The 70292-nt window shown below is 52.4% G+C and overlaps 2 protein-coding genes across 4 annotated transcripts in view; both read left to right on the top strand.

The window, feature by feature from the left end:
- The first annotated feature begins 23467 nt into the window (after nucleotides 1–23467).
- SEMA6B (semaphorin 6B) lies at nucleotides 23468–53214 on the top strand. 3 transcript variants are annotated; one of them, XM_055431055.2, is made up of 17 exons: nucleotides 23468–23712; nucleotides 40128–40277; nucleotides 40386–40509; nucleotides 43163–43223; nucleotides 43386–43448; nucleotides 43880–43981; nucleotides 44605–44695; nucleotides 45219–45338; nucleotides 45835–45923; nucleotides 47407–47624; nucleotides 48414–48545; nucleotides 49111–49260; nucleotides 49577–49759; nucleotides 49840–49986; nucleotides 50677–50754; nucleotides 50889–50947; nucleotides 51322–53214. In XM_055431055.2, the coding sequence occupies exons 2-17, from the start codon at nucleotides 40157–40159 to the stop codon at nucleotides 52230–52232; spliced, it is 2649 nt and encodes an 882-aa protein (XP_055287030.2). In that variant the 5' UTR covers nucleotides 23468–23712; nucleotides 40128–40156; the 3' UTR covers nucleotides 52233–53214. The 3 variants fall into 3 exon arrangements, with proteins under 3 accessions (XP_055287030.2, XP_055287029.2, XP_055287028.2); XM_055431054.2 differs by lacking the exon at nucleotides 23468–23712 and adding an exon at nucleotides 39151–39431; XM_055431053.2 differs by lacking the exon at nucleotides 23468–23712 and adding an exon at nucleotides 39151–39431 and having other exon boundaries at nucleotides 40078–40277.
- A 14737-nt stretch (nucleotides 53215–67951) lies between these two features.
- LRG1 (leucine rich alpha-2-glycoprotein 1) overlaps nucleotides 67952–70292 on the top strand; it is a 2388-nt gene continuing 47 nt past the window's right edge. Inside the window, exons 1-2 of the mRNA XM_055431483.2 lie at nucleotides 67952–68004; nucleotides 69328–70292. The exon at nucleotides 69328–70292 is cut by the window's right edge and continues 47 nt beyond it. Of these exons, the coding sequence (XP_055287458.1) occupies nucleotides 67952–68004; nucleotides 69328–70292 (1018 nt within the window). The remainder of the gene's footprint in view (nucleotides 68005–69327) is intronic.

Genomic DNA, 70292 nt, shown 5'->3' with positions numbered 1-70292 from the left:
CTGGGGCAGGACCCTGCCTGGTGTGTTAGAGGAACAGGGAAGAGGCCTGTGTGGCTGGAGCAAAGTGAGAGAGAGGAGAGAGGGAAGAGGAGAAGGAGGGGACAGGGCAGGTCATCCAGGGCCCTGTGGGCCACGGAGAAGACTTGGGTTTTTTATCTCAAGGGAGGTGGGAGCCCTGAAGGGCTGTGGGCAGAGGGAGGATGGATCTGACTTAGATTTTAAATTGATCATTCTGAATTATTTCACAGAAGGAAAACAAAAATCTCAGGCAAAAGTAACAGACCAAATTGGGAGAGTAATATTGACATATGCACTCTACTCTGTGTAAAATAGTTAGTGGAGACCTGCTGTATCGCTCAGGAAGCTCAGCTCAGAGCTCTGTGAAGACCTAGAGGGGAAGAATGGGGTGGGGGTGGGGGGGAAAGGAGGTTCAAGAGGAAGAGGATCTATGTGTCCATATATAATAGCTGATTCACCATGTTTTATAGCAGAACCTAACACAACATTGTCAAACAATTATACTCCAATAAAAAAATACCCACTGACTCAGTGAGCATAGAATTTGATCAAACTCTAGGCGATAGCGGAGGACAGAGGAGCCTGGCATGCTGCAGTCCACGGGGTTGCAAAGAGTTAGACAAGGATTAGTGACTGAACAACAACAAAAGCAAAATAATAGATGAAAAAGAAAAGTGACAAAGCATTAACTGTGTTCCTTAATTGAGGTTGGTTCTTATGCAATAGTATTCTCTGGACTTTATGTTTAAAAAGAGAAAAATAAAAGCCCCCAAATATAAATCAGCTATTAATAATACATGAACAACGACAAGTTGAATTTGATTGGTGGGTCTTTACCTCCAGCCCCAGCTGGAGACACTAACCGGGACATCCAAGGCCTCCCTCTGGCACAGTTGGCCGTTTCCTGGGGCTGGGCATCCGTGTCACTGCCCCCTCACCTTAGTCTTTCTGGCAGGGAGCCTAGCTTCTTCCCTGAACTTGACGACAAATTCCTCAGCTCTGAAGGCCTAATTGTGCATGAATCCAATCGAATTATCAGGCCCTGATGAGCAATTTCCGAGATTATTTAGCTCAGTGAAGTAAAGAATGACATCAGCATCTCCTGCGAGTTCTGGAGTCCCCGTTCCCCACTTCAGTCCTGTATTCATTTTGAGTGGTGGGAATAAAGATGCGGAGGTGAGGGCAGAATCTTCAGAGGTTAGCATAGGAGGGACTCAACACTTTCCTACAGATGGGGAAATTAAGGCCCAAAATAGGACGTGTCATACAGAAAGTTAGGGCCTCTGGAATCCATCTGCACCTCTTCAACCACGGCTGCAGACACTGACAACCCACATAGGCATCTCCCAGCTCACTTCCATCCTTGGGTGTGCCAAGGCAGGACTCAAATACCAGCAAGAGTGACATTCAGAGCGTGCACACTCGCGCGCGTGTGTGTGTGTGTGTGTGTGTGTGTGTATGTGTGTGTGTGTGTGAGTGTTGGGTAGTAGGTAGGGGAGGCTGTTCCTGAATCCTAAGATCTCATCTTATTGAGAGAGACAAAGAGACGCTGATTAACTTTCTGCTATGGTCAACTAAGTATGCCTGATTTTTTTTTAAAGTATGATAAGAATGACTCCTTAGAGGACAGAAATACAGTGAATAATTTTTAAGCCACTAGAGGGAATAATAAAAGGAAATAGAGAAAACCCCACAAGTTTAGCAGGAGGTTGAAGAGACGGTAAAAAGGAAGTAATGGGAAAAAATAGTGTTGACCATAAAACACTATAAAAGAAAGTGATGGAAATATATCCAAACACATCTGTAAATTCAACAAATATAAATGGATTAAACTCACTACTCGAAAGACATAGACTCTCAAATTAGACACATAAAAACAGTAACAAAGAAACAAAATCCATCACTATGTTCTTTTGAGGACACACACCTAAAACAGAATGCTGATCATGAGCAAATAAATTGCAAGGAAAAAAGATGTAAAGGGAAATCAGACAATTATGTGTGTGGATCTTGTCTGGATCCACTTCACAGTGTAGGAATTTTTTTTACTTTTTTTGGACTTTCTTGGTGGTCTACTGGTTAAGACTCAGCGTTTCCAATGCAGGGGGCGTGCATTTGATCCCTGGTTGGGGAATTAAGATCCCACATGCCACACAGCATGACCAAAAGAAAAATTATGACTTTTTATTCCAGTTGGAAGTTTAAAAGGCTGATGGACTGCTGGACGATATTATAGAAATATTAATATTTTAACCATGAGTCCTTATCTGTTAGAGATACAAATTGATCTGTGTATGTCTACATTATATGATTCCAGAATTGTCTTTAAAATAATACTAATAAAGATGAAACAAGATCAGTCATGAATTGTTAAGTTTTGACATTGATAATTCTTACATAGATTTCATTGCATTAATCTCTACTTTTATATGTTTAAAATTTCCCATCATAAAATGTTTTTATAAAAAAAAAGAATGATGCAGATAAGCTTAAAAATTAAAGAATAGAAAAGAATTTACTCGGGAAATATGAACTCCCAAAAGAGTCCCCAGAATAATAAACCAGGCTCACTTCTGCACGGGTGGTGATTTTTTACCAACTGAGCTAACAGGGAAGCCCAAATGAATCTGTACCCCTCAACAACTCCTCTCCATCTTTAGGCCTCAGTGTCCTCTCCAAGATGGGCAGAATTCTTGCCCTCCAGGAGCTGACAAAGCAGAAAACCAAAATCAGGCACCCATTGTAGGGACTTTCCTGGTGGTCCAGTAGTTAAGAATCCACCTTACAATTCAGGGGTGCAGGTTCAATCCCTAGTCAGAGAACTAAGATTCCCATGTGCCAGAACTACTGATCCGGCAACAACTATACAGTTCCTGTGCCATGCCAAAAAATCCCTCATGGAGCAACAAAGAATCTGCCTGCTGCAACTAAGACCCAACAACAGCCAAATAAATATATATTTTTGATGCTTTTTAAACACACACACACACACACAGTACTGATTGAATAGTGTCTGTCTGCCCTGCCACTCCCACTGCTCCTGGACAAATTCATGATCACTTAGAACCTCAGAATGGGATTTTATTTGCCACTGGGGTCCTTGCAGATGTAATTAAGGATCTCGAGATGGAATCCTCTATACTTAGGGTGAGGCCTAAATCCACTGTGCTTCCCTGGTGGCTCAGATGGTAAAGAATCCGCCTGCAATGCAGGAGTCCTGGGTTTGATCCCTGGGTTGGGAAGATCCCCTAGAGGAGGGCATGGCAACCCACTCCAGTATTCTTGCCTGGAGAAGCCCCCTGGTGGGCTACAGTCCATGAGGCTGCAAAGAGTCAGACATGACTGAGCAACTAAGCACATAAATTCACTGATCAGTGTGTTTATGAGAAAGGAGAGGCTGATTTGGACACACAGGGAAGAGAGTCATGAATTGATAGAGGCAGAGACTGGGGTGATGCGGCTACCAGCCAAAGAACACCAAGGCTGCCTCAAAAGTACTGGCTTGAAACAGCCTGAATTTATTATTTTAAACTTTCGGAGCTAAAATCTTGGTGTGGGCAGGACGGTTCCAGGGAGAATTGTTTCCTAGCCTTTTTCAACTTCTTGAGGCCTTCTGCATTCCTCGGCTCAAGTAACAGTTAGAGGGGAGGGGCAAGGGAGGGGAGTCCTTCCTTCATCTTCACAGCTGGTGCAGTCTTCCTCCCATTACATCCCTCTGATAAGGGTCCCTGTGGTTACACTGGTGGTTGTTGTTCGTTGCTAAGTTGTGTCGGACTCTTTGCCACCCCATGGATTGCAGCATGCCAGGCTCCCCTATCTTTTACTGTCTTCTGGAGTTTGCTCAAATTCATGTCCAGTGAGTCGGTGATGCTTTCTAATCATCTCATCCTCTGCCACCCCTTCTCCTTTCCCTCCAATCTGTCCCAGCATGAGGATATTTTCCAATGAATCAGCTCTTTGCATCAGGTGGCTAAAGTATTGGAGCTTCAACTTCAGCATCAGTCCTTCCAATGAATATTCAGGGTTGATTTCCTTTAGGATTGACTGATTTGATCTTCATGCAGCCTGAGGGACTGTCGAGTCTTCTCCAACACCACAGTTCAACAGCATCAATTCTTTGGCACTCAGTTTGGACTTTGATGGTCCAGTTCTCACATCAGTACATGACTACTAGAAAAATCATAGCTTTGCCTGGACGGACATTTGTCAGCAAAATGATGTCTCTGCTTTTTAATGTGCTGTCTAGGTTCATCACAGCTATTACACTGGGCTCACTGGGATAATCCAAGATAATCTCTTTAATTTAACTGTCGACTGATTTAGCAACTTTAATTCCATTTGCAACTTTAATTCCCCTTTGCCATTCTAGGTTTAACATTCACAGATTCCAGGGATTCAGATGAGGACATCTTTGTTGTCGTTCAGTCATTAAGCCGTGTCTGACTTTGTGACCCCATGGACTACACCATGCCAGGCTTCCCTGTCCTTCACTGTCTCCTGGAGTTTGCTAAGATTCATGTGCATTGAGTCGGTGATGCCATCCAAGCATCTCATCCTCTGCCATCCCCTTCTTTTCCTGCCCTCAATCTCTCCCATCTTCATAGTCTTCTCCAGTGAGTCGATTCTTCGCATCAGGTGGCCGAAGTATTGGAGCTTCAACTTCAGCATCAGTCGTTCCAGTGAATATTCAGGGTTGATTTCCTTTAGGATTGACTGGTTTGATCTCCCTGCAGTCCAAGGGATTCTCAAGAGTCTTCTCCAGAACCACAATTTGAAAGCATCCATTCTTCGGTGCTCAGCCTTCTTTGGGGAGCATTATTTTGCCTAACACAACTGGTTATGTAGCTTTAATCTCCCAGGACACATGGAGGTTATTCCTAACCATGTCATGGTATTCCTCTTCCCTTCCTTCCTTTGGGACTTGCTTCTATTTATGCCTCAGATTACAGTTTATGGATCACCTCCTCCAGGAAGCCCATCCTGATGCTTCCTTTAGTCCCCAATGCCACCTGTGTCATCATCATAGCTCTTACCACTCTGTGGGTTACCTAGTGATGTCTGTCACTCCCACTAGATCATTAGGAAGTGTCTCTTGTCCCTGCTGTGTCGTCGCATCTAGCATAGGACTTAGCACATAGTCGGCACCCAGTAAATGTGTAGCCTGCATGAGTTGGAGGCTGCTCCACTCAGGTCTGTAAATAGCTCCAACCTGGTGAGGATAAATCTAATAAGAGCATACACAAGGACTCACAGATTTGGCAGGCGGGTGGGCACTGGTGGCTGCAGGACCCCATATTCCTGGCCAGGCCTGTGTGAGCCTGGTGCCTGCCACTCCAAGCACCCCTCCCGGCCTCCTCATTAAAGCAGGCCTTTTACTTAGGCAGGCGCTGCCAGTTCTAATTGACTGCCTGCATCCCTGGGGGGACTCAAGTTCCCGAGGTCGGCAGTTGGGCCAGGGCCAGACCACAGCAGGTGGGAAGGAGCCCGGCTCCAGGACGGGAAACAAGGCCTGAAGGCTGGACCTTCAGTCTCACTGGCGGTGACCTGCTGCCCACCTGCCTTCCCTCTCTGGCCTCCAACACTGGGGCACCCACTGTCCTCAGGCTCAGGGTGCCCTCCCAGCTTGTGCAAGCCCTTGGTAAGTTTGATCTTCATATACTTGGTAACACTGAGAACACACCTAGATGTACACAGACATGCAAACCCACGCAAACCCACAACCCACAAATTCAGACAGAGAGGTGATGTAACATGGTGGTGAGACATGTGGGAACATAACCTCTCTGTGACTCAGCCTTTCAGTCATTCAAACCTGTAAAATGGGTTTATAATGGTCCCCCTCCCCCCCCCACCCCCGACACACACACATTCATGGGGCTTCTGGGAGAAATTAAATAGGTTAATAGTTAGAAAATGCTTAACCCAGGACGTGGTTCTATAAGGCTTATTATGCATGCATTTGACAGGTATTGATGGAGCACTTAATGCATGCCAGGCTTAGCAATTACAGCAGTGAACAAGATTCACATAAGTTCCTTCCCAGGTGGTGCCAGTGGTACAAAAAAAAAAGAAAAAATCCGCCTGCCAATGTAGGAGATACAAGAGATGCAGGCTCAATCCCAGGGTTGGGAAGATCCCCTGGAGTAGGAAATGGCAACCCACTCCAGTATTTTTGCCTACGAAATCCCATGGACAGAGGAATCTGGTAGGCTACAGCCCATGGAATCACACAGAGTTGGACTTGACATGTACACACTCTGTCCTGGGGAGCAGGGAATCTGACTGGGGAGGCGGAGAGTGAGTCTAATAAAAAAGTAATTGTTGGAGTGTGCTGGGAGGACACAGGTGGACATACACACACACACCTGGAGAGACACTCTCTGAGTTTCTATGATTATTTCCATTTCACAGATGGAGTAAATGAGGCTCAGAGACAGAAGCAACATGGGTTTAATTTGGGGCCATGCAGTTTCTGAAACAGTCAACACTTCATATGGCCCCAGGGCCTTTACCCTGTTGTCCCATTACCAGGCACCACTCCCAGGTCCTCATTCTGTCCTTAGCTCAAGTGTCACTTCCTCAGGGTAGCCTTTGGAGTCCCTCTCTCCCCTGACTCCTTGAAACTCTCTTAGCTGTGGCTGCGTTTGACTAGGGAGCTTCTCTCATTAATATCTGTCATAGTTGTCTCTGAGTTCCCAGAGCCCAGCACACAGTGGGTGCTCTATGAATGCACACTGGCCCTGGGGCTCAGCCCCGCTCCTGAGAACTTGCAAACTGGCAGTTGGGGGAGCTCAAGCTGGGGGCCTCCCTCCCACCTCCCAGCTTTGATCTGGGCCGTCCCCTCCTCGGCCACCACCACCACGCTTCTAGAACCTGTTCCTAGCTTTTCATCCTCCCTGGAGAGGTCTCATTACCACTCCCAGCCCAAGAGACAGGAATCTGCAGCCTCCTGGGCTTTCAAAGCAATACATTAAAATAGAAATCGATGCCGCCACGTGGACAACGTGGAGCCTAAACCTTGGGCTGCAGGCCTCCGGCCGCCGGCTGGAGCTTCCAGCCCCTCCTTTGTGAGCTGAAGGGGATGACAGACTTTGGAGCTCAGTGCTTCAGGCACTGGTAATCACTGTCATTAGGATAATGATTTTAATTATTATCTAATAAAAGTATATTTAGCAGCATCCCCTTTGTGAGCGTTTACACGGTTTGGGGCACTTTCTTTTTTCGGCCACACCAGGGATCGAACCTGCACCCTTGGCAGGGAACATGCAGAGTCCTAACCTCTGGACCGGGAAATCCCTTCAAGGCACTTTAAAAAACCCTTCTCTTTTTTTAACCCACTTTTTTTTCCATCCACTTAAAAAAAATTTTTTTTTTATTGGCTGCACCTTGCTTGCAGGATCTTAGTTCCCTGACCAGGGATCAAACCCATACCCCCTTGCCGTGGAGGTGCAGAATGCTAACCACTGGACTGCCAGGGAAGTCCCTAAAACCCTTTTCTTCTTCTTCTTTTTTAAAAAAAATATTTGCTTATCTGGCTGTGCTGGGTCTTAGTTGCATCTTCATTGTGACATGAGACCTCTTCAGCATGCAGCATGTTGCAGCATGTGGGATCTCATTTCCCAGCTAGGGGTCGACCCCCTTCCATTGGGAGCACGGTGCCTTAGCCACTGGACTGCCAGGGAAGTCCTGAAACCCTTTTCTTCATCCCACATTCCTCTCCCTTGACCACCCGGTTTCTGAGAGTCCGCTGTCTACACTCATCTTCCTCCCATCCCCTTCAGGATCTCCTCCCCACTAAGGGCCCCCACACCAGGAATCTGCATTCTGGAAAAGATACCCCTAGCCAGGGGCACCCACCTTGGTGACTGCCTGGAAGGAGGAAACAGAAGCTGCCACCAGCACTGCCTGGAAGAAGAGGGCTGGTGGGGCTCTGGGATAGGGGATCACTCACCAGGCAGCAGGACCAGTCTCAGACTCACCTACCTCAACCCCGACTCCAAGTCTGGGGCCTGGGAAGCCCCGGGCATATGACCACACCCTGCCCCCCAACACCCCGCGCGTGCGCACACGCACGCACACACACACACACACACACACACACACACACACAGCCACACCCAGCCTCTCTCATGAAGAACACAGATAAGAGGGGAAATTGGAGAGCCAGCTAACACTTAACGACAGGTGTATTCCATACTAGTGAGTTTGTATCATAACTGCTTCAATTGTAAGAGCAATTGGGGAAACTGAGGCAAAGAGACGCCGTCGCCTGGGTGGTCACACAGCTGGTAAGTAGCAACCCGAGTTTGAACCCTTCTCTCTCTGAGTTGGGGCTTCCCAGGTGGCACTAGCGGTTAAAAAAAAAAAAAAAAAGATAAACCGCCTGCCAATGCAGGAGACATAGAGACAGGGGTTCAATTCCTGGGTCAGGAAGATTTCCTGGAGGAGGCTGTGGCAACCCACTCCAGTATTCTTGCCTAGAGAATCCCCATGAACAGGGGAGTCTGGTGGGCTATACAGTTCATGGGGTCACAAAGAGTCAGACACGACAGAGTGACTTGGCATGCAGGCACTCTGAGTTGAGGGCCTGCCTGTGCTAAATATCTTATTTCCCACGCAGTGACAGTGGGCTCCACAGAGTCATCCTCCAGGTGGGTTCTATTATCCACTAACGGTGCAGATGAGGAAACTGAGGCTCAGACGGGCTGCTGGGCTGTGCTAGGAAGGAGACAGCATGACTGGGGCTCCAGTCCCAAGTCGGGTACCCAGAACCTGGTCTCAACCACTCCAGTCACCAAAGGTTCTCCCGGCCTCTATTTCAGCATCCTTAAGGTGGGGTTCATTGCAGAATCCAGGTTATGAGGACCACGTGCCAGCAGGCTTGTAAAAAGCCCCTTGTGGGTTCTGGCCAAACAGGAGGGTCTGATCTGGGTGAGCTGAGGACACAATAGGGACGGAGGCTGGGAAAATTTTTCCCATGCGGCGCATCCCCCCACCCCCGTCAATCAACCTCTCTCCAACCTGGGACAGTTAAATCTGCCACCCTCCCCCGCCCTCCGCTCCCACCCCCCAACCCCCGGCCTGAGATCCCCTTCCCTGGCCGTCACTTAAGTGCCCTCCGGCCCCTCGCAGGAACAGCGCCGCCTCTGTGTCCGGCGCGGGGCCAGCGTCTCTCCAGGTTTCTCAGCGTTGCCCAGAGACGGGTGGGCTGTCGGCGGGCCCTCGCCCCGGCACGCAGAACCCTGCCCGCCCGGGCCCCAGGACCCCGGATCCAGAACAATAGGCAGGCTGGGGGGAGGAGGGAAGACAGGCGGGGCTGGGGCCTCGGGGGGCCTGGGAACCGAGCGGCTCGGGGTCGGTGTGCAGGGAGGGGGGTCCTGCGATCAGACAGAAGCTCCCGGAGGAGTGGGAGCTCGGGGCGGGTGGAGTGAGGCGCACCCAACCAGGAGGGAGCTCGCGGAGGCCGGGGAGCTTAGCCCCCTCCCCAACGGTGGCTCTGGGAGGAGGGGCCGCCCACTCCCCCCAGCCACTGGGCTCGTGCGGGGAACAGGTGTCGGGGGTTCTGAAGGCAGGACGAAGGGGCACAATCCCTTTCGGAAGTGAAGCGGCATCGGGGCCCCGCACCGCTATAAATACGGTCACAGCTGACTAGGGGGAGGGGACCTGAAGGACCCGAGAAGTGGGGCGTAGGGTGCGGGATGGCGGGCGACCCTGAGCTTGGGGACGCGGCCAAGCTTCTGGGAGGATGCGAAACCCGGTGACGTGATACATTCCGGACCCTGGCGTCCTGGGGGCACAGGGGAGGGCAGAACTGGGCGTGTCCATAACCTTTGTGAGCTCCGCCCCTCGCCGAGCCCCCTCGGGTCTGAGCCCACTCCACTCTCTCAGCCCCTCCCCTTCCGTCGCCCTCTCCTCATCTTTAGCCCTCTCCCCTCGCTGAGTCTCCTCTTCTGTCTCAGCCCCTCCTCTCTCAGCTCCCTCTTTCTAAGCACCCTCTGCCACCTTTCAGCTCCTTTTGGGGAGCGGTGTCCTAGGACAGCCCCTTCCGGCTGTTCCAGGTAGAAACTTGACTCCTTGGCAGGCGGGGGCTACTCTGGCTCCTCCTCATCTGCAGTATCACCCTCATATTCTGTGACTAGAACAGCTGGAGCTTTGGGGGTTCTGCCCTCCCCGATCGCCCGTCATGCCCGATTATCTCCTACGTCCAACACCCAGTCTGGGGCTAGGCTCCTCATCAGAAGCTGCCACAAAGATCTTCATGCAGGCACACCCGCTTCAAGTCCCGGCCTTAGACCTCTCACCCTTTGCTTCCCAGACCTAGGAGCCAATTTTTGAGATGGGGGATGGGTAGAAATCCTGACTTCATTCATTCATTTTTTCATTCATATTCTTCAACAAGCATTGAATAAGCACCTACTGCCTGCAAGCCTGTGCTGGGGGTTGGGGATACAGCTTATTGACCAGAGGGGAAGATAGTGGGGTGATGGAGGTCAGAGGGCTGTGATGGGGGGGCAATAGGGTTCAGAGAGGTGATGGGTCCCAGAGGGAAGGCTTCCCACAGGAAGTGTCATCTAAACTGAAGGCTAAAGATATTAAGGCCCAAGAGAGGGTGTACCTAGCAGATAACCGCAAGTGCAAAGGCCCTGAGGCAGGAGCAAGAGCCCCTGGCTTTCAGTCCCAGCTTTGCTGTTTATTTGCTGTGTGACCTGGACAAGTGACCGTTTCTTTCTCATTGTTACCAGTGCTCAACGGAAGGGCTCAGCTGGGCACCTGGTACACAAGAGGCGCTCCATAAATATTTGCCGAATGTTGATGAAGGAACTGTGGTTCTAGAGGGTTGTCATGAAAGAGAAGGCTTCATGGCCCCTGCCTGGGGGTCGGTGGGTTGGGGCAGCTTGTGACCTCTTTTTCTGGCCAAGGTGCCTCTGTCCCCTGGGCCCCTCCCCCAGGCCCACCCGTCCTTCACCAGCTGTCCCTCCATGTGTGCGCCCGCCTGTCAAGAGCAGGCGCCTGTTCCGGAACACCTGATGCCTTGCTTCCCAGGGATTTCAGAGGGGTAGATGCACGGAAGTTCAGCTGCCATCGGGGCTTAACCCTGGAGCCTGGGCGCCGGGTCTTCAGAGGCCCAACATCATCCCTCTTGACTCCATAGAAAGCTCTGGCACCGCTCCCAACCTTAGCTAGAAAGACCCCACTTCAACTCCTAGCTCTGGCATTGCTCAGCTGTGTGGCTTTGGGAATGTTAGTCAGCCTCTCTGGTTACTGCTGCCACCAATAATAGTAAGAGCTGACACATCTTCAGCGCATATGATGTGCCTGAGGTCGTGTTGAGAGCCTTTCTGTGAATGAACTCTGTCTTCTAGCAGGATTCTGAGTTCCCAAGTATTGTTGACCCCATTTTAAAGATTGAAAACTGAGGCACAGAGTAAGGTTATATGACTCGCAGGGTGAAATGATCCAATGAGTAATCACTGTTGGGTTGGCCCAAAAGTTTGTTTGGGTTTTTCCGCACAATCTTAGAGAAAAACCAGACAGAACTTTTTGGCTAACCCAATACAATAACACTGGTGCTGGAGAAGACTCTTGAGAGTCACTTGAACAGCAAGGAAATCAAATCAGTCAGTCCTAAAGGAAATCAACCCTGAATAGTTACTGGAAGGACTGATGCTGAAGCTGAAGCTTCCAGTTCTTTGGCCACCTGATATGAAGAGCTGACTCATTGAAAAAGACTGATGCTGGGAAAGATTGAGGGCAGGAGGAGAAGTGGGTGACAGAGGATGAGATGGTTGGATCACATCACCGACTCAATGGACATGAGTTTGAGCAAACTCCGGGAGATGGTGAAGGACAGGAAAGTCTGGCATGTTGTAATCCATGGGGTCATCGCAAAGAGCTGGACATGACTTAGCAACTGAACAACAATACAATATCACATATTGTGTGTTCACTGGGTGCCTTCTTTATATGGATTAGCTCATTTAATTCTCCCCCAAACCAAATGAGGTCATGGGGACCACTAATAGAAATCCCTTTTTACAGATGTAGAAACTGAGGCCCAGAGAAAATAAACAATTTGCCCAAACCCACAGAGCTGTATAACTTTGAACACATATCATCATAGAAAGTTCTATTAATGAGCATTTCTTTATGAACAAATGCTTCTATTTGACTTTGCTCTCTGTTGTCTGTTAGGAGCACAGTCCCTGGTAAGTTACAGTTAATTTGTAGATTTCTGTCTGGTAGGAAAAAGAAATCTCCAATTATGGTTTTGTTGCATGTAGGCCATTCACTAGTTTGCATCCAGCCTATTCTTATTCTAACTTTCTTAAGAAAGAAATATCCTGGGGACTGCCCTGGTGGTCCAGTGGTTAAGACTCCATGCTTCCAGTGCAAGAGGCACCAGTCAATCCTTGGTCGGTGAACTAAGATCCTGTAGGCTGCCTGGTGCAGCAAAAAAAAAAAAAAAAGGAAGGAAGGAAGGAAGATCCTGATAAATACCCAGTCCCTTAAATGCTCTCAGAACCAACTTAACCATTTAATTGGTTCCCTGAATAATGAGTCAATTAATCATTGACCAGAATTTACGTTGAAATGAGTCACATTTTCAACTTTCTGAGAACAGTACCGTAACAGCCCCATTTTGCAAAGAGGGAAACTGAGGCCAGCTCCCTGCCTCTCCCATCCTGAGCCCAGGGGCCTGGTCATTATACACCTGGCTCTCCACATTCAGGCACCCCCCGCACAGCTCCCAGAAGGAGCTCCGAGAACCTGTCTTCCCGCAGTGGCAGAGAACCAGGTCAACCAACCGCTGGGACATCAAAGGGAATCTATAAATACAGCTGCAGGAGGAAAAATAGACATTTTTCTAGCCCCTCCCGGCCTTTCCTCTCTCCCACTCCAGATCTTTCCCAGCTAGGCTCATTCATATTGCAATAGCAGGGCTGAAGCCCCCAGCCACAGGGACCCCTACAGGAAAACAGTGAGGGAAGAAGCTGGCAATGCTTCCATTTCCCCCAATGAAATCAAACCTCTTCTGCTCTCCCCTTCCCCTGCCAGGGGACTAAGAAAAGAGGGACATCACTGGGCCTGCCCCTGGGAGGTCCACTTGAGATGCTAAACCCAGAGATGAATGTTACTGGTTTGTAGAAATCTTCAAATTCCAGGGCCCTAGAATCCTCTATCTTTCTCAGGGAACATGTAGGGTTTCTGTGCTGTGCTGGGTGCTGGGAAGCTGGCAGGACCAACTTCTGGTACATAGTTTCGACTTGGCCAAGGCAGTCAGGAGGGCTTCCTGGAGGAGGTGACATGAGCTGAGCCCAATGGAAGATGGGAGAGATGGGGACAGAGAGTGAGACAGAGGAGGAGGTTACACAGAAAGGAATTCAGAGTCTTCCTGGATTATTCCCACTTCCTGGTTCTCCAAGTCCTGTGTCTTTACATCTAAAATGCCTCTCAAACCTGTCTATTTCTCTTTACCTCCTCACTCCCTACCCTGGCCTAGGTCCCCATGTTGCTCCTCTAGACTAGTCCTCCCCTGGGGCCCATTCCTGTGCTGGGTACATCGTCCTCTGCCAGGCAGCCTTTTAAAAAGTCAAACCAGAGGGACCTTTTAATAAGTCAAATCAGATCATCTCACTTGCTCACTGTAAACCCTCCCATGGCTTCCTAGTGCCCTTGAAATAGAATTCAAACCTTTCCCCATGTCCCCAACACCCTCCACTGTGCCCTCCCCCTCCTTCTTCTTCCCCCTACCCTCACTCTGCTCCAGCCACAGGGACCTATTCACTTTTCCTCCAACATGATCCTGTCCCAGGGTCTTTGCACATGTTGTTCTCTCCACCCTTCCCCTATTTCTTTTTCCTCAGACTGGCTCCTAGTTCTTCAGGTTTCAGCTCAAAAGTCACTTCCTCAGAGAAGCCCTCTCTGATGCCTCCAGTCAGCTGCTGCTCTTCACCTTCATTTCTTCCTGGCCTTCATAATGATCTGAAATTATTTTTTAATCATTCACTCATTTCTTTGTGGTCTGTCCATGGGTGTCCCAAGAGGACAGAGTTCCTGCCAGAGACCTCACCTCCATGGGCTTCCCTGTCTGTAAAATAGGTGGGCTTGTGAAAAGCCACTCCCTTGGGCAAGCTGTCTGCTTTATTTGCCATTAAAGTCACTGTTTCCCTTACAAACCACTTGTAATCGATATTCTAATTGATGCAGATTTATGTAAATAACACGAGTATTTATTTCTCCTTCTCCTTCCCCGCCCCACACAAATTCCCTATGGGTCTAAGGGACCCAGAAGCTGAGGATGGATAGCTGTCTCAGCCCCCATCCCTTGGGGATCTTTGGAGGTAGGGGGGCAGTCTTGGGGGCAGGCAAGAAAAGGGCAGGAATGGGGGTGAGGAATATAAATCTGGAGACCTGGGGGAAAACTGAGAACAAGACAGTAAAAGAGCATGATGGGGAAATGAAGAGGGCGGGGAGATGGAGAAACACAGGAGAGGAGATAGAAAGAGAGGCAGGCGGGGAGGGATGAGGTTGGAGGGCTGGGTAGGGGCCCCCTGCCACCTCAGGGCATGCTGGGGACATACCTGATCCCCACTACACATTTGGATCAGTAGAGTTACCTCCACCTTCACTCTGATCATCACCTGCTGGAATCTTCTGGAAGGGGAAACTGAGGCAGGACAAGGGGAACCACAGGCCTCACTGGCTATTCCTGACTGACCCATCCCTCCATGGGACTCTGGGGGCCAGGAAACTTCCTTGATGCTCACTTGGACCTTAGCCAATACTCCATTGTTTTTATTGAGTGCCTACTGTGTTCCAGGCCTGTGCTGGGCAGTGTTGGGACCAAGACCGAGCGCCTTGTCTAAGAAAGCTGGGGGCATTTGAGAAGCCGGATAAATTCCAAAGTGGTCTCCACAGCCCGTAAGGCCCTGCATAGTCTGCCCCCAGCATCTTGTCACTTTCTCACCTTCACCTCCTCCCTCTCTCCTCCTGGATCAGGCTGCTCCTGCCACAGAGGCCTCCCCTAACAGATCAGGAATGGTCCTGCCCCAGGGCCTTTGCGGTGGCTGTTCCCTAGATCCAAAGCTGACTTCCCCCACATACCTGCATGATTTTCTCCATTATCTCCTTCAGGTCTCTGTTCAGATGTCACCTCCTCCATGAGGCCTTCACTGACTACCACCTGCTAAATATCTCCCCCACCTTAGGCATGCCCTCCATCTTCTTCTTCTTTTTATTTAAAAAAGCTTGTTTCACCACATACCCCAGGATGTGGGACCTTGGTTCCCTGATTAGGGATTGAACCCACAGCCCTGCATTGGAAGCTGGAGTCATAACCACTGGACCACCAGGGAAGTCCCTTCACCTTCCTTCCTTGCTCAGTTTTTTCACCTTACCCTCTGGCCCAGAATAGATCTCACTCATTTATGTTGCTTCTTATTTGTCAATCCCACTGGGATGTCAGCTCCACAAGGCCAGAGACTTCTGTCTCTTCCGTTCGCTGCTGAGTCCCCAATGACTAGAACCAGCCGGGCATCCAGCAGGTAATCAATACTTGTTAAATAAGTCTATCTACTCCTGCCCTGAGCTGTGAGCAGGCCAGGACAGGATCTGGCTCTGTCTTGGTCACCACTGTGTCGCCAGCACCACCCACCAGAGCTTGGCACACAATAGGTGCTCAATAAAGTCAGCTCAATAAATAGACCAACAAGGGTCAAGACCTCAGGACTCGGCTTTGACTCCTGAAGGCATTGGAAGGTTTGTAGCTGGAGCTGAGCTCGTGCCAGGTGGGGCCGAAGGAGCCTGGGTGTGGAGGGTGAGCTCAGAGCCCACAGATTGCACCTCCACACTGACGTCAGCATCACTTGAGTTGAGAGCCTTTGTGGCAATGACGAAGCCGCTACCAGCTGAGGTCATTCACACACACCCTTACAGTTGCTGGCTGGTTTTTTTTTTTCCCTCTATAACAGTTCTGATTTTCTTTTTTTTTAATTGTGGGATAATATACCTAACAATACATTATTTTAACCATTTGTAAGAGTTCAGTTCAGTTACATGAAATACCTCCTCACTATTGTTCAGCCATCACCACTACCTCGGCCCAGAACTTTTCCATCTTCCCAAATGGAAACTCTGTCCCCGTGAAACACTGACTCCCCATCCCCTCCCCCACCCCTGACCCCACCATCTCTGTGGATCTGACTCCTCTAGGGACCTCCTGTGAGTGGAATCAGACAATCTGTGTCCTTCTGTGTCTGGCTTCTCTCACTGAGCATCATCCCTCAAGGTTCATCCATGTTGTAGGAGTTGTCAGATTTCCTGCAGAGTCCACGCTCATTCTACCTCCAGTTTGCTTGATCCTGATGAAGGGCAGCTCACCACCCCATCGTGGATTAAAAAAATGAATTAACAAAAGGCCTCTCAGAGAGCAGGACACTGACCAAACACATGAGGATTTCTCAAGAAGCAGGAACAGCAAGTGCAAAGGCCCTGTTGTGAGGCTGAGCTCCATGTGTCATCTTGGCTGGGAAGGGAAGCCCAGTGGAGGGAACGTGACACCTTTTCCCCCTCCCCCCAAGTGACACTGCCCCCTCTGTGCCTCAGTTCCTATCCATCCCCAGGACAGACCCCAAGGAGCTCAATGGTCCTTAGGCCCCTTGTCACTTCCTCCTTCTGGGGACCAGGATACCCCTTGCCTCATTTGCATATGCAGATGAGGCCTTGGAGCATGGGCTTCTGGGAGGAACCTGGACACACCCAGACCTTTCTGGGGATGTTGCTTGCTGATTCTGACAGGAAGAAAACCCTGTAATTGCTTGAAGTTTTACTCACAAATCAGGCAGTGGCTCCTGCCACTTCTCTCTCTACTGTTTCCCGGGGGTATGTGTGTGTGGTACTTGGAGCTCCAGCCAGACACACAGTCAGTTCAAGCCACAGCCTTGAGTTCAAGGGGCCGGAGAGAGGGTCTCAGGCTGGGCAATCCCCAGCCATCCCGGCTGGCTGCCTGGCTGAAGGCCTGCTGTGCACACAGGCTGGCCTGACCAACACATACCCTCTCCCCTGCAGTGGAGGGGGACTTGGGCAAACTCTGGGGCCAGGCATGCTGGGTTGAAATCCTTCTCTGGCTCGAAATGTGTATTGTACCTGGAGCTGTGCGTGCACACACTTAATAAGTGCTCCTGAAGTTATTGCTTCACTGGTTGCTCCTCCCCAAGCCTGAAGAGTTGGCCTCATTGCCCCATTTTGCTGCCCAGGGAACTGACTGCCCAGCTGGGCCTCAGTTTCCCCACCCGAACCATGAAGGTAGAGCTGTCAGGCTCCCATTCATTCATTCATTCACTCATTTGTTTAACACATTTGTTGAATGCTTACTGTGTGCCAGACCCTGTTCTAGACCCCAGGGACACAGCCATGACTAAGGGAGACTCTGGCCCTGCCCTGGCAGAGCTGACTGGGGGCAGGGGTGTGGGGAGGGGGAAATGGGAAGAGAAACAAGTAATAGATAAAAAAAATACTCTTGGTAAAAAAGTACAGCAGAGCAGGGACTTCCCTGGCGGTCCAGGGGTTAAGACTCTGTGCTCCCACTGTAGGGAGCATGGGTTCCATCCCTGGTTGGGGAACGAATGTCATGTGCTACACCATGTGGCTGGAAAAAAAACAATAAAAGATTAAATTCAAAAAATTGTACAGCAAAGCAATCCAAACAGAGAAAAGGGAGTGATTGTTTAGACAGGGGGTGTGTTGGGGGAACATTGAGCTAAGACCTGGAGCCGTTCAGATATCTGAGGGAAAAATGACTCTACTAGGGGCAGGGACAGCCAGTGCAAAGGCCCTGAGGCTTGACTGACAAGTTGGAGGAACAGGGAGGAATAAGGAATTCAGTGTGGCTGAAGCAGAGTGAAGTCCTGGGGAGGACTGGATGAAAGGGGCACAGACAGGGTCATGACTGAGGCTCCTAGACACACAGCAAGCCAGTACTACCAGCGACTTCCCTGGTGGTCCAGTGGCTAAGACTCCGTGCTCTCAGTGGATGGGGCCTGGGTTCAGTCCCTGGTCAGGGAACTAGATCCCACAGACCACGACTAAGAGTTCACACACCACAACTAAAAGATCCTGCGTGCCACAAATAAATAAATAAATACTAAAAAAAAAAGAAAGAACTACTGTATGGGCCTTCCTGAGGGCTGCCTTCTGCCCTCCAGCCTCCATTCACATCTATGTCCCTAAGATTTCTGTATAACAAGCAATTATTAAGTACCCTGAGAGTGGGACCATAAAGAAGGCTAAGTACTGAATAATTGATGCCTTCAAACTCTGGTGCTGGAGAATACTCTTGAAAGTCCCTTGGACTGCAGGGAGATCAAACTAGTCAATCCAAAAGGAAATCAACCATAAATATTCATTGGAAGGACTGATGCTGAAGCTGAAGCCCCAATACTTTGGCCACCTGATGCGAAGAGCCAACTTAGTGGAAAAGGACCTGATGCTGGGAAAGATTGAGGGCAGGAGCAGAAGGGGACAACAGAGGCTGAGATGGTTGGATGGCATCATTGGCTCAATGGACATGGGTTTGAGCAAATTCTGGGAGATAGTGAAGGATGGGGAAGCCTGGCGTGCTGCAGTCTGTGGGGTCTCAAAGAGTCAGGACACCACTTAGGGACCGAAAAACAACTGAGTGCTAGGTGTTGTTCTAGTCAATGGGGATTCATCAGGGCATAAAACAATGCTGTGGGGGAGATGATAAACAATATTTGGTTGTGAAAAATAGGATGAAGAAAACCAGAGCAGGGTAAGATGATGGAAAGGGACAATGTGTTGCCATAGGTGCAAGGTCAGGGTGGCCTTGCTTTAGAGGTAACATTTGAGATCTGAGACTTGGAAGAGCAGAGGGGCCACATGGATATCTGTGGGAGAGGAGAAACCATTCCAGGTAAAGAAGAGAAAGTGCAAAGGCCCTGGGGCAGGTCAAGCTCAGTACAAAAACTACTTTCAGTGAAAGTGTTAGTCGCTCAGTTGTGTCCAACTCAGCTCCTCTGTCTGTGGGATTTCCCAGCAAGGACACTGGAGTGCATTTCTAGTCTCTTCTCCAGGGTATCTTCCCTACCCAGGGATCAAACCGATGTCTCCCGCACTGCAGGCAGATTCTTTACTATCTGAGCCACCAGGGAAACCCGTTCAGAGACACCATCAAGCCCTTAACAGTTATGCCCCAGCCTTTCAGAGTGGAGTTTCCTCTTTCAGGTGGCTCCCCAGGATCCTCAGTTTTTCCAGATGACAGAGGCACCCATGGGAGTTCCTGGGCAGTCCAGTGGTTAAAACTTTACGTTCCCAATGCTCCCAGTGCAGGAGACACCGGTTCAATCCCTGGTTGGGGAAACTAAGATCCCACATGCTGCATGGTGCAACAAAGTCAGGTTCAGCAGTGCACAGGCAGAGGTTGAGGAGGAAGTCATCAAGACCCTCCTTGGGATCACCTCAAGTGAGGGACCCTAAGTCACTTGCCTTAAGAACCTTCCAAGCTAGGAGGTCCCTGAGTCCTTGTAAATGATTAAAAGCACGGGGTTTAGGACCTTCCCGGTAGGCCGGTAGTTAAGAATCCGCCTGCCAATGCAGGTGACACAGGTTCGATCCCTGATCCAGGAACTAAGATTCCACATGCCACAGGGCAGCTAAGCCTGTGAGCCACAACTACTGAAGCCCCCCTGCCCTAGAGCCTGTGCTCCACAAGAGAAGCCAAGGCAATGAGAAGCACGAGCACCTCAATGAGAGAGTAGCCCCCACTGGCGGCAACTAGAGAAAAGCTCCTGTGCTCTAAGAAAAACTCAGCATGGCCATAAATAAAGAAATTAAATATTTTTTTTAAAGCATGGATTTCAAATTCCAGCTTTATTTCTCTGCTATGTGAGTGGCCAAGTCACTTTCTCTCTGGGTCTCAGTTTCCACACCTGAAAATGGGATGCGTGAAAATGTAGTCATGCTCTAGAATCATGGGGCTACTTATAGTTAAGTGCTCAGTAAGTCTTAACTCTTCATTATAATAATTACGATACGCATCATATGGGTCATTTTCTAGGCAGCAGGCCTAGGGGTGGCTGTGTCATTTCGGGAAAGAGCCACACTCTCTCTGGGCACCAGTTCCCCCAGGGCCCCAGGAGTGCTTTTGAACCTGAGGACAGGAGTCCCCCAAAATGCCTGCAGCGGGCAGGGGTCAAAGGGCAGGGGGCATGGATAGGTCAAGGCCATGCGACACACACACGCACACGCACACGCACACACACACCCCTACCCCCTCACGGGCTCTAGGTTGGTTAGGTCTGCGGAAGGACCAGCTGGGCGGATTTAGCCAGCGCATCTGCCGCCGGAACAGCTGCCGTTCCGGGGGAGGGGCTGAAGGGGGATTTGGGACGAGTGAAAAATCTGTCCGAGGAGAATCGCGTCTGCGCTGCCCAGCTGCCGGCTCAGACTAGGGGGACACCCCGAATCCGCCCGGACCCCGAGCCCCTCCCCTGCGGCGGCCGCCCCCACGTGCCTTGAGGGGAGGGGGCGTCGGGGAGGCCCTGACGTCACATGCTGCCTCAGCCAATCGGAGCTGCCCTTTCCGAGCCCCCGGGGGATTCCCAGGCCCTAGCCCGGGCTGGGGCCGCGACCCAGCACCTAGGACCCCCAATCTGGGCTTCAAAGAGGGCCCAGACCTGAGTGGGGAAACCAAGTCTGGGACGCTCCAGGAAGGGGGCGGGACCCAGATGACCCCGCTGGGAGCCTCAGTCCAGCCGCCAGGCTCCTGCGAGGCCCAGAGAGGGGCAGGGACGGCCGGAGTCACACAGCAGGGCGGCTAGATGGGGAGCGCTGATTGGGGGCGCGCACGCAGCGGGGCGGGGTTTCCCAGCACCCCCAGGCGCTAGGCACCAAGGCCGGGATGAGCCTCAGCCCATCCCGGGGAACCCAAAGGCGGCTTGACACACTCCAGGTCTCCCCGGGACCCCACGGACCCGGGGCCGCGGCCGGGACGCCCAGGGAGGAAGGTGTTGGTGGCCGCCGGGCACCCGCAAAACCCGCGCTGGATTCCTCCTGGGTCGGAGCTGGACTGGAGCGCCGCGCTGACCCACCTGGCCTGAGAAACTGAGGCCCGGAGGGGCGGGGCTTTGCTCAGTGTCACACAATTGTGAGGACGCTGCTGGTTCTGCCCCCTCCCTGGGCCTCCCTGGCTCAGCCGGCGGGCAAGCTGTGAACTTCCTGCCACCCTCTTCCAGGTCAAGGCTCAGACAGTCAGGAGCCCAGGGCGGGGGAGGGAGCAGCCAAGTCTGACCTTGCCCCCGTCCAGGGCATGAAAGACTCATTCATGAGTGCTGAAGCCTGTGTGGCAGCTGAGCCGGGCCGCGGGGGTGGGGCCTCCCTCAGGGCCTTTGTCCTGGCGGGTCCCTCTGCGTAGTACACGCTGACTTCCCACCACCCCCTGCACCCTGTGTGCTCTGTCAAATCTGTCCAGGGTCCTTCTATGGCCCCTAGGTCACCTCCTAGTCCTCCTGGGCCGCTCAACGCCCTCATCTATCTATACCTTGAACTCGCCAGCAGAGGCTTTTGTCTCCCCTCCTAGACTGTAGGCACGAGCCAGTTTGCCTTGCTGACTGCTCAGCTCAGTACTTGGCACAAAATTGTTGTTCAGTCACTCAGTTGTACCTGACTGTTTGTGGCTTCATGGGCTGCAGCCCAGCAGGCTTCCCTGTCCTTCACCAACTCCCAGAGCTTGATCAAACTGATGTCCATCGAGTGGGTGATGCCACACAACCATCTGATCCTCTGTATCCCCTTTTCCTCTTGGCACACAGTAGATACTCAATAAATGTTCGTTGAAGGAACAGTTTTGCCGAGGAGCCCAGTTGGGCCAAGAATGGTTCAGAGGTGGGAGGAAAATGCAGAGCCTGGAAGCCAAACTGGGGTGCCCATCCCCCATCCCCTTTGGAAGGCAGGCCTCAGTCTCCCCAGGACGCAAGGGGATCAAGTCTGAATGGCTGCAGGCAGGTGCAGGCTGATTTGCCTGGGACTCTGGCTCAGCCGGATGGCTGGTCAGAGCAAAACCACCAGCAGGAAGGCCTGGCTGCTGGCGGAGGTTTGTGGTCGCCAGGACGGCCCCTGGGCAGATGCCCGGGGCCTGGAAGGACGGGGTTGTTTTCATGGATGTTAGGGAGGCTGCAGGTGGCCCAGGATCTTGTGTCCCAGGATGTGTGCCACTGGGAAGCCACACAGCTTGCCTGAGCCCCCGGACTTCTGGGTGCCCTGGGTAGGACACACACACCACAGGTGTCTAGGAACCAGAGGCAAGCAGACTTGTGCCAGCTGGTGGATCTCTCTGTGCCCAATCTATGGGAGCCTCATGTGACTGCCTTGAAGACTGAACAATGCCATTTATGCATCTAACATAAGCACTCAGCAGGTGTGCAAGAGCTGTCACTAGATAAATACACAACAGACTGTAGCCCACCAGGCTCCTCTGTCCATGGGATTCTCCAGGCAAGAATACTGGAGTAGGTAGTCATTCCTTTCTCCAGGGGATCTTCCCAACCCAAGGATTGAACCCTGGTCCCTTGCATTGCAAGTGAATTCTTTACCATCTGAACCACGCAGAATGATCACTTTTATTGAGCACCTCTTGGACAGAGAGGGACACTGAGGTGTTCAAAGGCTCCTGCTGTTCTGAGGTCAGAGGGAGGCAAGGTCTCTGAAACAGGAAGACCAGTTTGTCTTGGAGTCCCAAAGGCAGGGGACAGGAGTGCTCCCCACCAGCTATTGGGATGCTGCAGCCAACCCCCCTCCCCAATCTCTTTCTTGGTCAGGTTCCTTTGGGTGCTGGGGTCGAAGACAGCCCCTAGAGGCTGTGTACCATGGTCTCTGCAGCCAGCTTGCTCTGTTCAACCCCAGTTCAGCCACTTTCTAACTGGGTGACCTTGGACAAGACGCCTCCCATGCCTCAGTTTCCTTACGTGCCTATTGAGTGTTGTTAAATATAATTTGTGGACTGAATAAATGACCTCATAAACGAAGAGGGCCATGTAGACTCTCGGGGTTCCCGACACCGCAGTCTCCCGGTCATCTCTAGCATCTCACAGAGTGTGGATCCTGAGGATGCAGATCGGCCAGAGTGGACCCTGTCAGTAAATTGGGGAGAGGGCCGGCAATTAGACCTTCCACCGGGACTAAAGCAGAGTGCTTTATGTTGGGTCGCTCCTCCACCCGCACCCCCGGCCCTGCCCCCAGCGCCTCCTGCCGCCCACCCGGCTCCGCCCTCCGTTCCGCGCCGCCCAAGCTCCGGGCCAGGTTTTGCGCGGCTCCGGCCGGGCTCGGTAAGGGGGGGGTTGCCGGGAGGGGGGGCGCGGAGGTGGCGGAGTCGCGAGTCGCAGCGGCGGCCGCGGCGGGCAGAGGAGATGCGGCCGCGGCGCGCCCCCGGTCCGGCCGCCGCGCAGCGCCCCCCCCGGAGCCGACGCCAGCGCGCCGGGGGCCGGGGCTGAGCCCCCTCCCCCAGCGCAGCGCCGCGGGCCCGGGGGCGGGGAGAGCGCGCGCCCCCAGCCCCCTCCCCACCCCGGGATGCCTGGCTGAGCCGGCCCGGCCGGGACAGGTGCGCGCACCGACCCCCCCACCACCCGCGCCCTCCCGCCCTCGCGCTCCCTCCCGCGCACTCGCGGCGGCCGCGGCTCCGAGGTAAGCGCCCCGGGGCGTCTGCAAGAAGGGGGGCTGGGGAGGCGCTATCCTGGGGGTGTCTGTCGGCACGCAGCTGGGGGCCTTAATTGTTGGCTGAGGTGGCCGGGTCAGGCGTTATGGTGCGGGGCCTGAGGACCCGGCCACTGGGAGGGGGATGGATTGGGCCGGAGAGGGGGTCTGTGGAGCGCTATAACGGGAGGTTCTGTCGGCAACGCAACTGGGGAGGGGGCTGCATTTTCGGGGGGTCGCAGTACGGAGCTATAGAATGGGGGACCAGTCAGAACGCTCGGAAGGGTCTGGATTTGGGCCTGGGTCGCTGAATGAGACTCCGTAATGGGGGTGTCTGATGGCACCGCAGCCGGGGGGGCCTGGATTGTTGACGGGGGGCCTGTATGTGGAGCTACAATGGGGGTTCTGTCGGTTCCACAGAGGGTGGAGGTTTTGTCCGTGGGGGGCGCCGTAGAAAGCACAATAACGGGGGCTAGCGGCTGCGCCGCTGGAGAGCTGGATTGGGGCCCAGGTGGGGGTGTTCAGGGCAGGCAGGGGGCCTGCTGGCCGGGGATGGGGATGCGTTGGGGGGCGGAGCCCTGAGCGCTAAGTCGAGGGGCCGGTGCGGTGGTCCTGGCGAAGCGAGGCCCCTCCGCCCCACTCCACGGTCCATCCGTGGCACCTTGGGAGCCCCCGAGCCCTCTCCAGCCTCACGCCCGGCCCAGAAGCAGTCCAGGACTGGGGGCGCGGGGGAGGGGCCGTGGTGCGGGGGGAGAGAGTCAACGGGTCCGGATCACCCCACCCCGCCGCTGCAGTGGGGGCCCATGTTTCGGGGCCCCCCAAGAGCTGACAAAGGGACAAAGAAAGCGTCTTTCTCTCGGAGTGCGCTGGGAGGGGTGGGGGGCGCCGAATGTGGCCCCATTCTGTGGGCGCTGATTGGTCTCCAGGGAGGGGGTCTCACAACCCCTGTCCTGCCTCAGGGTGCCCTCCGGGTTTGGGGCACCTCCTAGGTGGGGTGCTGCCATAGGCCCATCCCCTGCTCTGCCCCTACACTGTCGTGTAGACGCTGAAGCTAGGAGTATTTGCAAGAGTCCTGGGGTTGGGGGTGACTCCCAGACCCCTCAGCCCCTCCCTGAGGTCTTTGACATCCTCCCCCTGAGGCTGTTATCTTTGACTCCGGGACTGGATGGGAACTGGGGCTGAGGGTTAGGGGATTGGGCCCTCAAGTTTTGGGGGTCTCTTGTGGTTTAAGGAGGAAGAGGGGACTAATGGCTGGGGTTTCAGAAGGGCCCCCAGTTTGCAAAATTGCAGTGCTTTATATGTTTCTGGGTTCATTCAGTTTCTCAAGGGGTACAGTGTGCTCTTCAAAATCAAAGTCCAGCACCCCTTCAATGTTCCCTTCCCTAGAGACGCTGGCTAGCCCCTTTCTCACATCCCTGTAGATACAGTGTCTTTCAAGATGAAATTTTGGATGTAATTGAGGGATGGCTGAAACTCTGTATAGAGAGAGTATGGGGTATGGGAAAGCGGCCGTGGGCCGTGGGTGGGGTCAGGATTCTCCTGGGAGGAGGTCCTGAGCTCTTTGGGAAGATAGCTGGGGATCCCTGTGGCTCAGAGGAGACCCCCTTGGATATCCCGCAGGTGGCAGCCGGGCAGGATGCTCATTAAACTGTAGCATGTACTTGCTGAGCCGACCTGTTCCCACGAACAGACTGGGAAACTGAGGCCCAGGGAGGTGGCAGGATGGATGAAGAGGGAAGCCAGGCTGCTGGGGCTGCTAGGTGGGGTCAAGGGAGAAAGGAACCCCCATATCAGCTGAAACCCAAAACACCAGCCCAAAGGTTTCCTTGGAAACCCCAGTCCCCCACCCCCACCCCACTGACCCGGGCAGGGCAGACATTAGACCTGGAGGATCCAACACCCCACCCCTCTCAAAAAAAAAGAAAAGCAGCATAGAGAAGAGGGGAGTGAGAAGAGGGTTACTGCTGTGTGGCTTCAGACAGGTTGCTAGCCCTCTCTGGGCTGCAATCGCCCTAGAAATTGCTCTTAGTTCTAGGACCTGAGTGGAAGGAGATGAGGCAGAGAGATGTACTACGGAATACCCTGGGGGTGTAACCTCTCCCTCTGGTCCCCACCTGCCTTCTGCCAGGGCTAAGTACCCACGGACCTCATGGTCCTGTCACCTCCTCTGCTTGGAGGCGAGAGGGTGTTTCCCAGTGGAGGTATTGAGTCACCAGGGAGGGACTATTCACCTCTGTCCACTGGGGAAAGAAGGTGCTGGATACTTGGGCTGTAGGAGGCTTTGGCATCTGTACTGGCCACCCAGGGCTTGAGCGGGGAGTTGCTAGGGTGAGCTGGGGCTGGACCAAGTAGATAGAAATCAAACTGTCCTTGCAAAGGTGACCCTGACGTCAGCTGGCGGGACAGGTAAGCTAGGTCCCCGGGGGCTGAAGGACGTGCCGGTCGCTGCCCATCTCCTGGGAAGGAGAGTGTCCCTAGCTGACCTCGGGGTGCGGCTGGCCCTGTCTTGTGTGCCTGGCCCTTTGCCAGGTGATGATGGGGACCCAGAGAGGACTCAGCCAGGGTCAGGACAGGTGGAAGCAGGGGAGGCTGCCTGGAGGAGGGGATACTGGCACTGGGCTTGAAGGATGTTGCCAGGAGAGGGGGACACTGATTCCAGGTGGAGAGAGCAGTGGGGAAAGCCACAGAGGGGTGTGTTGGGGTACCCTTGAATGGCTGCGCTATTTTAAGGGTGAGCTACAATGAGCAATGAGTCCTGAGAGATGGCAGGGCCCGTGGATGCCAAGTTGAGGAGCAGGCTTTATCCTAAGGGCAGTAGGGAGCCATGGAAGGTTGTAGAGCAGAGGGAGGAATGGGCAGAGTTTCAGACCCTGAGCAGATATGAGGAAGGGTAGCTACCAGGAGACAGTTTCCTGCAAACTCAGTGGGCTTCTCAGAGAGGTAGAGTCACCCGTTCCAGGGATGCAAGCAAGTGGGGTTAGGTAGCCATTTTTCCAGAATGCTGGGGAAATGTTTAGGATATAGTGATTCCAAAATTCTAAGCCATTTCAGGGACTGTGGATTCTCAGACTGATTCATCCAAGACCCAGTGGTGATTGGGGTTGACCGTGGGTGGGACCTCATTTAGCAGAAGCAGGGACGTTGAGGCTCAAGACAGCCTTGCCACCTGCCCTACATCCTGTGGTCAAATTATTAATATCTAGGCGTCAGCTTCAGATCCCCAAGCTAGACACCCCCGCCATTGTGATCGGTGTAGGTTTGGCTTCCAGAGCCAGGGCTTGATGTGTGGCCTGAGAGGTCTGGGCCTGAGCCACATAATTCTCTCTTATTATCACAGTCGTTCATCACCTGCCCTTGAGGGATGTCCAAACGAAGTGGCAGTCATTAGAATGTGCTGAGGAGGTGACTTGGGAGCCCGAAGACGCCTCTTCCATCTCTTTAGGCAGTGATACAGGGCACCCCGACCCCCAGCCACCCTTGAAGCTCCTTCACTGGCCCCAGGGTCCAAAGGTGGTAGCCCTAGGGCCTGCTGGGAGGGAAGCCCAGTCTAGTGAGGACTACATTTCCCAGGATGCATCTTGTCCCAGGCTGAGCCTGCCTTCCAAGGGCAGACCTAGGAGAGAACATCCCAACTGCAGGATCCCAGGGGGGATTGTGGGTCTGTGGGTTCTCAGGAGGGCCCTGGGAGAGATCTGGTCTAAAGCAGTTGGGAAGATAAGTGACTAAACAGATGCTTCCAGTGGCTCCTTGTGCCGTGCCCTGGGCAGGTGATGCTGAGATCCCTGAGGAAAAAGTTTAACTCTAGTGTCTGGTTGGCCCTCAAGGGTTATCCAGGCTCAAGGAGGGGAAATAAGCAGACACTGGTCCTCTTTGCTACGTGGGATCAGAGTTGGGGCAGAATGGGGCTAGGGAAAATTGTCTCTGCCTAGTGGGGATCAGAGAAGATGTACTGAGGAGGGACATTGCAGCTAGGACTATGATGGATATGTAGGAGTTCACCAGGCCACATGTCTTCTGATAGTTTCAGAATCTTCTCCCTTTCCTGAAGGCCAAGTCAGTGTCCCCTGGGGCAGCTGAGATAGCCTGTCTGAGTTTTTGCCCTTGAAGATTGCCACAACATCCATCTCTTCACCCACCCACTCACTCGTGCCCCCTCTCTGAGCCTCGGTTTCCCCATCTTTGAGACACACATGCTATTCTCTTTCCCTGAGGGTTGAACATTTAAACAAGAGAATTCAGACAATGCCAGGCCTAGCCCTATTCTTTTCTTACTCTAGAAAAAGAAATTACTTTGAAAAGCAGGAGGTTGTGGCCTCTGGTCCTGATCTCATTGGAGGTGTGGGGTCTTGGCTTTCATTCCACGAGCTGACAGATGAGCTCCTACTATGTGTGCCTATTAAGTGCCAGGTGCTGGGTACCCAGCAATGAGCAAGGCCAAGCAGGCCCTGCCCTGCTGAGCTCACACCCAATGGGAACATGGCCACTAACTTGGGAAAGAAAGTAAATCAAATATAACAAGTGCCCTGAGGACACTGACACTGGATGGTGTCCCTGAGAGGGGAGGGGCTGTTTCAGCTGATGGTGTCAGGGAGAGTGTCTCTGAGGAGGTGACGTTTGAGCTGAGACCTGGAAAATGAAAAGGAGCCAGTCTGCAGAGAACTGGAGGAAGAGCATTCCAGGAAGAGGGCACAGCCCGTGCAAAGGCCCTGGGGCAGGACCGTGCCTGGTGTTGTTGGAGGAACAGCAAGAAGGCCTGTGCAGCTGGAGCAGAGTGAGCAAGGGGGAGAGGGAGGCGGGAAGGGCGGGACGGGACAGCGCGCACTGTGCGGGGCCTCGTGGGCTCTAGGGAGTACTTGAACTTTTGGAGGTGGGCGCCCCAAGGGCTGTGGGCAGAGGAGGGGGCTCGACCTGGCTCAGGTGCTCATGGGTGCTGTTTGGTCACTGCACAGAGTACAGACTGTGGGCAGCCAAAGCTGGGGGACCAGGTGAAAGGGACTCAGCTGGTCCAGGGGAGCATGGATGGGGCATAGCCAGGGTGAGGCAGTAGAGAGGAAAAGTGGGTGGGTCAGAGTAGATGGTGAACTTTCTAGATGTGCAGAGGGGCTGAGAGCCCCTTTCTCTAGGGGTATGTAGCACTGTGGGCTTCCCTGGTAGCTCCTGTGGGAAAGAATCTGCCTGCAATACGGGAGACCTGAGTTCGATCCCTGGATTGGGACAATCCCTTGGAGGAGGGCATGGCAACCCACTCCAAATTTCTTGCCTGGAGAACCCCCATGGACAGAGGAACCTGGCGGGCTGCAGTCCATGGGGTCACAACAAGTCGGACACAAGTGAGCAACTAAACATAGCACGGCGCGTAGCGCTGTGGTTAAGAGTGTGATATTGGGACCGTATGGGCTAGGTTCAAAGCCCACTCTGGCCATTTTGTAGCTGTGCAACCTTGGGCATATTACCTGCCTGCTCTGGGCCACCTAAATTTCCTCACCTATAAAATGGTGAGGAAACCCCTCCTACCTACCCCATCAGTATTTTCTGCAAAGCCCATTGCACAGAGCTTGGGACACAATAGGTGCTCCAAAAATGTTTGCTATTACTCCCCTTCGAATGTCTAAGCCCCAGGGTCTGGAAGAAATGAGGCTTTGATTAGGCTGACAAATTCCCCGAGGTGACCTAGCAAACGGGGGCCCCTGCCCCTCTCTGTCTTGCTCTATTGATGCACAGCTCTCAAACCCCACCTCCCCAGAACCCACGTCACTCTGCCAGCGTCTCCACCATTCCTAAGCCCTGACTCACCAGGACTTGTGGTCCACTGTGACCCCCAGGCCTTCCCCCAGGACCTATCTCCCGCCTTTGTCTTCTTCAGGTTCATTCACCAGGTCTTCCATTCCCAGCAGCACTTGGCGTGGTCCCACCTGTCTCTTGCCCACCATCACTCAGCGGTGTCCCCCCTCCAGACCTGCCTTTCTGGTCCCATCTCAGTAGGGGATCCTTGGGGCCTCCCAGACAGGGCCTCTAGGGAAGGGCAGTGACTGGAGGACTTCGGGGTTGGGCGGGTCAGCCTGGGGGAGAAGAGGGCTCCCAGAACCCCAAGTGAGGAGGGCCAGGCTCACTATCTTCTCTTCCAGATTGAGGGCCCCAAGGGCAGTGACCAGATCTGTTTGTTCTCACTACAGTGGAGCCGCTTAGAGCGACTTTTACTGCCCTCTCTCCCCTAAAATTGGACCCCAAGAGCAGGACCTGACTTTTCTGTGTCATCCAAACTGGGATTGACACGAGGGTCTGTTTGCCCCCAGGCTGGCTCTGAGCCCCAATCTGTGGGTTCCTAATCCCAAATCCACAGCCCATCTTGAATTCCCTAGGAGCTCCAGCCTCCTCGAGTGGCCCCCTCCCAGGCCCCCTAATTACCCACTGGGTATAAATGACATTTTAATCTCCTCAGAATGGTCGCCGCCTCGCTGAGAAAGCAGCCCCCCCTTCCCCATTCCTAATTACAAGTTGTAGCTTCCGATTTGCCTCCTAGCGGCCCAATTTCCAAACAGTGATTAAAATTAATTACCCAGGAGCCCCCCCTCTCTGTCTGGGCCTGGAGCCCTAAGGACCTATCTGTGTCCCCCTTGTGAGGTCCCACCTCTGCCACCCAGTCTCCCCTGCCTCCGGCTCCCTGAGTGGCCTGGGACAAGGGCAGCCTCTCTCTCTGGGTCTCTGCTCACTTATCTGCAAGATGTGCATTTAGACTGTGCAGCCTTGTTGACAGATGGTACATCGTGGGCACTCAGGAAATGTCAGCAAGAGGCCACGTGGCCTGGGTTCAAATCCCAACTCTACCCTTCTGTGCTGTGTGACCTTGGCCAAGTGTCTTAACCTCTCTGAGCTTTGTTTTTTTCCTCTGTAAAATGGTATAATGATGCTGCTTCATAGAGTTGGCTTTGGTAGGAATTGTGTTCAGACCTTCAAAGGGCTTGGCCCAACAGCTGGCACACAGTAGGGGCTTCATCAAATCTTACTTTAAGAGACTTCCCTGGCAGCCCATTGGTTAAGGCTCTGAACTGCCAATGCAGGGACCTCAGGTTCGACCCCTGGTCAGGAAACTAAGATGCCCCCTGCCACAAGTCATAGCCAAAAGATAGAATTTTTTAATTAAAAATTTTCTTAAAATTTAAAATCTTAGCTTAAATCCCTACTCTGCTGGGCTGCTGTATTGTGCAGCAGGAAGATAGCTCAGGTACTCTAAACACATCTTCTTTAAGGAGATGCTCAGCATTAATTGGGCACCTACTGCATGCCTGATTCTGTGCATGGTCCTGGTCAGAGTTGAATCCCTGGCTGTGCTGGCACACAGTAAGCTCTCAGGAAGTCTGGAATCAACAGATCTGTGTAGCTCTTTCATAAACAGGGACTGTCTGTGGGACATTCATTCAGCCAGTGTTTGCTGAGCACCTACTGTGCGCTAGACGCCGCTGTCCCCTGGGGACTCTTACGTTCTCATCCCCGATTTACAGAGGCAGAAGCCAAAGCAGAGAAGGGAAGATATAACCCTGGGCTGCACAGCAGCCCAGAGCGCCTATCATGTGTGGCTTATTCACCCATCACGCGAACCTGCTGGGGTGGTTACCGCGCTCTGTTCTCTGATGGAGAAACTGAGACTCCGGGAACCCAGAGCACAGGGAGGAGAGCTGAGGACCAAGGGGCTGCACTGCCACCTCCCGGGCCAGGGAGAGGTGAGTCAACGGGTGTGGAGTGAGCACTGGGGCTGTAAGGGGTCCTCTCTCAGCGCCCCGGGGGACTCCCTCTGGCCGCTTTGCCAAGTTCCTAGATAGCCCCAGAGCCCGGCTGGGCTGCACCGGGGGGCGGCAGAGGCAGCTGGAGGAGGCAGCTGTAAGTGGAGCCGGTAACTAGACCTGAACGGCGCAGGGGCCCGGCTGCCTGGCCGGGTTACTCGATCCCCCTGGGGACGCTGGGCCCCGGAGCTGGAATCCTGGGGCTGCCGGGCTGACAGGAGCTCCTTCTATGGAACTGGAGACGAGCAGCCTGCCCCCATCCTTGCCGCAGCAGATGGAGAAACAGGGGCTCTGAGCCTGGCCCAGGGGTCACTGAGTCACCTGCTGTGGTATAGAGAGGCCCAGAGAGGGTGAGTTGCTGACCCAAGGTCACCCAGCAAGGTCATTTCACAGAGAGCAAACATGAGTGCCAAGTGCCTTATTTTACCGACAAGAAAATTCAGGCTCCAGGTCTTGTCCAGGGGTCCTCTCTTAAGATATGGCTGCCTCCCCACCTGCCAGCATCTTCTTGCCGTGCCTTTAAGGGCTCCAGGCTCCAGGTTTTTGTCTTTTTGGTCTCCCCTGACCACTGGCTAAGCAGCCCCTTTGCCAAGACTCTCCTGTCATTCTCTGCATCTGGCACACAAGTGGCACTCAATAATTGCTCGTCCAATGAGTGAATGAATACCTTGCAATTTGGGGTGCAGAAAGCCAGAGCTGGCCACAGACGCTCCCAAGTTGGTGGGGTTGGGTGAAGCCAAGGGTAAGGTTGAAAGTAGAACTTCCTTGTTAAGGCAGAGAGCTTAGGGTGCTCCTCCCTATGCTCTGGCTTATTCCAGTGGACCTTGTGGCTAGATGCTCCAGCATGGAATTGGAACACAGAGTGGAATTGGATATTAAAAAAAAAAATTCTTAAGAAGCTTTATTTTACTTTTGGCCATGCCACGTGGCTTGCAAGATCTTATTTTCCCGACCAGGGATTGAACCCATGCCCCCTGCCGTGGTATCTCTGAGTCTTAACCACTGGGCTGCCAGGGAATTCCCTGGATATTTTTGCATAATACCTATAACACGATGATAATGATAATTGATGCCCACTCTGAGCTTACTAAGTGCCAGTCCCTAGCTCAGCCCTTTATCTCCAGCTGGGCTGTCAAAACGGCCACTGGCCACATATGACCTGGAACCACATGTGGCCAGTCCCAGTCCAGGTGTGCCATAAATATACAACACGCCCTGGATTCCAAAGATTAAGTACCAGAAGCAGAACTTAGAATGTCTCATTAACCATCTGTATGTTGATTACAGGTGGGAATAACAAGACTTGGGAGCTATTGGGTTAAATGAAACATATTATTAAAATGAATTGCACCCTTTGAATGTGGCCGCCAGGAAATTCAAAACCACACGTATGTGCACATGGTTTTCTGTAGGACGGTCTGTTCTAGATCATGTCTCTGCATCCTCGTAGCAGTGTTTTCAGGTCAGATTTATAGCCCCTGGTGGTTTGTAGATGGGGACACCGAGGCTGAGGCAGGGGGAGTGACCCCTGGAGGTCTGGAGGCTGGTAAGAGGCAGAGAGCAAATTTGAATTTGGGCCACAAGATTCTAGAGACTAAATGGCCACTCCGGGGCTCTTTGGATGGCAGCGTTGTCTGTCCATCCTTCGTCATCCCCAGCCTCAGTTTCCCCAACCCTCCAGCAGGATTGGACAGAGCAGGTGAGGAGGCTGGGTAGATACAGGCTTGGCCAGCCTGCTATCCGCAGTTAATTGGGGTCCTTGGAAACACTTCATAGCCAGAAAGCCAGCAATAGGGGGGTGCAGGCAGCAGGTTCATGCAGGGGTGCCCAGTTTATAGACTCTGACACACTTATAGACATGTGTACACAGGCACAGTCTGCCCCTGCTGGGGCACACACGTGTGCGGTGGTTGCATCTGTGGATATGTGTGAACACGCAGACACTGGGACCTGTGGATGTTCATGGGGGGATCCACTCACCTGTGGACACACTTGTGTGGTGTGGGGGTGATAGGCGAAGGTGAGCCAGGGAGGGGTTCAGATCTGGGTTCAACTCTAAATACTGACACTTAGTTCATTCCTTATAACAAGCCATTACTGAGCACCAGCTCTGTACCAGACCCTGTGGGTACTTGTCATTGGCCATGATGCACCTGGGCCTGCCCTCATGGGGCTCCTAGTCTAGGAAAACGGTTGGGCTCTGAACAGGCTGTTCTGTAGGTGATTATTTCAGTTGGTGTGATCCGTGCATAAGCTCAGCTGCTCAGAATTCTTCTGCCCAAAAATGCACACTCTGGGACTTCCCTGGTGGTCCAGTAGCTAAGATTCTGCACTCCCAATGCAGGAAGCCTGAGTTCTATCCCTGGTCAGGGAACTAGATCCCACATGTCACAACTAAGAGTTCTCATGCCGTAACTAAAGATCCCACGTGCTGCAACTAATTAATAATATAGAAAAAGGATCTAAAATGCATACTCTCCTTGGGCAGGTCTGGGACAAGCACAAAACTCAGCATTTCTAACCACCCCAAGTGAGGCTGCTGCCTCTGCTGGTGCAAGGACCATATCTGGAGTAACCGAGTGTCTAAAGGAGCCTTTGAGAGTGTGGTACTGTGAGGGAGGGTGCGTGGGGAGGGGAGAGGCTGCTGGAGTCCAGGGGTGAGGGTGGAGACATGAGATAGGGAGGGAGCCATTCCTAAAGGAAGTCAGTCCTGAACAGTCACTGGAAGGACTGATGCTGAAGCTGAAACTCCAATACTTTGGCCACTTGATATGAAGAGCTGACTTGTTCGAAAAGACCCTGATGCTGGGAAAGATTGAGGGTAGGAGGAGAAGGGGACAACAGAGAATGAGATGGTTGGATGGAGTCACTGACTCGATGGACATGAGTTTGAGCAAGCTCCGGGAGTTGGTGATGGACAGGGTAGCCTGGCGTGCTACAGTCCATGGGGTTGCAAAGAGTCGGACATGACTGAGCGACCGAACTGAACTGAACTGATGTGTGTATCTGAGAGAAGAGGCTTTCTTGAGTGAGGAACAGCCAGTACAAAGGCCCTGGGGCAGGGCCAGGCCAGGTGTGTTGGAGGAACAGGGAGGAGGCCTATGTGGCTGGAGCACAGCGACAAAAGGAAGAGGGAAGAACAGGGAGAAGACGAGGGAGGTCGTGTGCAATCTTGTGGGCCTCCAAGAAAAACTTGGATTTTTACTGGGAGGGATGTGGGAGGCCCCAGGGGTGTAGACAGGGGAGGGGCGGAGCCTGATTCAAGTGCTCATGGGTGCCCTTTAGGGGTTGCTTCGGTGTGGAGTTGGGGTCAGGCTGGAGGAAACTGTGGAGTCCAGGCAGGAGATGTTGGGAGCTGACCAGAGAACAGACTAGCGAGGGGTGAAAATTCGGGATGAATTTGGCAGACCCCACAGTACTTTCTGGCATTGGATGTGAGCATGAGAGAATGGGGTGGGGGACGATGTTGGAGGGAGTTGGGAGTGACTCCCAGGTGTGGCCTGAGCCATCAGTGAAGACAGGGAACCTGTCAGTCAATAAATCAGATCTATGTTCCAGTGAAAATCCTAACAGGTTTTATGTTGTTTGTTTTGGAACTTGCCAGCTGATCCTGAAATTTATGCTAAACTGCTGGGGGTGGGGCAGGGAGAGAGTAGCCCAGACACCCTGGCCAGGTGGGAGAAATGTTTTAGAAGGAAATTCAAATCTATTATGAAGGTATACAAGCTAAGGCCATATGGTACCTGAAAAGGTGGATGGGAGAGTGAAGCAGGTGGCCTGGAGGGGATGTCCATACCTGCCTCAGTTTCCTCATCTGTACGATGGGACTGTGCCAAGACTAGGAGTGATGGAGGTTGGGCAGAGAGGTGGTGTCACAGTATATCCACAAGCCCTCCTGGTGGGGGTGAATCTCTGTCTCTTTAACCATCCCTCCCATCCCCACGGGCATAAATGCACATTCTCAGGACTGCACGCAGGCAGACACGTAGGTACATAGGTAGCCTGCACACCATGGGTTGCACATGCCAGCCATGTGACTCCTCCCGCCTGGTCCTGGGGGAGGTCCTGCTCCTGGTGGCCAGGTGCCGGGGCAGGTGGTGGGGCCGCTTCTGGGCAGGCAGGCGCCGGGTGGCTGTTGGCAGAGATGCCTCAAGTTTCATGGAGAGAAGCAGATGGTCTTGGGGGTGGTGAGGGAGATGCTGAGGCCTTCAATAACCCCAGGTCAGGGGGGTAAACTGAGGCCAGGTGCAGTGGGTTGACCCTGAAGTGACCCAGACTCCTGCAAAACAGCATGTGGGGTTCAGTTCTACACCATCATCAAACTAACACATGTCAATTGAGTCGGTTTCAGGGACATCGCTGGTGGCCCCATGGTCACTTTCCAATGCAGGGGACACCAGTTCGATCTCTAATCAGGAAGGTAAGATCCCACACACTGTGCAGCCAAAAAAAAAAAAGGGAAAGAAAACAGTGGATTTCAGTCTTGGCTCCACCATTTCCGTTTGGTCGTGACTTTGCCTCTCTGTGCCTCAGCTTCCCCATCTGTGTAAGGGGCATATTAACAGCACCCACCTATGGGATGTGCTGTGTGGATCAAATGAGTTCATTTAAGTCCTTAGAACAGTTCCTGGCCCATAGAAAGTGCTTGGTGTTTGCTATTTTTACTATTTATTGAGCTTGTACCATATGCCAGGTCTTGTGCTGGGTGGTGGGGACACAGTGGTGGCCAAGACAGACTCAGCCCCACCGTCCATGTGGGGCTCAGAGTCCAGTGGGAAAGGTGGACAGTTAGCCAGGCATTTAGAAGATGGGGTGAACAGGGCACTTACTCACTGGGGATGCACAGGCAGGCAGGAGGCTGGAGGAAGTCAATCCGGGCTGATCTGGGAAGTCTTCCTGGAGGAGGTGTTAAGGTGACAAACATGTTCATCAGGTTACTGGGAGCAGGAGGCAGGGGTTCCAGGCAGAGAGAACAGCACATGCAGATGCCCAGAGGTGGAGAGGGAAGGGAGGAGATGTCATTTCAAGGGCACTGGGGAGCCATAGAAAGCTTTAGAGCAGAAGTTCTCAGCTAGGGGTGGGTGGGTTCCCCCCCAGGCATGACTGGATGATGTCTGGGGGTGTTTTTGGTTATCACCATTGAGGGATGCTCCTGGCATTGAGTGGGTTAGGGCCAGGGATGCTTCTGGCACAGTGCCCAGGATGGGCCCCACCAGAGAATGATCTAGTCCCAAATGTCAGCGGTGCTGAAGCGGAGAGACCCTGGTTTAGAGCAGGAGAGAAACAAATGAGATTTGGGTTCTAGAGAGATTCCTTTGCTACCTTGAGGAAGATACTGAAGGGTTAGGACTGGAGGCCAGAGGACCAGGTAGGGGGTGGGAGCTGGGCCTTGGGGCCATCAGCGGGGAGGAAGGGACTGGGAAGCCAACACCCTGGTCTTTGGCTCAAGGACAATGGAGCCATCCATAAATCAGGGATCTGGTAAGAGAAGCAGGTTTGAGTCAAGAAAAGCCCAGTTTGGGTTGCAGGGGTCCCAGGGTGGTTCTGAGTGGCTGGGGGCGGCTGTGGATGGAGGGATGACAGGAACATCCTTCTAGCCCCAAGTGGTTGCATGACAATGTTACGAAAACCAGGAGAAAAAATGAGACGTGAGGTCCCATCCTGACCTCAGCCTGCCTGTCTGTGAACTGGGTGTTAAATAACTGCTGGCCTCTGGGACTCCCCCAGATATCCAGCAGTTAAGACTCTGCACTTCCAATGCAGGGAACAAGGGTTTGATCCCTGGTCAGGGAACTAAGATCCCACCTGCTGTGCAATACAACCAAAAAAATTTAAAAAAAGAAAAAAAGTAACTGCTGGCTTCACCTTGTTGAAGGGTGAGGGAATGGGTGGTTATTAATCTTGTCATGATTGTTCAAACGCTCAATTCCTAGGAGCAAAATCCTGGAGCCAGAGAGAGCCCTGTGATCAGTCCTCACTGGTGGGTTATGGCCACCGAATCAGCCCCTGACTTCCCCCATCTGCAAAAATGGGTTGAATGTTATACCAACCCTGCTAGAGCCCTTGGGGTAACCATGAAGCAATTCCTGGAAACCACCCAGCGTGACCTCTGATACTTTTACTCTACTAATGGCAACAACAATAATAATAAGAATTAGCATTTTCTGAGCGCCTACAGCATTTCTAGGCTCTGTGCTAACACCCACCACAGACCTGTGAGGTCAGTGCTTTTACCATGCCCATTTCACAGATGAGGAAACAGGCCCGGAGAGGTGGAGTGCCGTGTCCAAGTCACACAGCATGTACAGAGCAGAGCTGGGATTTGAACCCTTATGACCTTGGAGCTACGCCACTCATCACAGTGCTGCATGGCCCGTGACTGGAAGCTGTTGTCTTAAAGTTTCTGAAGTTAAATACAATTCCAATAAAACATGGGATGAAAGGCCCAGAGCACTGCCTTACACCTCTTGCGATGGCTACTATCGAAAAGCAGAAAGTAGTGTTGGCAAGAGAAATTGGAACACATGGGTGATGCTGGTGGGAATATAATATGGTGCAGACACCGTGGAGAAGAGCTTGGCGATTCCTCCAGAAGTTAAACATAGAGTCACCATACGATCCAGCAATTCCACTCCTACATAGACACCCAAAAGAAATGAAAGCAGGGTTTCAAAGAAATGTTTGCACACTCATGTTCATAGCTGTTCACAACAGCCAAAGGTGGAAGCAGCCCCATTGTCCATCGACAGGTAAATGCGTAAATAAAATGTGGTCCATCCACACCATGGAATATCACTCAGCCTTAAAAAGGAAGGATAGTCTGACACTTGATACAAGAAGGATGCACCCTGAGGATGTGGTGCTCAATGAGGAAGCCAGACACAGAAGGACAAATACTGTCTGGTTCCACTCACAGGAGGTCCCTGGAGTCAGATCCACAGAGACAGGAAGTAGATGGTGGGGGCCTGTTTCACAGGGACAGAGTTTCAGTTTGGGAAGATGAGGAAATTCTGGAGGTGGGTCGTAGGATGGTTGCACGACAATGTGAATGTATTTAATGCCACTTAAATATCGTTAAGATGGCAAATTTTATGTTATATATATTTTGGTGTTGTTTGGTCACTGAGTCGTATTTCACTCTTTGTGAACCCATGGACTATAGCCCACCAGGCTCCTCTGTCTATGGACTTTCCCAGGCAAGAATACTGGAGGGGGTTGCCATCTCCTCCAGGGGATCTTTCTGACCCTGAGATCGAACTGTTCCTCTCCTGCATTGGCAGGCAGGTTCTTTACCACTGAGCCACCAGGGAAGCCCCTATGTACATTGGACCACAATATTAAAATGTTAAAAAAAAAAGGGCACAGAGCAGACAGAACACCACAGAGGCTGAGGCCGAGGTGTCCTCGCAGGTGTTGTGGGGAGGAGATTTTTGGGGTGGAGTGGAGAGTTGCAGTCTGGCCGTGGAGTTGGGGACCTTGAACAGCAGTGTTGGTGGCCTGACTCCGGGGTCACTGGGAGACTCGGGCAGTTGTGGAGCAGGGGAGGAGCCCGGGCAGGAAACTGAAGGAAGCAGAGCCAGGTCTGCATGCACATGCGATCCTGGCGTCGGCTGAGTCACAAATCCTGGAAGCTCAGGGTCGGAGAGGAAACACTGCCGACCCACGCAAGGCCTTCCTGTTTTTTGGCCCTGAATCCTCAGAGGCAGGCGCTCCAGGGCCAAAGTTCCCAGCTCATGTCCACCTCCACGGATTCGGAATCCCCATGCTCCCAGGGCCTGGGCAGGGCTGGGAGATGTACCTGCTGCTCAAGCGGGGAAACTAAGCCTCAGAGCTAGCCCAGGACTTCACAAGGGGACAAGGCTTTGGATGTCTTCCTGGGGCCTCCGGACAGCACCCCTTCTGAAAGGGGCGTGGAGGACTGGGTTCCAGAGGGTGAGTTCTGTTTACACCCTCAACCAGAGCATCACTCGGGTCGGGGAGGGGTCTCCACATACCTGCAGCAGGAAGCACCCTCTCCCACAGCCCCTCCTAGAGGTGGTGAGGCTCCTGTCACAGAAGTATGTCAGCAGAGGACCGAAAGGCTGTACTCGGAAGGAAGTCGGGCTCACCGCGGCCTCTGAGGTCCCCAGCCAGCTGGAATATTCTGCAATTCTAAAGTTCTGCAGTTCCCAGATTGTGGTTTATAAAATTCCTAAGGCCTTTGAATTTCTTTTTTTTTCTTTTCTTTTTTTTTTGAGCGTTTTCTTCTAAGACTTTTGTGTTTTAATTATAAGAATACTTTAAATGTATGTTTTGCGATTGAATTTTTAAATACATATATGTTTTGAAATATGTGTTATTATTCATTTTTAACAAAATCATTTAATTTTTAGTCTCATGATTAATTTTTTGTTAGGAGCCGTTTCCTGAACTTTCGCTTTAAAATATGGTCAGAAAGTTGTTCTGGTAATTAGTAAGTGCTGGTATTATTACTGCTAATGCCATGGTTGTTGTTATTTTTAAATTATTACCCCAATGGGAAAGTTTTCTGGGACTTGAAGGTCCCGGACGCCGTGACACTCTCTCCCTCTGCTGGCAGCAATCGGGACTGCAAGCCACACGGCTCACCGCCCCGCCCCTCGCTCGCAGGTGTTACCTCCTGTCGCCCTGACCTCGCCATGCGGACCCCGCGAGGGCCCCCTTCCCGTCCGGCCCTACTGCTCCTGCTGCTGCTCCTGGGAGGCGCCCACGGCCTCTTCCCCGAGGAGCCGCCGCCGCTCAGCGTGGCCCCCAGGGACTGTGAGTGGGGGAGTCTTGCGATGGGGGAGGGAATCCCCCTCCCTCGGGGTCTCACCAGGCCAGACTCACCCTGGCCCTGGATCACACCCTTCCTCTGCCCTCCCCCAGACCTGAATCACTATCCCGTGTTCGTGGGCAGTGGGCCAGGACGCCTGACCCCCTCAGAAGACGCTGATGACCTCAACATCCAGAGGATTCTACGGGTCAATAGAACGCTGTTCATCGGGGGCAGGTAGGAGAAACTGCCGGGCAGAGTATGCGGTGGGTGAGGTGTGGGGAGCAGGTGGTAGCATTTTAGGGAGGTTTGTGGGATAGGGCCTGTAGTTCGGCTGGAATGTAAATATGTGTCCCTGGGGTGCGAATTTCAAGTGTCGAACTCTGGGTGTGGGTGGTTGAAGCCCACAGCCCACTTATAGTGTGTTACCAAGTGGGCACAGCTGTCTGGTCAGAATTCACTGGGTGCTAGAGAGGGTGCTGAAGTGGCATCAAGGGCTTCTCTGAGAAGGTGACATTTGAGTTGAGACCTGAAGGATGAGGAGCCAGCTGTGAGGAAATCTGAGGGAGAGAGAGAAGTCAGAGCAGAGGACGTAGCCCATGCAAAGGTCCTGGGGCGGGACTGTGTCTCGTATGGTGAAGGGACAGTGAAGAGGCGCAAATGTCTGGAGCAGGGAGAGAGAGAGAGGAGGGGAGGGCAGGGAGAGGACAGGGCGGGTCGTGCAGGGCCTCGTGGGCTGCAGGGAGGACTCAAGCTTTTACCCCAAGAGAGATGGGATCCAAGAGGGCTGTGCAGCGGAGGGGCGGGGCCTGACTCAGGTGCTCACAGGTGCCCTCTAGTGGCTGCTGTGAGGAGAGCCGACTGTGGGGGAGAAGGCGAACGCGACTCGGGTGCTCACACACCCGCTCTCCGGTGGCTGCTGCGGGGAAGACAGGCTGTGTCGGTGAGGGCGGGAGGCCCTACACCTGGGCGGTCCAGTAATGGGGGCTGAACGAGAGTGGTGGCCGTAGAGGGTGTGAGAAGTGGATGAACTCTAGATACATATTGAAGGCAGAGGTGAAGGTATTGGGAGGGAAGCCGACGCGGGGAGATGTGGGTCACTCCCACATTGTTGTCTCAGCCGAGGCACACCTGACCCGAGAGGGTGGTCAGGGTGGGGGCAGGTTTGGGGGATGGTCGAGCTCAGCGAGGCCATGCCGAGTGTGAGAAACCTGTGAACCCTCCCTTGTGGAGACTTTGAGGGTTAGTCACTCAGTTCACTCGCTCAGTCCTGTCCGACGCTTTGCGACCCCATGAATCACAGCACGCCAGGCCTCCCTGTCCATCACCAACTCCCGGAGTTCACTCAAACTCATGTCCATCGAGTCGGTGAGGCCATCCAGCCATCTCATTCTCTGTTGTCCCCTTCTTCTCCTGCCCCCAGTCCCTCCCAGCATCAGAGTCTTTTCCAGTGAGTCAACTCTTCGCATGAGGTGGCCAAAGTATTGGAGTTTCAGCTTTAGCATCAGTCCTTCCAATGAACACCCAGGATTGATCTCCTTTAGAATGGACTGGTTGGACCTCCTTGCAGTCCAAGGGACTCTCAAGAGTCTTCTCCAACACCACAGTTCAAAAGCATCGATTCTTCAGCGCTTAGCTTTCTTTATAGTCCAACTCTCACATCCACACATGACCACTGGAAAAAACATAGCCTTGACTAGACGGACCTTTGTTGGCAAAGTAATGTCTCTGCTTTTTAATATGCTATCTAGGTTGGTCATAACTTTCCTTCCAAGGAGTAAGCGTCTTTTAATTTCATAGCTGCAGTCAGCATCTGCAGTGAATTTGGAGCACAAAAAAATAAAGTCTGACACTGTTTCCCCATCTATTTGCCATGAAGTGATGGGACCAGATGCCATGATCTTAGTTTTCTGAATGTTGTGCTTTAAGCCAACTTTTTCACTCTCCTCTTTCACTTTCATCAAGAGGCCTTTTAGTTCCTCTTCACTTTCTGCCGTAAGGGTGGTGTCATCTGCATATCTGAGGTTATTTCTCCCGGCAGTCTTGATTCCAGCTTGTGCTTCTTCCAGCCCAGCGTTTCTCATGATATACTCTGCATATAAGTTAAATATACAGCCTTGACGTACTCCTTTTCCTATCTGGAACCAGTCTGTTGCTCATGTCCAGTTCTAACTGTTGCTAGCCGGGCCCCAAATCTGGAACTCAGGGGAGGCCCTGGCTGGAGGCAGGACTGTGTGTGTCATCTGCACAGAGACATGGTTCCACCCTGAGAGTGGACAAGGCCACCCAGAGGGGTATGGATAGGGGGAGGAAGAGGCCGGAGGACCCAGGCGTGGGCCCACCAGGAGAAGAGAGGCCCAGAGAGGTGGGAGGGAAGGAAGGTGAGTGCCAGGTCCAGGGACCCAGTGAGGGTGGCGTTCCCAGGAGAAGAGTGGACTGGTGGGGAGAGACACTGTGGAAAAGGAGAAGAGAACAGAGACGTGACCGCTGGACTTAACAATGGCCAGTGACCTTGATCAGGGCAGTCTCTGCTGCGTGGGGAGGAAAAGTGAGAGCCTGGGGAGACTGAGGGGTGCTGGGTGGGGAGGACATCAGATGTAAAGTCATTGGACAGTGCATCGTGTTAGCTGGAGGTCCCTAGGCTATGGGTTGTGTGAGGTGTCATGGTAAGGCATGTGGGGTGTGCTAGAACCCGTGGTTCATTTTAGGGCATGAGGAGGCATGTAAGGGCATGCTCAGGTGCCTGAAGGCACGCTCAGTGTTGGAGCTGCGCATGGCAGAGGTGTTGGCACGCCCCTGTGTGGTACGTGTTGGACACCACGTCTGCTGCCAGGAGGATAGAATGTGTAGGGGGAGGCCCCCGATCTCACTAACTACACCCCTTCTCTAGGGACAACCTGTACCGGGTGGAGCTGGAGCCCCCCACATCAACGGAAATGCGGTACCAGCGGGTGAGGAAGGGTCGCAGGCGGGAGGGAAGGGGGCAGCGATTGGCGCTCCCACCAGGGAGCTCGGACACTGCGCTGGGGAGCACGGTGGATTCAGTTCTGCCCAGCAGGGTTCCTGGGTCCGTCAGGGACCCCGCTCCCCTCACCAGCCCCCTGTGTTCCCAGAAGCTGACCTGGCGCTCCAACCCCACCGACATCAACGTGTGTCGGATGAAGGGCAAGCAGGAGGTAAGTGAGCCCTAGCCATACCCGCATCAGCCCTGGTAACGCCCCAATCCGTCCTGGCCATCCCACAGGGCAAATCCTTCTCTGCTTTCATTCCAAGCCAGACCCCTGTTGCCATGGATACTCCCAGAGCCTAGCCATGCCCTCAAGGTGGTCCTCAGTCGTGGCCACTCCCCTAGTGGCCTTGTCACAGCCCACCCCTTCAAGTGCCCTATTTTCTTGTCTGTGCCCAACCCTTAGCCATGGCCACGCCCCAGTCTTCTCCTAGTTTAGCCCCCTGCTTTAGTCACGCCCACAACCTGACCCCTCCCTATCGGGCCCCGCCTCTACCCTGGCCCCGCCCTTCACCACGCCCCATCGCGTCCTACAGTCCTGGCCACGCCCACACCCGTGATCACGCCCACCCCGGCTTTTGTCTTCCCGCCCCATCCCAGGGCGAGTGTCGAAATTTTGTAAAGGTGCTTCTACTTCGGGACGAATCCACTCTCTTCGTGTGTGGTTCCAATGCCTTCAACCCCGTGTGTGCCAACTACAGCGTGAGTCACCGCCCTTCGAAGCCCTGACCACCCAGGTTTAACATCGGCGCCCCTTTGCTCACGGGCCCTCTGCTGCTCGTGCCGTTTCCCCAGGCCACATCACCTCCTACAGGAAGCCTTACTGGATGAACTGTCCTCACCCCCATCACCCGGAATTCCATAAGAGGCTTCCAAAGGCGGCCTCTACAGGCTGAGGCTACTTAAGCTACAGGCCAGTTATACGATTGACTAGGATCGACTCTTAGACCCAATTTCTGATCAGTAAATTGAGCCCTGGATTTCCTTGGTGGCTCAGCGGTTAAAAATCTACCTGCCAATGCAGGAGGCGCGGGTTCCATCCCTGGAAGATCCCCTGGAGAAGGAAATGGCAACCCACTCCAGTATTCTTGCCTGGGAAATCCCATGGACACAGGAGCTTGGTAAGGTCACAAAAGAGTCGGACACGACTAAGCCACTAAGCAACAAAACTGAGCCCCAGAGAGGTTAAGTGACTGACAAAGTCACACAGCATCCAAGGTGGCACCAGGATTCCCCTCGGAGGGGGTCACTGGGGGAGCCAGGGGCTGCTAGGGACAGCCAGGAGCTGTCACTCAGATCCTATTTCCCCACCCCCACCCCTGCAGATGGACACACTGCAGCCCCTCGGGGACAACATCAGCGGCATGGCCCGCTGTCCATACGACCCCAAACACGCCAACGTTGCCCTCTTCTCTGGTGAGTGCCCCCAACCCTGACCATTTGAAAGGGCCTTAGCCCTAAGCAAGGCGTGGAATTTTCCATTCTTGGAGTTTGGTCATTTAGAAGGTGGCTGGGAGAGACCATCTCTCCAGCCATGAAACAGACAGACTCTCAAGGCAGGAAGGACTCAGCCGAGGTCTGGGATCAGCTGGGGAGTTGAGGATCAGCTGAAGTCAGGGTCACGGCAGTATTGGGGCTCAGCCTAGGACTTAGGCCTCACTTAAGCTCAGGGCTCAGTCTCTTTTCTTCTGAGATATTTTATTTATTTGGCTGCATCGGTCTTAGTTGTGGCCTGCGAACTCTTCGTTGTTGCGTGTGGGATCTAGTTCCCCGAACAAGGATTGAACCTGGGCCCCCTGCTTTGAGAGCACGGAGTCTTAGCCACTGGACCACCAGGGAAGTCCCAGGGCTCAGTGTTGAAGATCAGGTTTTGACCCCCACAACCCCTGCGGTCTACGGTCTAACCTCTCCCCTGCCCCCCCCGACTCACCCCGCCCAGAAGGGACGCTCTTCACAGCCACCGTTACCGACTTCCTCGCCATCGACGCCGTCATCTACCGCAGTCTCGGGGACCGGCCCACTCTGCGCACGGTGAAACATGACTCCAAGTGGTTCAAAGGTGGGCGATAGGGCAGACCTGGCGGGGCTCACATCTGTCAAACTCCCCCACCAAAATAAAGTCCAGGAGATAGGCAGGGAGCTCCCTTCTGCTCTTTGGAACCTACTGGCCTCTCTGGCAATCTAGTTAGAGGAGAGATTTAACTTGGGTATAAAGTAGAACTTGCTGGAATGAGTGGCTTAGCAGCCTGAAATGAAACAGTACGAAGGGTTCAGCAGGAGCTCAGCTCAACACAGGAGGGAGGAGGATGACAAAATAGTAGACGTTGCTGTTTGCGGAAAGTAGACAACGATGATTTTAGGATTTTGACACCCACTCCCCCACAAAAATAAAAATCCCAAACTTTGAGTGTCTTTTATTTTGCCTGGGTAATCAGCTGATGTTCTCCCCACCTTCCCCCTTCACTGTAAAAGCAGTCACCCAGGCTACTGTGTTCCCAGCTCCAGAAACTCCCTTTCTCCTGTCACGAACTGGGTTTTGACCCCTTCTCCTACAGAGCCATACTTTGTCCACGCGGTGGAGTGGGGCAGCCACATCTATTTCTTCTTCCGGGAGATCGCGATGGAGTTTAACTACCTGGAGAAGGTAAAGTCCTATTTCCCCTCCTAGAGAGGCCCATGCAGTGGGGCATGTAGCCGAGAGGCTCCAGTCATCGGAAGTGGAGAGCAGAGGTGGGTCCATGAAACTCACCCAGGGTGAGAGGGGCCCTCTGGTCCTCAGGCCCCTCCACTCTAGCCAGGACCAGGCCCCTGAGACTTGAAGACATTTCTGGAGTAGCCCTGGGCGAGGGTCCCAGGTTTGAAGTCCGATACACCCGTGGTTCCAGTCCCAGTCCTGTTACTGTTTGTCTGTCCATCCACCCATCTACCATCCATTTATCCACTCTTCAACCGCAGCCCCTATGTCTGCGCACTGAGCCACCCTCTCACTGACCCATCTTCAGCCCAACCACACTTCCATCAAACCACTTATCCATCTGTCCATCCGCCCACCCCTGCCTCAGCCATTCTCCATCCAGCCATCCATCCACTCATCTGTGCGCCTGTGAATCCACCCATCTGCCTCCCACTCATTGGCTTCTTCATCCATTCATCCGTCTACCTGTCCATTCATTCATATACCAATCACCCGTTGATCTGCCCTCCTACTGATCAACTCATCCATCTGCCGTCCATCCCTCCATTTACCTGCCCACCCCTCTATATATCCAGTTATCTAGCCTCCAGCTTCTCCTCATAACCTGCTCATCCATTCCATTCAACCTTCTATCCACCCGTGGATATAGCATGATAATGGCCTCTCATCATCTCCTTCATCCGCCTGTCCAGCCGTCCACATACTCATTCATCCACACATTCATCCATTCACGGATGCTCATCTTCCTCTACTTATCTGTGCATCCATCCATCTATTCACACACCCATCCATCCACACACTCATTCATCTGTCCACCCATCCATCCGTCCGTCTATCCATACATACATATCTACATACACCCGTCCATCCATCCACACACCAATCGATGATCTCCTTCTTCATTATCGTCATTATCCATCACTGTCCCCTTCAGATTCACCCATATAGCCATCCATTCATCCATCCATCCATTCACCTCCGTGGCACCACCTATCCATCCATCCCATCTCTCAAGCCATGCAGACAGTTAAGTGCACAGACTGCCACTTACTACGAGCGTGGCCTTGGGCTGCGGTCACTTCCCTTTCCCTGTGCCTCAGTTTCCCCTCTGCACCACGGGGATCATAGGCCCTGCTCTGTAGAGCTTTGGGAGGAATGTGAGACATGATGAGCATAAAGAGCCTGGCACCTAGCGAGTGAGCCATCAGTGGAGGCAGTGATGGTTACAGTTGTCTTGGTGGCTGTGATCATCACCATCCCCACCTTTCCGCCGGGGACTCTGGTGCCCAGGGGGCTGGGCTGACTGGGCAGGGACTCACGGACAGCCAGGGCTAGCCTGCTCCATCGCAGCCTGGGTGGAGGGCACTGCGCCCTGCAGGTGGGCCTGGCAGCACATGGGGCTCAGGCCGCCGTCTTCCCGCCGCTGTGACAGGTGGTGGTTTCCCGCGTGGCCCGGGTCTGCAGGAACGATGTGGGTGGCTCCCCTCGCGTGCTGGAGAAGCAGTGGACCTCGTTCCTGAAGGCGCGGCTCAACTGCTCTGTGCCGGGGGACTCTCACTTCTACTTCAACGTGCTGCGGGCTGTCACGGGCGTGGTCAGCCTGGGGGGCCGGCCCGTGGTCCTTGCTGTTTTCTCCACGCCCAGCAACAGGTCAGTGGGTGCAGGTGGAGAGTTCTCACGATCACTCACCACATATTCCCAGGGGTCCTGTGCTGGGTAAAACAGGGCGCCCAGGAGGCCTCTGTCTCAGGCCAGGGGGGGAACCAAGCCAGACACTGACCCTCCAAGGCCCTCTGGCCAAAACTTGGCAGATGCAGTCTTTATTTTCTGCCTTTGGAGGAAGGATCAGGGAGGGTGTCCCAGAAGAGGCATCAACGGGTATGAGATGGAGAGAAAGGGAAGAGCATTCCAAGTTAAAGGAACAGCATGTGCAAAGGCCCTGAGGCTCCAATGAGCTTGAAATGTTTAAACCATAGGGAGGAGGCCTGTGTGGCTAGAGTGGTGGGAGCAAGAAGGAAAGTGGAGGATATGAAGCAGGGAGGTGGCAGGCTGTGGGGAGGAGCCTGATTTTTATCCTGAGGGTACTAGGGGGCCATGGGAGGGTAAGAAGCGGAAGAGGAACAAGTCAGACTTGCATTTCTGGAAAACTCTCTCGGGAATGGGTTGAAAGGGAGCAAGAGTGGCATCTAGGAAACTGGACATCCAGGCAAGTGACAGGGGCACCTGGACATGGGTGGCCATGGAGGAACTGAGCTATGATCCAGTCTGAGAACTACTCAGATGGTGGAATGACTGGATTGGACGGGTGGGCAGCAACTCTGGCCCAGGGAAATGTAGGTCTGACTGCTCCAGAGAACAAACACTCCTCCACATACTTGCCCAGAGCAGTTCCCCACCCCTCCAGGCTCACCACTTCCTTTCATCTGCCTCCACCCACAGCATCCCCGGCTCGGCTGTCTGCGCCTTTGACATGACACAGGTGGCTGCTGTGTTTGAGGGCCGCTTCCGTGAGCAGAAGTCCCCTGAGTCCATCTGGACACCCGTGCCAGAGGATCAGGTGCCACGGCCCCGGTGAGAGGCCCCTCCATCCTGCAGTGGGTACCCGGGTGGGATCCTGACCCTGAACTGAGGGCTGGGACTCCCAGGCACTTGTTTAGCTGTTGCCGAGGTCAGCAGTGGGTTTCCCTGGTTGCTCAGCTGGTAAAGAATCTGCCTGCAATGCAGGAGACCCTGGTTCAATTCCTGGGTTGGGAAGATCCCCTGGAGATAGGATAGGCTACCCACTCCAGTATTCTTGGGCTTCCCTGGTGGCTCAGACGGTAAAGAATCCACCTGCGATGCAGGAGACCTGGGTTTGATCCCTGGTTGGGAAGATCCCCTGGAGGAGGGCATGGCAACCCACTCCAGTATTCCTTCCTGGAGAATCCCCGTGGACAGAGGAGCTTGGTGGGCTAAAGTCTATGAGGTCTCAAAGAGTTGGACACGAGTGAGCAACTAAGCACAGCCCAGAGGTCAGCTGTAGCCATTATGCAGGTGGAGAAAACCGAGGCCCTTGGAGCAGGGGCACCCTAGTGAATCAGAGCCCCTGAGTGGGGGCCTCCAGGTCTGCCCTGACCACCGCTTCACCCCCACCCAGGCCTGGGTGCTGCGCAGCTCCTGGCATGCAGTACAATGCCTCGAGCGCCTTCCCGGACGAGATCCTCAACTTTGTCAAGACGCACCCTCTGATGGACGAGGCCGTGCCCTCCCTGGGCCACGCACCCTGGATCGTTCGGACTCTGATGCGGTCAGTTCCTACACTTGGCTGGGGTCCTGGTGGCCAGGCCAGGGTGGTGGGCGAGAAGGGAGCGTAGGGGCAACTTCCGACATGACACGAGGGGAAGACAGAGGTGGAGGGAGACACAGAGAGGGAGGGAGATGGGCAGATGAAGACAGGAGGGCCCAGGGAGGAGCTGGCTTTGAGGGTCTGTTTCTCTCTGTGATGTGCACCCTTGGAGCCACGCCCATGCCCACCTTGCCTGGCGTGGGTGGTGTCTCTGAGTGCATACAAGGGATCACGGGGGCTGGGCGGCAGCCTGACTTCTGCTCCACCCTGGCCCCAGGCACCAGCTGACACGAGTGGCTGTGGACGTGGGCGCCGGCCCGTGGGGCAACCAGACCGTTGTCTTCCTGGGGTCTGAGGCGGGCACGGTCCTCAAGTTCCTTGTCTGGCCCAACGCCAGTGCCTCGGGTACCACGGGGCCCAGTGTCTTCCTGGAGGAATTTGAGACCTACCGGCCTGACAGGTGAGGCCTGGCAGAGGCAGGGCCAGCGGGCAGGGAGACAGGGCGTTCCCTTTGAGTCTTACCAGTCTGCTCACCTCCAGGTGTGGACGGTCTGGAGATGGCGAGACAGGGCAGCGGCTGCTGAGCCTCGAGCTGGATGTGGACTCGGGCGGCCTGCTGGCAGCCTTCCCCCGCTGTGTGGTCCGAGTGCCCGTGGCACGCTGCCAGCAATATTCAGGATGCATGAAGTAAGTGCCCCCTGCCCCCAGCCAGCTGTGGGCAAGGGAAGTGAAGGGAGGTGAGCATGGAAAGGGGGAGAGTCAAGTTCAAGTGCAGGCTCCAACAGCATTCTGACTCTCTGAACGATGGACAGAGCATGTGCAAAGGTCCTGGGGCAGGAATGTTGGGTATGTTGGTGGAACAGTGAGAAGGCCTCTGTGGCTGGAGCAGAGTGAGTGAGGGGGAGGGAGAAGACGGGGCAGGTTGGGCAGGATCTGTGAGCCTCAGGAGGACTTGGGGTTCCTTCTCCCACCCCCAGAGTGAGGTGGGAGCCCCGGAGATCTGTGAGAAGAGCAGGATGGGATCTGACAGACATTTTTAGGAGAAGCAGAAGCTGGGGACCAGGGAATAGATGTTTGCAAAATACTGGCACACACGTGGACTCAGAGTGAGCCCTCCGCGTGGAGCACCCTGGCTCCGTGCCTGCCATCATGGTAGTAGTGATGCCATAGCACAGATCCAAAACCTGGGCTCCAATCCCGGCTCTGTCCCTTGGACAAAAGTAAACGTTCCTGAGCCTCGGTTCTCTCATCTGTAAAACGGGGAAGGAATAGCCCCCACTGCTAAGATGTGTCTTGAGAACTCCCAGAGCTGACGGTAAGAGGTGCCTCTGCAGAAACCCTGGTTGATCTGCCTGCCGGGTCCCTTGTCTGCCCTAGGAACTGCATTGGTAGTCAGGACCCCTACTGCGGGTGGGCCCCGGATGGCTCCTGCGTCTTCCTGAGCCCTGGCACCAGGTACTGGGAAAGTGGGAGGTGGGGGGAGGGTGACTGAGTCACCTGATGATCAGGAGTTCCCCACACCCACCAACCACAGCTCTGTGCCAGGGGTTTCTGCTGACTGTGCCTCTCTGCTCCCCACCCCTCATCAGAGCCAACTTTGAGCAGGATGTGTCCGGGGCCAGCACTTCAGGCTTGGGGGACTGCACAGGTAAGAGGGGAGAGGGGAGGAGGCCTGGGGACTCTTAAGTCCTGGTCCTCCAGGGTTCTCACACCTGAATGGGTGGGATACACTGACGTCCCTCAGGGCTTGGGAAGGACAGGGGGCCCCAGTTCCAGGTAGGGTAGTGGGAAAAGGACAGACAGACGGGGACGGGAGTGAGAGCAGAGAGAGGCCAAGAGACAGGCAGATGGACAGACAGATTTTAGGAAAACAGATGCCAGGGGACAGACGGATCGGCAAATGGGCTTTGAAAGGGTCAGAGAGACGCCCCTGAGCAGAGGTGGACAGACCGGCTGGAGGTCGCGGGAGGTGCGCAGGGGACGGTCCCCGGCCAGCCCTTCTCACGCTGCCGCCCCTGCCAGGACTCCTGCGCGCCAGCCTCTCGGAGGAGCGCGCTGGGCTGGTGTCGGTGAACCTGCTGGTGACGTCATCGGTGGCGGCCTTCGTGGTGGGCGCCGTGGTGTCCGGCTTCAGCGTGGGCTGGTACGTGGGGCTCCGCGAGCGGCGCGAACTGGCCCGCCGCAAGGACAAGGAGGCCATCCTGGCACACGGGGGCGGCGAGGCCGTGCTGAGCGTCAGCCGCCTGGGCGAGCGCCGAGCGGGCGGCCCCGGAGGCCGGGCCGGGGGCGGCGGCGGCGGGCCCGGGGGTCCCCCGGAGGCTCTGCTGGCGCCCCTGATGCAGAACGGCTGGACCAAGGCCACGCTGCTGCAGGGCGGCCCCCACGACCTGGACTCCGGGCTGCTGCCCACGCCCGAGCAGACGCCGCTGCCCCAGAAGCGCTTGCCCACCCCGCACCCGCACACCCTGGGCCCCCGCGCCTGGGAACACGGCCCCGCGCTGCTCACGGCCTCCGCCTCGTCCTCGCTCCTGCTGCTGGCCCCCGGCCGCGCCCCTGAGCCGCCTCCCGCGCCGGGCGAGCCGGCGGCCCCCGACGCCCGCCTCTTCACCGCGCGCCCGGGCCGCGCCTCCCACGGCGACTTCCCGCTTACCCCCCACGCCAGCCCGGACCGCCGGCGGGTGGTGTCGGCGCCCACGGGCCCCTCGGACCCGAGCTCGTCCACCGACGGCTTCCCGCGGCCCTGGAGCCCGCCGCCCACGGGCAGTCTCCGGAGACCAGGCGCGCACGCCCCTCCGGCCGCCGCGCTGCGCCGCACGCACACGATCAACAGCGGCGAGGCCCGGCCCCGCGGCCGCCACGCCCGGCCGGTCACGGACTTGGCCCACCTGCTCTCCTACGGGGGCCCCGACAGGACTGCGCCCCCCGTTCCCTAGGCCGCGGCCCCGCGCCTCGGCGGTGCCAGCCACGGGAACCAGGAGCGAGAGCCCGGGGCCAGCTCCCAAGTGGGTGCTCAGACCCCCAGCCCGGCCGCGCGGGGGGGCTCCCCTCCGCCGCAGGGAAGCACAAGGGGCTCGGCCTCCCCCCTACCCCGACGCGCCCCCAGAGCCGCAGGACACTGAGGCGGTCTGCGGCGGGCAGACGGGGCGGGCGGAATGTGCTATGGATTTGAGGTTGACCTTCTGCGCGTGGATTTTGGTTTGTTTTCCAATTTGAGTTTCTTTTGCAGTTTTCTAAACCAATTGCACAACTCCGTTCTCGGGGTGGCGGCCGGGGGGCGGGGGGCGGCGCTTGGAGGCGGTGGGAATGGGGCGGGGAGCGCACCTGCAGACCCAAGCTCCCCTCCCCCCCACCCAAAGGCCCTTTCCTCCACCCGGCCCCCAGCGTGTGTGGGTGTGTGTGTGTGTGTGCATGCCGTGTCCGTGTGCAAGGGGCCAGGCAGGGGAGGGAGACGTGCGTGTGTGCCTGCAGGCTGCTGCTGCGTGTGTGTGGCGACGGCCACGCGCAGTGTGCGTGTCTGTGTGTGAGCGCGGAGGTCCCAGCGGCCTGGGCGTTGGCTGAGCCGATGCCGGGGCTTCCAGAGGGCCGGGGGCCTCCGAGGTGCCGGTTAGGAGTTCGAGGTGAGATGCGGCAGGGGTTTTAGGCGGGGGCTCGGGAGGCCTGTCCAGATGTCACATTGGCAGCTGTCTAAGGGCTCGGGCGGTCTAGGGGACGGCTAAGGCGGGCGGGCCCCCCTGTAAATACAGCCCCAGGGTGGTCAGAGGGTCCCATGCCACCCGTCCTCTGTGACCTCCCCCTTGACCTCCAGCTGACCATGCATGCCAGCTGAGTGGCCAGCTGAGTGGCCAGCTGAGTCCTGGACCCTCTCTGGAGTTTGCCTCCCCCACCTGCCCCCCATCAATAAAACTGTTTACAACCACCGGCCCCCAAGGCTCTGGGTCTGCTCTGTCTCCTGGGGGCGGGGCTTTGACAGGGGCGGGCCTGGGACCAGATGGGATCATCCTGAGACTTAGGGCTGGGTCACAGCCGCAGACAGAATTCTGGTGAGGTGGGTATGGGAATGTAGAGAGTTTGTGGGGGTCCCCGTCTCCATCTGTACAGGCGCCAGTTTCTGACTAGTCCTTCAGCAAATATTTATTATGCACCTACTGAGTGCTGGACACTGTGTGGAAACCAAGACCCCTGTTCTCATGGAGTTCACAACCTAGTGGGGGAGACCGACCACACACACACACACACACACACGAATTAGGGCTTGATTTAAATTAGTGATAGGTGTAATGAAGGAAGGGGCTTCCCAAGTGGCTCAATGGGCAAAGAATCCACCTGTAATGCAAGAGTCGCGGGTTCAATCCCTGGGTAGGGAAGATCCCCTGGAGGAGAACATGACAACCCACTCTAATATTCTTGCCTGGAGAATCCCATGGACAGAGGAGCCTGGCAGGTTATAGTCCATGGGGTTGCAAAGAGTCAGATATGACTGAGCCACTGACCATGGTTGCAGGTAATAAAGGAAAAATCAGATAATGTGCTGGGGGGTCAGGGCTTCTGGAGGATCTGAGATGTGATGGGCTAGAAGGAGCACCTATGAGAAGATGTGCAGAGAGTGTTCCTGGCAGAGGGAACAGCCAGTGCAAAGGCCCTGTGGTAGGAACGAGCTTGGAGAAGGTGGAGGCAATTTGTGTGGGTGCAGCAGCCTGGATAAAAGGGGAGCATCTGGAGGTGAGAAGGGTGAGGAGCACAGGGCCTCAGGCAGGCAGGGCCTTGCTAGTGAATAGTGCAATTATTTTTTAATGTTAGCTCCCTTTTAAAAAATTTATTGTTATTATTATTTGGCTGCACAGGAAGCATGTGGGATCTTAGTTTCCTAACCAGGGACTGAATCCATGCACCCGCATTGGAAGAAGGGGTCTTAACCAGTGGACCACCAAGGAAGTCCCTAAATTTTTTTAAACTGATAAATAACATATACAATCAAATTTGCCACTTGAACCATTTTTAAGTGTTCTGTTCAGTGGCATTAAGCACATTCACATTGTTGTTCAGTCAACCATCCATCTCCAGGATTTATCCATCTTCCCAAATTGAAACTCTGTCCCCATTAAACCCTCCCTTCCCACTCCCCTCTCCCTCCAGCCTTTTGAATTTTAAGTGGGACAGGAAGCCATCAGAGACTTTTAAACAGGGGACATGATCTGATTTCATTTTAAGAAATTGCTTTAGCATTACATTGCTGCAGTTCACAGCTCTTCCTTCCAGCCTGAGTCGATTAAGCACCTATTGTATGCTGGGCTCTGGGAACAGAGTCATAAACAGGACAGACATACCCCCGACTCCCACCATCCTCCCTTTTCATGGGAAGACTGATTTAAACAAAGACACAACACCAAGACAGTATCTTAGCAGCTCCTTATGAACCCGTGTGTCTGTTTTTTCAGCTTGATTGAAATATATTTGACATACAACATTGTATAGGTCTCCAGTGAGTATCTTGATGATTTGATATATTTTATATGCATTGTTAAGATGATTATCACAATAAGGTTGACACATCCATTACCTCATATAGTAACTTTGTGTGTGTGTGTGTAGTATTTAAGATATATTCTTAGCGGTTTTCAAGTATACCATACAAGGACTTCCCTGGTGATCCTGGTTAAGACTTTGCCTTCCAATGCAGTGGGAGCAAGTTCCATCCCTGGTGGGAAGCTAAGATCCCACATGCCTCTCAGCCAAAAAACCAAAACATAAATAACAAAAGCAATATTGTAATAAATTCAATAAAGACTTTATAAAAAAGACTAAATGGGGGGGAGACCTCAAGTGTAACAGTACAGTCTTGTTAACTAACCATGCTGTACATTACATTCCCAGAACTTATGCATCTTATAGCTGGAACTCTCTACCCTTCAACTAACATCTCTCCCTTTCCTTCACCTCCCTGCCAGTCCCTGACAACCACCATTCTACTCTGGGGGTTCTATGAATGTGGTTATTTTACATAACTGAGATCATTCAGCATTTGTCTTTTTCTGCCTGAGATGGTAAAGAATCTGCCTGCAATGCGGGAGACCTGAGTTTGATCCCTGAATCAGGAATATCCCCTGGAGAAGTGAATGGCTACCCACTCCAGTATTCTTGCGTGGAAAATCCCATGGATGAAGGAATCTGGTGGGCTACAGTCCATGGGGTCATAAAGAATTGGACATGGGCAGACGCGAGAGACGCCCGGCTCCGGGCGGCGCAGACGCGAGAGACGCCCGGCTCCGGGCGGCGCAACCGACCACGTGCAGAATCGTGGCTGAGAGGAGCTGCCCCGCCCCCAGGGTTAGGGCGGTGGCCGAGAGGAGCTGTACCACGTCCAGGAGGCGGTGGCTGCTTGGGCACCGGAGGGCCGAGAGGAGCTGCTCCACATTCAAAGCAGGAGGGGCGGCCTTGAGGAGATACCCCTCGTCCAAGGTAAGGTACAGAGGCTGCACCTTGCTGGAGCAGCTGGGAAGAGATACTCCACGACCAAGTGGAATATAAGAATCCAGTGTTCTGGGGAGGAAGGAACAAGATGGCGGAGGGATAAGATGGCAAGACCACTCTCTCCCCCACAAATTCATCAAAAGAACATTTGAACGCGGAGTAAAGTCCACAAAACAACTTCTGAATACTGGCAGAGGACATCAGGCTCCCAGAAAAGCAGCCCATTGTCTTCTAAAGGAGAGAGAAGAAATCCAGCCCCACCCACCAGAACACCGACACACGCTTCCCTAACCAGGGAACCCGGACAAGTCACCCGTCCAACCCCACACACAGCGAAGAAACTACATAATAAAGAGAACTCCACAAACTGCAAGAAGAGGGAAAGGCCACCCCAAGCAAAGCAATATAAGCAAGATGAAGAGGCAGAGAAATACCCAGCAAGTAAAGGAACAAGATAACAAAACAACGCAAACAAAAGAAGAAGATATAGGGAATTTACCTGATAAAGAATTTCGAATTTTGATGGTGAAAATGATTCAAAAATCTTGAAAGCAAAATGGAGTTACAGATAAATAACCTGGAGAAAAGGATTGAGAAGATGGAAGAAAGATTTAATAAGGACTTAGAAGAAATAAAAAAGAGTCAATATACAATGAATAATGCAATAGATGAGATCAGAAACACTCTGGAGGGAACAAACAGTAGAATAACAGAGGCAGAAGACAGGATAAGCGAACTAGAGAATAGAATTGTAGAAATAAATGAAACAGAGAGGAAAAAAGAAAAACGAATTAAAAGAAATGAGGACAATATTAGAGACCTCTGGGACAATGTTAAACGCTCCAACATTCGAATCATAGGAGTCCCAGAAGAAGAAGACAAAAAGAAAGACCATGAGAGAATACTTGAGGAGATAATAGTTGAAAACTTCCCTAAAATAGGGAAAGAAATAATCACCCAAGTCCAAGAAACCCAGAGAGTCCCCAACAGGATAAACCCAAGGTGAAATACTCCAAGACACATATTAATCAAATTAACAAAGATCAAACACAAAGAACAAATATTAAAAGCAGCAAGGGAAAAGCAGCAAATAACACATAAGGGGATTCCCATAAGGATAACAGCTGATCTTTCAACAGAAACTCTTCAGGCCAGAAGGGAGTGGCAAGACATACTTAAAGTGATGAAAGAAAATACCCTACACCCCAGATTACTATACCCAGCAAGGATCTCATTCAAATATGAAGGAGAAATCAAAAGCTTTACAGACAAGCAAAAGCTGAGGGAATTCAGCATCACCAAACCAGTTCTCCAACAAATGCTAAAGGATCTTCTATAGACAGGAAACACAGAAAGAGTGTATAAACTTGAACCGAAAGCAATAAAGAAAATGGCTACGGGATCGTACTTATCAATAATCACCTTAAACGTAAATGAGTTGAAATTTTCAAAAAGGCTAGGAAACAATTCTCATAGCCATCAATAGTTCAGTGTTGAGTTCATGAATAGTTTTTAAAGTTTGGGACAAACTGTAGTATTTGCTATTTGAAGTACTATTTGTAATTGGCATATTACGATGTAACATTGGCCTTCATTTCCAACTTTAAACACCTAAAAATGCCTAACAGGTTTTTAGATTTGTGAATTTTAGTTGAAATGTATTTTACGATGTTACTAAACCTGCAGAAATATTGAAATATTTCAGAGAACTTATTCACTGTACATTTATTTTATTTATAAAAGTTATGAACTGTAAAAAAAAAAAGAAAACAAATTCAAATAACAGTCAACCTCTTTAAAAAAAAAGAAAAAAGATAAAATACATAGATTTTACTTTACATAGTTTAGAAAATTTGTTCCATTTCCTTCATTTATTTAATAAAACCATTTAAACAGTATAGCATAAAACACATTGATTATCACTCAATAGCATTTTATTTTTCATCACTAGTGTCTATGAATATGTTGTTTATTATGAATTTGTGATTAATGCTTCTGTGGTACCTGTCCCAGATTATTTACTTATTTATAAAAATCCTAACACAGTATAAAAATTTTCAGAGATGAATAATATGTTATTATGAACAATTCACAAAGAAATTTCTACACTACAAAAATACTTTAAAAATAGAATTTTAAATATAAAAAAAAAAAAGAATTGGACATGACTGAGGGACTAACACTTTCACTTTTACTTTACTCAGCATAATGCCCTCAAGTTTCATCTGTGTTGTCCCAAATGGCAGGATTGGCCTCCTTGTTATGACTGAATTATATTCCATCATATGTATGCACCACATCTTTATCCTTGCATCTGCGGATGGACACTTAGGTTGTCTCCCTGTCTTGGCTATTGTGACTAACTCCGTAATGAATATGGGAGGTCAGATATCTGTTCCAAGATACTGATTTCATTTCTTTTGGACACATATCCAGAAGTGAGATTGCCAGATCATATGGCAGCTCTATTTTTAATTCTTTGGAGGAACCTCCATACTATTTTCCCTAGTGGCTACACCAATTTACATTCCCACCAGCAGCATACAAGGGTGCTGCTTTATCTGCACCTCATCAACACTTGTTATTTCTTGTCTTTTTTATGAAGTCATTCTAACAGGTGTGGGTGACATCTAGTGGGTTTTTTTAAATTATTAGTATTTTAAAATTTATATATTTTGGACTGTGCTGGGCCTTCACTGCTGCACGGGCTTTTCTCTAGTTGTGCCAAGTGGGGGCTACTCTCTACTTGGAGTGCATCGTGGACTTCTCCTCATAGTAGCTTCTCTTTGTTGCAGAGCACAGGCTCTAGGGCGTGCAGGCTTCAGTAGTTGCGGTATGTGGGCTCAGTATTTTCAGCTTCTGGGCTTTAGAGCACAGGCTCAATAGTTGTGGCACACAGGCTTAGTTTCTCCATGGCATGTGGGATCTTCCTGGATCAGGGATTGAATCTGTGTTTCCTCTATGGGCAGGCAGATTCCTTACCACTGAGCCACCAGGGAAGCCCCTCATTTTAGTTTTGATTTGCATTCTCCTGATGATGAATGGTGTTGAGTACCTTTTCGTGTGCCTGTTGGCAATTTGTATATCTTTTTTGGAAAGACATCTGTTCAGGCCCTTTGCCTGTTTCTGTGTGTCCATCTCTGCATATCTGTTGTTCTCTGCTCTGTGTCTTGTTCTGTCCATGTTTCTGGTTCTATGTGTTTTCCCTGTCGCTTTGTCATTGTCTCTGTCTGTGTACTTATGTAGGTGGTGATCTGTTCTTCTTTATATGTGCCTGTCTATGCCACCCTGCCTGTTTCCCTCTCAGCCTCTGGGTCCACTTTATCATCCTCACAACAAAACAGGGACTAAAGGCTGGGCTGGGGAAGAGAGGCCATGACCAGGCATACAGATTAAGATAATACATCACCAGCCTTCCCTGGCATTCCAGTGGTTAAGACGACCTCCCAATGCAGAGAGTGTGGGTTCGATGCCTAGTTGGGGAGCTAGGATCCCATATGCCTCAGGGCTGAAAAACATAAAACAGAAGCAATGCTGTAACAAATTCAATAAAGTTCTTTTAAAAAATAGGTACTACATCACACCTGAGTGCTTAGAACTTAATGGGAATTAAAGCACTGAATAGTCAAACCTGTGAGATGCAGCCAAAGCAGTTCTTAAAGGGAAATTCATAGCCTCCAGATGCATTTATTAGGAAAGGAGAAAGAGTCAAAACAAATGTCACATCAGCATCAGCTGAAGAAATAAAGAAGAGAAGGGGCCCTCAGAGACTGAGTTCATCTTCACAGGTGGGGAAACTATGGCCAAGGAAATTTAAGCCACTTGCCCAAGTTCACAACACAAAGTGGTTACAGTGGAGCTAGAATTCAGAACCAGGTTTAGTCCCTCCCAGACCATTGTGCTTCCCCAGTGGCTCAGTGGCAAAGAACTTGCCCGCTAATGTAGGAGATCTGGATTCAATCCCTGGGTTGGGAAGATCCCCTGGAGGAGCACATGGCAACCCACTCTGTTATACCCAAACGCTCCAGGAAGCAAACTCACTCAGAAGAACAACATGGATTGTGGAATGCAGTTTATTACACCGGCAGGTCCCAGGCAGAGTTTCCTCTTTAGCCAGGGACCCTGACTGACTTTTGTGAAAACTTTATATACTTTAAGTGTACATGCTCAAGCCCATATCCCCAAATTCCTTAAACCTAGCCTGGAAAATGTTACAGGGAGATACAATCAGGTTACAGCCATGATTCATAATCAGAAGGGTCAGCTGGTTATTCATTGTAACCTACACCAGATTGGGGCTAGGAGGAGAAGGGGACGACAGAGAATGAGATGGCTGGATGGCATCACCGACTCAATGGACATGAGTTTGAGTGAACTCCGGGAGTTGGTGATAGACAGGGAGGCCTGGTGTGCTGTGATTCATGGGGTCGCGAAGAGTCGGACATGACTGAGCGACTGAACTGAACTGAACTGAACACCATTGGGTGCCATAAAGATTACAAAGATGATTGGCTACATAGGGGATTATTACATTCTTTCTGGCCAAGGGAAATCTTGGTATGGGATCTGGTGTCTACCAGCCTGGGAGGCCTGTTCAGCCGTAGGTATGTGATCTCCATGGCTACCAGGCACATAGTCCAAAGTTCACTGTGAATGTAAGATGGAGTTGCCTTCTTTTTCAAGATGGAGTCAGTTTGGCCTGTTCCTTTCCTTCCTCCTTCATTACCCCCTCTTGATGCTCTCAACTTCCAGTGTGAATATCACTCATCAGAATGTACTGCATTTTAGATTTCTTGGTATACATTTGGGTAAATGAAGTCAGCCTCTGTGATACAAAGTTAACAACACATTGGAGAATACAGGGTCCACATAACAGGATCAGCAGAACAACTATAACAATGGTTAATATAATTTTCCACCAATCACCCTTTACCCATGATAGAACAGAAGTCCAAAACAGAAGATTATCATCAGTCATAGCTTTTACCTGGCCTTTCATGTCATCTAGGGTGGCCAATATACTGCCAGATAAATCAGGAATTTATACACAACATTCAACTTTAATTATAGCACAGGTCCCTCCTTGTGCTGAAATTATGGTTAGTCTCAAGATGATACCGGCAAGTCCTTGTAGCAGCAGTTGATTGTAGAGCTTCACCTCTTCTTTAAGATGATCTTGGTTTCACGGGGATCAGCAGGGTCCTTTTGCATAGTCCACTCGGCATCCTCCGGGTCTGTGTGGTATGCTCTCTTCACCCTCATGTGAAGGATCCAGGGAGTGACACCTGCAACTTTAACTGCCGTAGGTGTGGGTAGAACAACAGTATATGGACCCTTCCAATGTGGGGCCAAGGAGTCGTGTTTCCAGTCCTTGACCCACACCTGATCACCAGGCACAAACTCGTGAATCTGTTCCCCGAGGGGGAATGGCACTCTTTCTTGTACAAACTTAGTTACCTGATCTATTACCTTACCCAGTTTTTCCATCTCTGTGAAATCTCACCTCCCCTTATCTGTGGCAAGGTTGTTGACACCTGTCTCACTATAGGAGGGGACCTCCCGTAGATAATTTCATAAGGAGAATAACTGTGGGAACGTGGGGTTACCCTTAATTTGAGTAAGGCTGCGGGAAGCAAATCCATCCATGAACAGTCAGTCTCTATGATCCATTTTGAAAGTGTCTCTTTAAGAGTTCGATTGGTTCCTTCCACCATTCTGGAACTCTGGGGCCTATATGCCATATGTAATCCACTTGATATTTAGAGCTTTACATACCAGTTGAATTAAGTCGGCTACAAAGGCAGAGCTGTTGTCTGATCCTATACTGGTTGGGAACTCAAATCTGGGGATTATTTCTCAAAGCAGACAGCGAGCCACTTCATTTGCTTTATCAGTTCGGGTGGTGAAGGCCTCCACCCATCCTGAGAATGTACATACCATGACCAGTAAATAACGATAGTGTTGGCAGGGTTTCATCTCAGTAAAGTCTACTTCTAAATGTTCAAAGAGTAGAGTGCCTTTTAACTGTATTCCTGGAGGTTTTTATGTCCAGGGGCAACATTGACCTGTTAGCAAGCAGAACTTGCAAGCAAAACTTCCAGGATTCCGTTCTACATAAGGAGGAAAGTTGTGGAATTAAGAAATATTTTCGAATTAATTCTTCCATTTTTTCATGTCCCAAGTGAGCTGCCTGGTGAACCTGTAGTTACCAGTGCGGGGGCTAATGCCTCGGGTACAAGTAACCTGCCATCCGATAGTTCCCACCAATCTTCTTCATTTTTGGTGGCCCTTTCTGCTTCAGCCAGCTGGTCTTGGGCTGGGGTATACTGTGGGAGAGTCAAAGTTAATTCAGGCATTTTTGAGAGTACAAAGGTTCTGACAGATCCCCCACCAGCAGCCCCGAATTTCTCAGCCACGTGTTTTGTGGCTTTCTCTGCTAGTCAGTGTCCCCGTGCTTGTGGGGTGTCTTCCCTTTGGAAGACAATGCATCACTGCTACCTTTTCAGGTTCCTATACAGCATCTAATAGTCAAGATTTCTTCTTTGTTTTTAATGTCCTTCCCATTGGCTGTCAGAAGAACTCTCTCTTTATACAAAGCCCCACGTACATGTCAAGTAGCAAAAGCAGACCTGGAGTCTGTCTTCTTACCGCTTGACAGCTGGAGGTCCCGGATTAGAGCACATAGTTCAGCCCATTGAGCAGACCAGTGTGATGGCAGAGCGCTCGCCTCAGTGATGGATTCTTCTGTGACTCCTGCGTATCACGACAGCCACTGTCTTTGTTTCACCAGGCTGGTGCCGCTGGTGTACAGGACTCAGTCTGGGTCCGGGATTGGCTGGTCTCTCAAGTCAGGTCTGCTGGCATAAACTTCTGGGATTTCCTTGCAATCATGTGAGGGCCCACCTTCTCCCACAGGGAGGAGAGTGGCCGGATTCAGGGCCTGACAAGGCTCAATAGTAACATGGTGTTTCTCACATAACAGTCCCTGGTATTGAGTAATCCGGGATGTTGACAGCCATTTATGGTGGTCCCCTCACAGGAAAGTCAACTTGGTTGCCTCCCGGACCAGTAAGGCAACCACAGCAACTGCCCGGCAGCATCCCGGCCACCCGGTAGCAACGTTGTCCAGCCGTTTCGAGAGAAAAGCCATGGGTCTGTCCCATGTCCCCATGGTCTGGGTCAACACTCCCAAGGCCACCTTGTCCTTTTCAATCATGTAAACAGCTTAGCAAGGTCTCTCCCTCTCGAATGTTTAGCCTGTCTGGTTTCCCTTCCGGGAGATGGTGCAACCTCCATTCATCTTGAGGGGTTACCGAGAGGAAGAGTGAACAGGTGGTTGAGCCCACTCAAAGAGTCGGTGTTTCGTGGGGGGAGAAGGCCACTTGTGCCCCCAGTTTAGACAGTAAGTCTCTTCCCAACAAAGGTACTAAACATTCAGGGATGTATAAAAATTCATAAGTCCCTTGGTGTCCCCTCATCTGAGATTTTTGGGATAGGCTTGACACACAAAGTCTGCATTTATTACCATCCGAGACCCAGTGGCCTCTGGATCTATTGGCGTATAAAGTCTATAGGCTTCGCACAGTCTTTCGTAGAACTCAGGGTGATTCGCTTTCCCCTTGAATCACTTTGGAGGGTTTTGCCATATTCATAGGCTTTCGCCCCCCTCTTGAGGCCTTGTAAAGTAGCTGCCCCATCTCTCTCCAGGTGGCCCCTTCCTTCCTCTGTGTTATAGTCCCAGTTGGGCCTCTCATCAAGGGCAGCTAGTTCTGCCCACCACTGTGCGTTTACAGTACCCTCAGGTGCCATTTCTCCTAGCCATTTGCTAGCCTCAGTTAGGATCCTGTGTCTTTCTTCAGTGCTGAAAAGGGAGACTAGTAGTTGGATTATGTCATCCCATGTAGGGCGGTGGGTTTGAAAAAAATCGTCTCCTTTAGTCTAATTGTGGCTTGTGGCCCCCCCTGAGTATGGTGGAGCGTGTCTTTGCCAGTTCAATATATCCATAGAGGAAAATGGTTGGTAATAATAGACTCCAGGAAGCTGGTGGTAGTGTCCGTCTGCGTCCTGAACCGGGGGATGTTGTGCCTCTCTGAGGGGCATCTGCAGTGGGGGTTTTTACCCCGTGTTCCTGAGCGGAACGCAGCCTCTAGACAGGCTTCCTGTATTTCCTTCCCCCTTTACGTCTGTACTCACCGGGAGGGGCGGGTACAGCCTGGGCGGTCCGGCCGAGGAGGAATCCTGGGGACATTGACCAGAGGCTCCTACCACCGGGGACCGGAGCCTGCCGGAAGGGCGGCGCTGTGATCTCCGGGGAAGCTGGCGGAGGAGCAGCGGCTGCTGCAGGAACTTCACCTGGCCCTGGGTAGGGCATTAAGGCGGCGTCCAGTCCCGGTGGAGCACTCGGCAGCGGGCTGGCAGGTCATCCCCATCCAAATCCTATAGAATTTCTTTTTTATCACCAGTTAATTTTTGCGCCATTAATATTTTCCCCTTTCCCTTCTGGATACAGAACCTCGTCCAAAGAGGAGGGTCTTGAGGTAACCCTAGCCTGAGTCAATATATGGATATTGATACAGGTGTCCCGGCACTCCTGTGACTACTGTATAGACTGCTTCCACTATTTTTAAGTTCATGGTGTCCTCTGGTGGCCATCCTACTCCCACAGGGGACCATTCGACCTCACAGAGTATGTGAAGGCAGTTAGGCGTCATCTTCACCCCATCAGTTCAGTTTAGTCGCTCAGTCGTGTCTGACTCTTTGTGACCCCATGAATCACAGGACGCCAGGCCTCCCTGTCCATCACCAACTCCCGGAGTTCACTCAAACTCATGTCCATCGAGTCAGTGATGCCATCCAGCCATCTCATTCTCTGTCGTCCCCTTCTCCTCCCACCCCCAATCCCTCCCAGCATCAGAGTCTTTTCCAGTGAGTCAACTCGTCGCATGAGGTGGCCAAAGTATTGCAGTTTCAGCTTTAGCATCAGTCTTTCCAATGAACACCCAGGACTGATATCCTTTAAGATGTACTGGTTGGATCTCCTTGCAGTCCAAGGGACTCTCAAGAGTCTTCTCCAACACCACAGTTCAAAAGCATCAATTCTTCGGTGATCAGCTTTCTTCACAGTCCAACTCTCACATCCATACATGACCACTGCAAAAACCATAGCCTTGACTAGACGGACCTTTGTTAGAATGCTGCTGCTACTGCTGCTAAGTCGCTTCAGTCATGTCCGACTCTGTGTGACCCCATAGACAGAAGCCCACCAGGGTCCCCCGTCCCTGGGATTCTCCAGGCAAGAACACTGGAGTGGGTTGCCATTTCCTTCTCCAATGTGTGAAAGTGAAAAGTGAAAGTGAAGTCGCTCAGTCGTGTCCGACCCTTAGCGACCCCATGGACTGCAGCCTACCAGGCTCCTCCATCCATGGGATTTTCTAGGCAAGAGTATTGGGGTGGCTTGCCATTGCCTTCTCCGGCTTGTTATATGATATACCCTTAATTCCTGCCTTCCCTTCCCTTTCTTAATTGCCCATTCCCCTGCCAATATTAACTAGAATCACTCTTTGAATAAACAACTTGTATTTAATCCTTATCCCAAGGACTACTCCTGGGGACCCAAACCAACATACTTTTCTTCTCATGTGCTGAGGTGGCTCCTCGAATTTTAATAATGACCTCATCTCTAAAGCCAGTGGCCACTGTTGCCCCATCCCTCCTTTCCTAATCCTCAACTCCATTCTGTTCACAGTCCTGCACTCCCTCAATTATCCTTCCATATCCCTAACAGTCCAAGTTCTGTCTCCTCTTTCTCCCTCCATGTCCAAAGTCCCCTGAAATTTTGCGCTAGAACCTCTTCGCTTCATTTTCTCTCAACACTCTTCCTTGGTGATATTATTTAGCTATGGCACGACATAGTCTCCTCCAAATCCCTTCTTTAAATTTTTAATAATGCACTCCAATACAGTTGCCTTAGATTCACTTCCCCACATCTTGCTTACCTTCTCAGACCTTCTTCTACTTTTCCTTTTTGTTCTGTCTACAAAGTTCTTGGTACCCTAAATACTTCTATTATTTCCACTCAATGAAGCATTTAAATCACCATTCCGCCTCCTTCCTGACTGGGGTGAGAAGAGCCTTACCTGCCAGATCCCAGAGGGAGATCTTCACCTGCCGGTCGGTGCAGCCAAACCAGAACACCACGTGGTCCAGGACTGTTTCTCCGTTAACTTTTAAAGTCCATTCTGCCTTGGTGGGCTTAATTGGGTGCAGATGAAAACACAGATGGGTTAAATATCCCACATCCCAGGCTGTCTCTGGAAAAGTCAATTCGCACTCACTGATATATCCCCCTCCTTCTAGCCTGACAGTTCTGAGGGACTCAAGAATTTCACAGCAGATGGGACACCTCCTCAGGGAGGGCAGAATATGAGCACACAAAGATCAAGTTTCTTCCCCCAAAATCCCTCTTGCAATCACCTGTTAATAATTTACCTCAAGACGACGCAAACATCATCTCCTTTGTAGCATTCACGGTCAGTGTGTTTCCCATTCCCTCCCAGGGGGTTTGATCAGGCCCCCCACTTCTACCCTGCTGGGTGGGAACCTCCTTACCTGAGTGCTCAACTCCCCTGCTGCCGTCCACTATCCACTAATGCGAAAGACCCAGTCGTTGAGGAACGGAATCTTTCCAGAAGGGCAAGGCACCTTCTCCCCTCTAGAAGATCCGAGCCGTGAAGCCTCAGAGTAGCTCCAAATGGGACTTGTCTCCTCAAAGTGAGGAGTTCCCCAGGTCAGCTGCTTGGAGGGCAGCTATGCTCACCACTATACCACCAACGCACCAAATGTTATGGTCAAACGCTCTGGGAAACAAACTCACTCAGAGGGACAGTGTGGATTGTGGAATGCAGTTTACTACACCGGTGGGTCCTAGGAAGGGTTTCTTTAGCCAGAGACCCTGACCGACTTTTGTGAAAACCTTATGTACCTTAAGTGTGCGTGCTCAAGCCCACGTTCCCAAATTCCTTAAACCTTGCCTGGAAAATGTTAAGTGAAAGTGAAGTTGCTTCAGGCTCCTCTGTCCATGGGATTTTCCAGGCAAGAATACTGGCGTGGGTTGCCATTTCCTTCTTCAGGAGATCTTCCTGACCCAGGGATTGAACCCGGGTCTCCTGCATTGTAGATAGATGCTTTACCGTCTGAGCCACCAGGAAAATGTTAAAGGGAGATACAATCAGGTTACCGCCATGATTCATAATCAGAAGGGTCAGCTGGTTATTCATTGTAACCTACACCAATGGGTGCCATAAAGATTACAAAGGTGATTGGCTACATAGGGGATTATTACATTCTTTCTGGCCAAGGGAAATCTTGGTATGGAATCTGGTGTCAGCCTGGGAGGCCTGTTTCGGCTGTAGGTATGTGATCTCCATGGCTACCAGGCACATAGTCCAAAGTTCACTGTGAATGTAAGATGGAGTTGCCTTCTTTTTCAAGATGGAGTCAGTTTGGCCTGTTCTTTTCCTCCTTCAACTCCAGTATTATTGCCTGAGAAATCCCACGGACAGAGGAGCCTGGTGAGCTACAGTCCATGGGGTCGCAAAGAGTCAGACATGACTGAAGCAACTTAGCACACAGCACAGGCCATCGTTCAAAGACTGTGGGGACTTTTGGCATCACTTGCTTTTGAATTCTGTTTTTTTAAATGATTTTATTTAAAAAAATAAAAGAATATGTCATGAATTTAAGACGAGTGTTTTTTTTTTGTTGTTGTTGTTCTCTCCACTGAGCTTCCAGGTTGCTCAAATTTATTGTAAATAGTACCTCTTGCTCAAAGAGATGTTCCCATCCCCCAGGACAGACTGGCATCTTGCAAACCTGACCTTTGATTCCTAGGTTAGGAGATGTGGGAACTCAGCCTCAGAGACCCTTGGGTACCCACTCTCCAAAAGCAGGACTCAGGGAAAGAAAAACTAGGTAGAAACAGGGTCAAGAAAGGGGTGGGCAGCCCCCTTTCTGTCCTCCCCTTGCCAGGGAGCAATTTTGCAATCCTGACCCCTCCCTTTCCCTTGCCTGGCTCAGGTCAGCCCCTATCAGGAACAGGCTGTGGGTGGAGACTTCCCTCTGGGTGCCGCCCCTGCCCCTAGCTTAGGCAGGTATAAGGCCACCTTGCCAGACCAAGGGAGCCTGGATGGAAGAGAGAGAGGCCACCATGTCCTCTTGGAACCCAGAGCGAAGACAGCGGTAGGTCCCCACCCGACCCGTCCTGGGCAGAACTGACACCAATACTGCGGAGCTATGCGGACAGTCTGTCTGACCCACTGAGGTTCCGGGTCCAGACACTGGCCTGCAGGCTGGAGCAGCCTGACACTCAGGCTGCTCCAATGGACAGACTCACTCCCGTGTGTCGACATAGAAAATGCATAATGCGAGGGTTGCAAGTTCAGTTTTATTTGGGGCAAAATGAGGACTGCAACCTGGGACACAGCACCTCAGATAGCTCTGAGAGACTGCTCCAAAGAGGCAGGGTGGGGGGAGGCCAGGATAGATGTGATTTTGTGAAGGGGGAGTACATGCGATCAAGCCTATATATGTATATATTTTTTTAATTAATTAATTTATTTTTTTGGTAGAAGCTTTCTGCTAGTCACAGGAGCACTCATCACTATGAAGGATTTTAGTGCTTTTCTAGATGTAAGGAGACACAAGGACTGGGCTCATAAAACTAGCTCCTGAAAATAAGTACCTGAAGACCTGGCCTGCCAGTTGCCCCCGCCCACTGCCACCTCACCCCTCACCCCCAAGCACAGAGTGCCTCACTTCTGCTCTCCAGCCTGAACTCCTTTCAGGGGGTGTTGAAAATCAGCAGCTGCCTCAGCACATGATTTGATCCTTGTAGAGGCAGATGGTAGGTGCCAATTTGTAGCTGACACATACACAGGAGCCCCAAGTGGTCCATGGGTTGTAGCAGCCAAGGGTGTTCAGGTGGTGTCTAGTGCTGCTGGGCTTGGGGCATCACTGCCGGAGGGACCATGAGGAGCAGAAGCCCCAACTGTTTCCCAAGAGGAAACAGTTTCCTGCTTGGGAGGGTCAAGAAAGCTTTGTGGAAAGGAGGGGGCATTGGAGCTGGCAGTTTGCAGGATGAATAAAAGTTTGTGGGCTCTGCCTTCAAAACACGGAACCAGGGAGGTAAGAAATGACCCAGAAAACAAGTGAGAGCAGAAGAAATTAACAAGTTAAACTGCAAATGATTAATAGCACATTGAGGTTGGACTGGCAATAGGAAAGGGTAGTATTTAAGGGTCAGACTAAGAAACTCAGGCTTTCGTAGAATTATAATTCTTCTTGGAACAGGAGTTACTTCTGGCAGCTCTGTAGGGTGGTGGGAGTGAGGATGGAAGCTAAGAGAGGAAGTGACTCCATTATTCCATCAAAGAAGTGGCAGGGTCCGGGTTGGTGAGAGTAATGACGGTAAGAAGCAGGCAGATTCTGGGTGTATTTTTATCTTGCTGGCTATCTAATACCTTAATTTTGACTTATTAAGCTCTTTTCTGTCATTGCCTGCAGCCTGGTGGGCTGGGACTCCCATCTTTCTAGAATCTTCTTCCTGTTGCTGCTATTTGTAGTCTCAGCCCAGGGGGTCACCCCAAATTCTGAAGCCTGTCTGGTGTCCTTCTCAGTCAATGGCAGCTCCATCTCCTGCCAGCCACCTGCCCAAATCCCCCACAGCCTCCCAGCTGACACCATCTTTCTGGCCGTGGAGTTCTTCAACCTGACTCAGCTGCCTGCTGACTTCCTCCAGAGCATCCCTAAACTCCAGGAACTCCACCTTTCCAGCAACCGACTGGAGGACCTCTCCCCCAAGTTCCTGCTGCCCGTGCCCCAGCTAAAGGTGCTTGACCTGACCCACAATTCCCTGACCTGGCTGCCCTGTGGCCTCTTCCGGGTCTCGGCTGCCCTCTGCACCCTGGTGCTGAAGGGAAACCAGCTGAAGTTTCTGGAAGCCTCATGGCTACACGGCCTGAAAGCCCTACGACATCTAGACCTGTCTGAGAACCAGCTCCACTCCCTGCCCCCTGGGCTCCTGGATAATTTCACAGACCTGCTCACCCTTGACCTTAGCAATAACCAGCTGCAGACATTGCCCCTTGACCTTCTGAGGGGCCCCTTGAACTTGGAACGGCTGCATCTGGAGGGCAATAGACTGCAGGTGCTCGGAGAGGGCCTTCTGGCACCCCAGCCAAAACTGCGCTACCTCTTCCTGAATGACAACAGGCTGGCCTCAGTGGCAGCCGGCGCCTTCCGAGGTCTGCAGAAACTGGACATGCTGGATCTCTCCAACAACTTGCTGACCACGGTGCCCACAGGCCTCTGGACTTCCCTGGGGAAGGCTGCCAGGAACCTGAAGGATGGTTTTGACATCTCTAGTAACCCCTGGATCTGTGACCAAAACCTGGCCGACCTCTATCGTTGGCTGGTGGCCAATGAAGACAAGATGTTCTTCCGGAATCACACACGCTGTGCTGGCCCTG

The sequence above is a fragment of the Moschus berezovskii genome, chromosome 8, assembly GCF_049115385.1.
Source record: "Moschus berezovskii isolate FMDL1 chromosome 8, NW_MosBer_1.0, whole genome shotgun sequence".
Classification (NCBI taxonomy): domain Eukaryota; kingdom Metazoa; phylum Chordata; class Mammalia; order Artiodactyla; family Moschidae; genus Moschus; species Moschus berezovskii.
The sequence above is the reverse complement of the archived record's forward strand: the minus strand, read 5'-3'. Positions and strand labels throughout refer to the sequence as shown.

Coding starts and splice junctions, on each gene's coding strand:
- SEMA6B (XM_055431055.2), top strand. CDS start 40,157: ATGCGGACCCCGCGAGGGCCCCCTTCCCGTCCGGCCCTACTGCTCCTG. Junction 44,696..45,218: donor CAACGTTGCCCTCTTCTCTG/GTGAGTGCCCCC, acceptor CACCCCGCCCAG/AAGGGACGCTCTTCACAGCC. Junction 45,339..45,834: donor TGACTCCAAGTGGTTCAAAG/GTGGGCGATAGG, acceptor CTTCTCCTACAG/AGCCATACTTTGTCCACGCG.